At 32.7% G+C, this 61907-nt stretch overlaps 3 protein-coding genes across 3 annotated transcripts; 2 read left to right on the top strand and 1 right to left on the bottom strand.

Annotated features, from left to right (window-relative positions):
• The first annotated feature begins 3342 nt into the window (after positions 1-3342).
• On the top strand, positions 3343-17890 carry LOC141286737 (leucine-rich repeat-containing protein 2-like). Its single transcript, XM_073818840.1, has 9 exons — positions 3343-3493; positions 3671-3798; positions 6584-6639; positions 6725-6881; positions 6956-7092; positions 10581-10726; positions 10805-10957; positions 15088-15212; positions 16344-17890. The coding sequence occupies exons 1-9, from the start codon at positions 3354-3356 to the stop codon at positions 16391-16393; spliced, it is 1092 nt and encodes a 363-aa protein (XP_073674941.1). The 5' UTR covers positions 3343-3353; the 3' UTR covers positions 16394-17890.
• Positions 17891-28905: 11015 nt separating this feature from the next.
• Positions 28906-52757, bottom strand: LOC141286733 (hippocampus abundant transcript 1 protein-like). The gene is made up of 12 exons (XM_073818836.1): positions 52737-52757; positions 51309-51404; positions 48881-48943; positions 46238-46365; positions 43882-43996; positions 41521-41739; positions 37150-37263; positions 35114-35185; positions 33310-33422; positions 33098-33195; positions 29208-29356; positions 28906-29121 (listed from the first exon to the last, which is right to left on the bottom strand). The coding sequence occupies exons 1-12, from the start codon at positions 52755-52757 to the stop codon at positions 28906-28908; spliced, it is 1404 nt and encodes a 467-aa protein (XP_073674937.1).
• A 1221-nt stretch (positions 52758-53978) lies between these two features.
• Positions 53979-58950, top strand: LOC141286739 (spindlin-Z-like). Its single transcript, XM_073818842.1, has 4 exons — positions 53979-54066; positions 54143-54194; positions 56382-56860; positions 58452-58950. The coding sequence occupies exons 1-4, from the start codon at positions 54012-54014 to the stop codon at positions 58643-58645; spliced, it is 780 nt and encodes a 259-aa protein (XP_073674943.1). The 5' UTR covers positions 53979-54011; the 3' UTR covers positions 58646-58950.
• The last annotated feature ends 2957 nt before the right edge of the window (positions 58951-61907 follow it).

The following is a 61907-nucleotide window of genomic DNA, read 5'->3' as shown; positions in this document are numbered from 1 at the left end:
AAAGATCTTAAGTAATTAGCTTTCATCTTGATTTAAGGTTGTTTAGATATTTGTACTACTGTCGTTTTTTTAAATCCACGTGGAGTTCAGAGTATAATTTTTTATCCACATTAATTTCACACGTGTCTAGTACAAATATGTCGCTTTGTTTCACAATTACGTTTTTTGTTATTTACCTCAAAAGAAAGGAAGTGAAATGTTACAATATGCGCCATAGGTGCGATACATTGTAACATCTGAGGGGTACATTGTAACATGATCATATGATAGTTTAAAATGTTACCCGGATCGAATGAAAAAAATAGACACGACAAACTATAATATTTTGGCAATAAAATAAAATTACTACATTTGTCAAAGAAAATAATGCAGTTTTTTTAAACATTACAAATAATTGAATTTTGGAGTTTGACAATGAACATATCACAGCCATGTTTGGGAACGCTCTGATCGCAACACACAGCTTTACAATATAGTTCAAAACAATGTAGGCAAATAGACATTCAGATACACCTCTCATAGAACACCAGACACATAAACCAGCCACAATGCTTTACATTTCATAAAAAAAAATTTAAACATTGACTGTCAGTCTTTATTTACTTCAGCCAGAAATTTAAATATTCAGCGATATCTTCAAAAGACTTTTGAATTTTGGCACACTTTTTTTCTCTGTATAGTGTTGCTATGTCAACTAGTAAATTAACCATAAATTAGGTTATTATAGTATTTTGAGAATCCAAAAATGCCTGTAGTTTTGTGTAAATGCTAGTTTTAGGTGTAGAGTTAGTGTAAGATACAGAAAATAAAGTTTGGACAGTAGAAAAAGCATTACACCTACGGAATGCACTGCCAAAAATACTTTTCTTACTTAGATTTTTTGTCTTGTTTCCAGCAAAAATATCTCAAAATTCTTAAATCAAGAAGGATTTTCTAGAAAGGTGAAAATTAAGTGAGTTTTTGCTTAGAACAAGCTAAATAATCTGTCAATGGGGTTAGAAAAAAAAACTAGTTTTCTGTTTGAAATAAGATTTTTTTGCTCACCTCATTGGCAGATTATTTTGATTGTTTCAAGTCAAAATGCACTTAATTTTGACTTTTTTTTCTGAAAACAAGACAATTTTCACTTGTCTAGAAAATCCATCTTAACTTAATTTTTTTTTTTTTAGATATTTTGGCTGGAAACAAGACAAAAAATCTAAGTAAGAAAAGCATAATGATAGGAACACCACACCGCAAAAAAAATGCTTTTCTTACTTAGATTTTTTGTCTTGTTTCCAGCCAAAATATCTAAAAAAAAAAAAAAAAAAAAAAAAAAAAAATTAAATTAAGATGCCGAAAAAATCGTATTTCAAACAGAAAACTAGATTATTTTTCTTACCCCATTAGCAGATTATTTTGCTTGTTCTAAGCAAAAACTCACTTAATTTGGACTTTTTCTGAAACAAGACAATAATTTTTATTCGTCTAGAAAATCCTTCTTGATTTAAGAATTTTCATATATTTTGGCTGGAAACAAGACAAAAAAAAATCTAAGTAAGAAAAGTATTTTTTGCAGTGCGGTGTTCCTGTCATTATGTTTTCTTACTTAAATTTGTTGTCTTGTTTCCAGCCAAAATATCTCAAAATTCTTAAATCAAGAAAGATTTTCTAGACAAGCGAAAATTGTCTTGTTTTCAGAAAAAAAAGTCAAAATTAAGTGCATTTTGACTTGAAACAATCAACATAATCTGCCAATGAGGTGAGCAAAAAAATCTTATTTCAAAAAGAAAACTAGTTTTTTTTTTTTTCTTACCCCATTGACAGATTATTTAGCTTGTTCTAAGCAAAAACTCACTTAATTTTCACCTTTCTAGAAAATCCTTCTTGATTTAAGAATTTTGAGATATTTTGGCTGGAAACAAGACAAAAAAAAAATCTAAGTAAGAAAAGCATAATGACAGGAACACCACACTGCAAAAAATGCTTTTCTTACTTAGATTTTTTTGTCTTGTTTCCAGCCAAAATATCTCAAAAAATAAATAAATAAATTAAGATGCTGAAAAAATCGTATTTCAAACAGAAAACTAGATTATTTTGCTTACCCCATTAGCAGATTATTTTGCTTGTTCTAAGCAAAAACTCACTTAATTTGGACTTTTTCTGAAACAAGACAATAATTTTTACTCGTCTAGAAAATCCTTCTTGATTTAGGAATTTTGAGATATTATGGCTGGAAACAAGACAACAAATCTAAGTAAGAAAAGTATTTTTTGCAGTGCGGTGTTCCTGTCATTATGTTTTTTTTACTTAGGTTTTTGTCTTGTTTCCAGCCAAAATATCTCAAAATTCTTAAATCAAGAAGGATTTTCTAGAAAGGTGAAAATTGAGTGAGTTTTTGCTTAGAACAAGCTAAATAATCTGTCAATGGGGTTAGAAAAAAAAAATAGTTTTCTGTTTGAAATAAGATTTTTTTGCTCACCTCATTGGCAGATTATTTTGCTTGTTTCAAGTCAAAATGCACTTAATTTTTAACTTTTTTTTCCTGAAAACAAGACAATTTTTACTCGTCTTGAAAATCCATCTTAATTTAATTTATTTTTTTTTTTTTAGATATTTTGGCTGGAAACAAGACAACAAATCTAAGTGAGAAAAGCATAATGATAGGAACGCCACACCGCAAAAAAATGCTTTTTCTTACTTAGATTTTTTGTCTGGTTTCCAGCCAAAATATCTAAAAAAAAAAGAAAAAAAATTTTTTAAATCAAGATGCCGAAAAAATCGTATTTCAAACAGAAAACTAGATTATTTTTCTTACCCCATTAGCAGATTATTATTATAAGACAATCATTTTTACTCGTCTAGAAAATCCTTCTTGATTTAGGAATTTTGAGATATTTTGGCTGGAAACAAGACAACAAATCTAAGTAAGAAAAGTATTTTTTGCAGTGCGGTGTTCCTGTCATTATGTTTTCTTACTTAAATTTGTTGTCTTGTTTCCAACCAAAATATCTCAAAATTCTTAAATCAAGAAAGATTTTCTAGACGAGCGAAAATTGTCTTGTTTTCAGAAAAAAAAGTCAAAATTAAGTGCATTTTGACTTGAAACAAGTAAAGTAATCTGCCAATGGGGTGAGAAAAAAAATCTTATTTCAAACAGAAAACTAGATTACCGCATTGGCAAAAACTTAATTTTGACTTGTTTTCTCTGAATCCTTCTTCTAGAATCCTTCTTGATTTCAGAATTTAAATATTTTGGCTGGAAACAAGACAAAAAATGTGAACTCATAATGATAGGAATAGCAGTGTGTGTGTGTGTGTGTGTGTGTGTGTTTGACATACGTTTAATCTGTTCCTCAGCATCGGATCCCATCATGAAGGCAGAGCGGCTCGGCGTCGACATTCCCGTGTACGATCTCTCTCTCATCCGAGATCTGTGGGAGGGACGAGTGAAGAAACACAAGCAGCGGCAGAAGAAAGAAGAAGAGCGGATCAGTAAAAGCGCTCTGGCCAAGTGAGGATGAGGATGAAGCTGTAGTCCAGAATCTAGAGCAGGACACAAACACATCTCATCCACATGATGGGATCATTACAGACAGCTGTGTTTGATTAGGACTGGAAGTAAACTCTGGCTCATGGATCAGGATTGAAACACTCAAAAGCTGATGTTTATTTGTTGGTTGTTCATTAGGGTGAATGAGCAATGGCAGTATCGCATCGCATGCAAGAAGCTGAAGAGCACTGAAGTGACGGCGCTGCAGTGTTACCTGGAGAGATCTACACTTAGGGAACTACACATCCTGCCCTCACATGAGAACGGTGAGGCACACAATAAGAGCAAACTCACAAAACACATGGATATCTAGAATCATTTCAGAAAAAGTCAAGCCTACTCTAAAACATTGCTACTCAAATTTCTTCGCAGAGCGCCTTTGATCTAAAATATTTACCCCTTTTTTGGCGATTTTAGAGAATGTCATATTGAAACAACAACCAAACATTGTTTAAACTTAAAACAATAATGGTAATATGATACAAAAATAAAGAAAATAAAGCATTTACTTAAAAAAAGAAATAATTTTAAAATAATAATGAACACTTTCTATTTTTTTTTTTGCTTATCTACACGTCGTGTGTCTATTAACCAACCAATTAAGAACTAAAAATGTCATAAGAATAAAAATAAATACAAATATTTATTTAAATTTAAAACCCTGATAAAATACTAAAACAATAAAAAAGATAAATATTTAATGTTTATCTACAAGTCATGTGATCATTAACCAACATAAAACACTAAAAATGTCATTAAAATAAAAATAAATAAAAATGTTTAATAAAGTAATAAAATTAAAACTCTAAAAAAAGATGAAATATTCCATGTTTATCTACAAGTCATTATTATAGTAAAACTGTAATAAAATAATACAAAAATGATTACCTATACAAGTCGTGTGACCATTAACCAACATAAAAAACTAAAAATGTCATTAAAATAAAAATATTTAATAAAAGAATACAAAAATAATACAATTAAAACTAAAAAAGATGAAATATTTAATGTTTATCTACAAGTCATGTGACCATTAACCAACACCAAAGAACTAAGCTATTAAAATAAAATATACAAATATTTGTTTAAACTTAAAACTATAATACAAAAATAGTAAAATTGAAAGATTAAAAAAAGATTCAATATTTCATGTTTATCTACACGTCATGTGACCATTAACCAACATAAAACACTAAAAATGTCATTAAAATAAAAATAAATAAAAATGTTTAATAAAATAATAAAGTAATAAAATTAAAACTCTAAAAAAAGATTAATTATTCCAGGTTTATCTACAAATAATCTGACCATTAACCAACACCAAATGATTAAAAATGTTATTATATAAAATAAACAAATATTATAATTAAAATAAAATAAAAAATATTTATTTCAACTTAAAGCTATAATAATATAACTAAAATAAAAGAAATAAAAATATTTGTTTAAACATAAAACTATAATACAAAAATAATAAAATTGAAAGATTAAAAAAGATTCAATATTTCATGTTTATCTACACGTCGTGTGACCATTAATCAACATAAAAAAACTAAAAATGTCAATAAAATAAAATAAATAAAAATATTTAATAAAATAATAAAGTAATAAAATTAAAAATCTAAAAAAAGATTAAATATTCCATGTTTATCTACAAGTAATCTGACCATTAACCAACACCAAATGACAAAAAATGTTATTATATAAAATAAAAAATAGTATAATTAAAAAAAAATAAAAAAAAAATATTTATTCCAACTTAAAACTAATAAAATAATACAAATATGATTACCTATACAAGTCATGTGACCGTAAACAAATATCAGAGAACTAAAAATTTAATATTAAAATTTTTTACTTAAAAATAATAATGATGAAAGATTGCAAAAATAATAAATAATAATAATAAACCAACCATTAAGAACTAAAAATGTCATAAGAATACAAATAAATACAAATATTTATTTAAATTTAAAACCATAAGAAAATAATCATATTAAATAAAAAAGTTGAAATATTTAATGTTTATCTACAAGTCATGTGACCATTAACCAGCACCAAAGAACTAAGCTATTAAAATAAAATAAATAAAAATATTTATTTAAACTTAAAACTATAATACAAAAATAATAAAATTGAAAGACTAAAAAAGATTAAATATTTCATGTTTATCTACACGTCATGTGACCATTAACCAACATAAAAAACAAAATATGTCATTAAAATAAAATAAATAAAAATATTTAATAAAATAATAAAGTAATATAATTAAAACTCTAAAAAAAGATGAAATATTCCATGTTTATCTACAAGTAATCTGACCATTAACCAACACCAAATGACTAAAAATGTTATAATATAAAAAAATAGTATAATTAAAATAAAATAAAAATTATTTCAACTTAGAACTATAATAAAATAATACAAAAATGATTACCTATACAAGTCATGTGACCGTTAACAAATATCAGAGAACTAAAAATAATAATGAAAGATTGCAAAAATAATAAATAATATTAATAAACCAACCATTAAGAACTAAAAATGTCATAAAAATACAAATATTTATTTAAACTTCAAACCATAACAACAAAAAAACACTAAAATAATAAAATGAAACACTAAAAAAGATTCAATATTTTATGTTTACCTTCATGTAATGTGACTGTTAACCAATCATTAAGGACTGTCACAAACTATATATTTATAAAAATCTAAAACCTAAAACAAATATATATCAAAAATGTATTTATTTATATATTTATTTATTTATTTATTTATTTATATAAACCATGAAAGCAAGTGAGCAAAAACTGCCTTTTTTTTCTAAAAACAAGAAAATATTTTTTACTCGTCTAGAAAATTCTCTTTGATTTAAGAATCTTTAGATATTTTGGCTGAAAACTCCAAAAAAAAAAAAAAAAAAAAAAAAAAAATCTAATTACGAAAAGCATTTTGTGTGTGTGCAATGTTCATTTGTCTAAACTTCCCAAACAATATTTATATTGAGTCTCTGTATCTGACCTCTGACTGTCTGTGTCTCTCATCCAGACAATGACGCTGAAAACAAGAAGTTCATTTTTGAGCTAAATGGGAAAAAATGGATGGTAACCATCTGAAAAAGCTTTAATAAAGATGTTTTTCAAATGCATTTGTACCGTTCCGTGATCCAACTATGTTTCTGATCTGCAGAAATTACCTGAAGATCTTCAGTACATGATTTATCTGAAGGAATGGCACATCCACGGGACCAGGATTCCCGAGATTCCCACTTACATCCAGGCCTTTGTGGATCTGCAAGTGCTGGACGTCCCGAAAAACGGCCTGACGAAGCTTCCTGTTGAAATAGGTCAGCAAACCTGAAACACCAAAATCATAACTCCACATATCAGGGATTCAAAGCAAACGTCTCGTCTTTCACAGGAAAACTGATCAACCTGAAGGAATTAAATGTGAATTATAATAAACTCTTGAGCATTCCACCTGAACTCGGAGAATGTGAGAATCTGGAGCGATTAGAGATGACGGCGAACGGAAACCTGGCCGAGCTTCCCTTCGAGGTGCGACACGATGATCTGACTCCATATAACCCTTACCAGATAGAAGTATACTTCAAGTATATATCAATACTTGTAACCAGTTTTGGGGGTAACGCATTACAAGTAACACAAGTTACGTAATAATATTACTTTTTTCAAGTAACTACTAAAGTAACGCATTACTTTTTAAATGACAACAAAATATCGGAGTTACTTTTTCCTCCATTTATTGATTAAAAGCTCTCCTGTCCCCATGTTGAGAGACATTGTGAGTAAGATGTTACTTTAGTTCTAGAATAAATGTGAACATGCATTAATTCATCTCACTCACTAAAAAACAGATACAGTGTTCTTCAAAATGAATAAAAACACTGAAATTCAACTCAAACCTGCAATAATTAAATGTTAAATAATACAAATATCCTTTATGTATTTAATCCCATTTTATTAACCGATGTCTTTGCTGCTGACCTTCGATGATTCAATTCATCCATACTAATAAGCAAAAATAATTCAAGATAATCTAACATTTGTTTTCCTTTTTTTATTGCTGTAGTGTTGACATTTGTTCTTCTGCGGTCTACTGTACAGACGTCAATTTACTTTTCTCTAAGCCTCAGGCTTTTGGTGTGAAAAGGCTTTTACATTTGACAAAAATACAACTTTTTATATTAAAAACAAACAAGCAAGCCCTGCCCAGATTTAAAAAGTAACGCAAAAGTAATTGTAACGTTCGTTGTTTTTCAGAAGGAAGAAGACAGGGTCAGCGAGACTGGGACTCGTGCTTTTTATTTGCAAACTTGGTTTAAACAAAACAAACTTGTAGATAGCGCCAGCTGCGCTCACAATTATATCACACAATAACTCATAATAGATCGTAATTCTTTGTCACTCTGCATCAGGCTTGCTGCACGAGTTCCCAGTCAGTCTCTCGCCGTTGTCTTGGCGCACGCTCCTTTTATCCGTCTCTCTCTGGCGATTACTGAAACGAGACACAGGTGTTTGTCATTTGCACTTGACCCACTTACCACTCGTTCACCTGTCTCTCTCTCCCATTGCAGACCTCACGGAACCACGCCCCCCTCGCCACAGTAATGTAACGCATTACTTTCCATAAAAAGTATCTAAGTAACATAATTAGTTGCTTTTTAGGGTGTAACTCAATATTGTAACATTACTTTCCATCAAAAGTAACTAAGTAACGTAATTAGTTATATTTTTAGGCAGTAACGCAATATTGTAACGCATTACTTTCCATCAAAAGTAACTAAGTAACGTAATTAGTTACTTTTTTAGGCAGTAACGCAATATTGTAACATTACTTTCCATCAAAAGTAACTAAGTAACGTAATTAGTTACTTTTTTAGGCAGTAACGCAATATTGTAACATTACTTTCCATCAAAAGTAACTAAGTAACGTAATTAGTTACTTTTTTAGGCAGTAACGCAATATTGTAACATTACTTTCCATCAAAAGTAACTAAGTAACGTAATTAGTTGCCTTTTTAGGGAGTAACTCAATATTGTAACAAATTACTCTCCATAAAAAGTAACTAAGTAACATAATTAGTTGCTTTTTAGGGTGTAACGCAATATTGTAACGCATTACTTTCCATCAAAAGTAACTAAGTAATGTAATTAGTTGCCTTTTTAGGGAGTAACTCAATATTGTAACAAATTACTCTCCATAAAAAGTAACTAAGTAACATAATTAGTTGCTTTTTTAGGCAGTAACTCAATATTGTAACATTACTTTCCATAAAAAGTAACTAAGTAACATAATTAGTTACTTTTTTAGGGAGTAACTCAATATTGTAACGCATTACTTTCCATAAAAAGTAACTAAGTAACGTAATTAGTTACTTTTTTAGGGAGTAACTCAATATTGTAACATTACTTTCCATCAAAAGTAACTAAGTAATGTAATTAGTTACTTTTTTAGGGAGTAACTCAATATTGTAACATTACTTTCCATCAAAAGTAACTAAGTAATGTAATTAGTTACTTTTTTAGGGAGTAACTCAATATTGTAACATTACTTTCCATCAAAAGTAACTAAGTAATGTAATTAGTTACTTTTTTAGGCAGTAACTCAATATTGTAACATTACTTTCCATCAAAAGTAACTAAGTAATGTAATTAGTTACTTTTTTAGGGAGTAACTCAATATTGTAACATTACTTTCCATCAAAAGTAACTAAGTAACGTAATTAGTTGCTTTTTTAGGCAGTAACTCAATATTGTAACATTACTTTCCATCAAAAGTAACTAAGTAACATAATTAGTTACTTTTTTAGGGAGTAACTCAATATTGTAACATTACTTTCCATCAAAAGTAACTAAGTAACATAATTAGTTACTTTTTTAGGGAGTAACTCAATATTGTAACATTACTTTCCATCAAAAGTAACTAAGTAACATAATTAGTTACTTTTTTAGGGAGTAACTCAATATTGTAACATTACTTTCCATCAAAAGTAACTAAGGAATGTAATTAGTTTCTTTTTTAGGGAGTACACTGCAAAAAATGCTTTTCTTACTTAGATTTTTTTGTCTTGTTTCCAGCCAAAATATCTAAAAATTCTTGAATCAGGAAGGATTTTCTAGACAAGTAAAAATTTGTGTCTTGTTTTCAGTAAAAACAAGTCAAAATTAGGTGAGTTTTTGCTTAAAACAAGCAAAATAATCTGCCGATGGGGTAAGAAAAATAATCTAGTTGTGTGCTTGAAATAAGATTTTTTTTCTTAGCCCATTGGCAGATTATTTTGCTTGTTTTAAGCAAAAACACTTCATTTTGACTTGTTTTTACTAAACACAAGATAATAATTTTTACTTGTCTAGAAAATCCTTCCTGATTTAAGAATTTTTTGATATTTTGGCTGGAAACAAGACAAAAGATCTAAGTAAGAAAAGCATTTTTTGCAGTGTAACTCAACATTGTAACGCATTACTTTTAAAAGTAACTTTCCCCAACACTGATTGTAAGTGTACTATTTCAACATTCCTTGTGACTAAATTGGCCCACTTTCTTTCTAGTTTACTAATTAAAAACTTCTTTAAGTAAAGATTCTAAAAAAAAAAAAAAAAAAAAAAAAACTAAAAATTCTTAAATCAAGAAGGATTTTCTAGACAAGTAAAAATTATTGTCTTGTTTTCAAAAAAAAAAAAAAAAAGTCAAAATGAAGTGAGTTTTTGCTTAGAACAAGCTAAATAATCTGCCAATGGGGTAAGCAAAAAAAAAAAAAACTTATTTCAAACAGAAAACAAGATTTTTTTTCTCACCCCATATGCAGATTATTTTGCTTGTTCTAAGCAAAAACTCACTTAATTTTGACTTGTTTTTTTTTTTTACTGAGAACAAGACAATAATAGAAAATCGTTCTTGATTTAAGAATTGTTTGATATTTTGGCTGGAAACAAGACAAAAAATCTAAGTAAGAAAAGAAAAGGGACAGTATGTTCTTATGCATGAATTCCTTTTTATGAAAGGTATATCATTCTTTTTTCAGTTGAGTAATCTCAAAAAACTGAAGCACTTGGACATAGCAGAGAATCAGTTTGCCAGTATTCCCGTCTGCGTGCTTCGCATGGACAACCTGAAGTTTTTGGACATCAGCAACAACAGACTCAAAGACCTGCCCGAGGACGTTGACAGGTGTGTGTTTGCAGTATTTCCATATATAATCATCTGTTCATGTGTCTGACACTGTGAATCCGTCCCTTCCTTAATCAGGCTGGAGTTATTAGAGACGCTGTTCCTTCACAAAAACAAAGTGAAATATGTGCCGATGACCATGGCCAACCTCATCCATCTGAAGATGCTCATCATCAGCGCAGACGAGCTGTACAGCATCCCGTCGCACTTAGTCGACAATCCCAATATCAAGTAAGTGTGAAGTCCGTACCATAGAAATATATTTTTTAACATTTATGACTGTTATAGCAGCAGATGTGGTTCGATCTCCTTAAAACTTTGCATACTTGTTTAGAATCACCTGTTGCATGTGCTCAGCTTTTCCTTTAGGCTTTATAGGATTTTAGGTAAATTCAGACAGGACCCTTTTCTAAACGACCCCATTATAGCTTCCCAAAGAGTAAATTTTCAGCATTTTTTTTTTATAATTATTGACCTAGAGAATTGTACTGCAGTGTTTTTTCCCAGATTGAGTGAAAAACCTAGGACTAGTAGGCATAGTTGTCTGGAATGAGGAGTTCTGTCATATGATACGAATATTGCGTGCATGTGCGAAAAACCGCACAATTATTTATGCCCTTGAAAAATATGATACCGCCCCCTAGTGGCTGATTTCTCTCAAATATCTCTCAGACCTTTGGGGCCATGAGTTGAACAGGCCCACCAAGTTTCATTCCGATCGCCCAAACTTTGTCGGCCAATGGTGGCCATGTTTTTTGAGAGACGCAAATATCCTTGTAGACACTGGTAGACTTGTGGACCAAGAGACTTTAGAGAATCTTTCTGCACTGGTTTGGTTCTGATCTGGCCAAAAACCTAGGACTAGTTCACAAAAGTAAGTTTTTTTTTCATGTTCTCAATCAGCGGTTCCCAACCGGGGGGTCGCGACCCACTAGGGGGCCTCAGTGATCCTCCAGGGGGGCCGCGAGATATCTTAAAATTAATGTAAATATTATCCTATAATTGTTTAATTTCATTATTAATGCGCTAAATGGGAATAATAAAAGCACAGCCTCTCTCGTGTTCTGTGATTGATTGCTTCAGACTCGGCGCAGCAAGCCTCATCGCACTGTTAAATACAGACTGAATGGCGGCTCAAAACTTCCAAATGCTGTACGCAAACTAATGTTACATCTCTCGGCTGCACGCATGAAGCAAACCGTCGTAAAGGTAAAAGGGAAAAACGATTAGTGTCATAATAACGAACTTGCGCGTGCCTAATGTCTCGCGTAAAGAGTCGTGCATGAGACACGCATAAGTCTGCTATTGATTCACAAACTATGCGCGCTCTCGGGGCTCTGATCCCTATCGTATTTTTGCGTGAAATTACAAACATTTGCCTAGTTGTCCAAATTAATGTGAGTGTTTTATAATAGATGCTCACCCATAGAAGAGGAGTAAGGCTCGGTGTTTATGAGCATCAGGCACACACTGACAGAGTTCACTGATCCCGTCTTGGTCGAACCTTCACATCGATGTGTTTCAACAGATTTAGAATGTATTTGCTGTAGTTTGAATTCGTGTATTATTTTTTTTAATGGATACAAACAGTAGCTATTCAGTCAGTCAAGTTCAAAGGGATAGGTTTAGTGGTCTTTTGGTATCTCCCTGTTGTAGAGCAGGTTCACTTATTTAAGAAAAAGTAGCCTACTCTTAAGTTGTAAAGAATGTCTGAAGTAAAATAATTTTAAAAGTTAGAATTGAGCAGAGGTTTTCTTTAAAGATTATAAGGTATATTTGAAGTTTTAATTTAAATTTTATTTGAATTTTGAGTTTTTTTTTATAACATGCAGTAGAAGAATAATTAAGGCAAAACAAATGTTTTGGTTAATAAAAAAGTTTAAAAATAAATTATTTTTTCTTTACTGTGGAAGTACAGTATAAGATGACATGTCAGGCATAGGGGGGCCTTGCAAAATTGGCCGGAGAAGGAGGGGGGCCCCGGAGTAAAAAAGGTTGGGAACCCCTGTTCTCAATCATTTAACAAACAATTCGATTGACAGCGGTGGTTCTAGAGACAAAGTTGTCCAGAATAGGAAGTTCTGTCGTATGATATGAATGTACCTTTGGGGCGGTGAGTCAAACAGACCCACCAAATTTAGTTCTGATCGGCCTCCATTAGCCTTGTCTAAACGGTGGTCAAATTTCGTAAGTCAATAACGGCCATGTTTTTTCGAGAAACGTAAACGTCCTTGTAGATGCTTGTGGACCAAGACTGTGTATAGCAATTTTCAAGTTGGTAGGACAAATGGCTATGCAGTTATAGACATTTTTAAGTTTTTTCCCTCTCATAGCACCACCAAACTGGCTGTTATAGCACCAGCTGTGGTCCGATCCCCTTAAAACTTTGCATGCTTGTTTAGAATCACCTGTCGCATGTGCTCACCAGGGTTCATGAAGTTTTAAGTTTTCCTTTAGGCTTTATAAGATTTTTTTGTAAATTCAGAGAGGCCCCTTTTCGAAATGACCCCATTTGAGCTTTCCAAAGGGTAAATTCCAACATTTTTTGATCATTATTGACCTAGAGAGTCCAGTGAATTGGAGTGGCCGATTTCCCCAAATTTCTCACAGACCATTGGGGCCACAAGTCAAACAGACCCACCAAGTTTCATTCCGATTGGCCTCAACTTCGTAAGCCAATGGCAGACATGTTTTTTTAGATACACAAATGTCCTTGTAGACCCTTGTGGACCAAGACAGTGTACTGCGATTTTCAAGTTGATAGGACAAATGTTTGCACAGTTATAGCCATTTTCCCCCCCTTTTATAGCACCAAGCCCCGCAATTTATTATTATTATTATTTATTTATTTATTTATTTTTACCTAAGATTGACTATTACATAGCTGAGTTTTGAGTTTTCCTTTAGGCTTTACAGGATTTTGGGTAAATTCGGACAGGCCCCTTCTCTAAACGACCCCATTTGAGCTTTCCAAAGGGTAAATTCCAACATTTTTTGATAATTATTGGCCTAGAGATGCAGTGTTTTTTCCCAGATTGACCGAAAAACCTAGGACTAGTTTGCAAAAGTATTTTTTTCCACATCTCAGTCATTAACAATTTGATTAACAGCAGTGGTTCTAGATTGGAACAAATCCAGCGCAGAAAGATTCTCTGGAGCGTGAATATTAATAATTATCAAAAAAAGTTGAACTTTCTAATTTACCGTCGCAAAGGGGTGCAAAACCCTTAGAAAGGGGCAGGGCCACATTTAGTAAAATGGCTATAACTCCTGAACGCTGAGTATGTAGCCTTCTTAAGACTGGTTTGGTTCTAATCAGGCCAAAAGCCAAGGACTAGTTTACAAAAATATGTTTTTAAAAAAAATGTGAAAAACCCAAATTTTCGGGGTTTTCACATTTTTTGAAAAACCTATTTTTGCCAACTAGTCCTAGCCGACCCAGTGTTTACAAAGTGAACGCCAAGGATTCCAATGACATAAGACACATGAGCCTGCGACTGACGGTTTAGGAGTTCTGAGCACTTTTGATCACTATAGCGCCCCCGTCAGGCTGATTGGGGCGAGCATTGGTGTCGTTGTAGACGGTGTGAGTACTACCATCTCTCCAAGTTTCAAGTGTCTACGACTTACGGTTTGGTCTGCACAATCAGTTTTTTGCGGAGATCGCTGATCCATGACCATTCTAACCATTCTAGGGTTTCAGCGCTATGTGCTTGAACCCCTAAAAATGTCCTCCCTAAATGTTCAAATAAGTTGATCCAGAAGCTTGTAAGAGCTATCATTATCGTGCACTATACACATATAAAAACTGCCATTAAAAGCATGTTTCAAAAACTAAACTGCTGGGTATGTAGCTTTTTTAATATCCAGATCAGCTTGCAACTGTGTTGCACCCTACTAAAAGTAGCCAAATTCTATTAAAAATATTGATTAAGAAATATTTCAATTAGCCAGTGTCAAGTGCTACATCCATGATCATACATTTGGGCCACTTCAGGCTTACATACATTTTGTCCTTTTTTTTTTTTTTCTCTTAAGAAATTGAACTCTCATGCCAATCTTTTGCGTTTCCCCAATAAACTTTGCATTTGCTTGCAAAACCTGTGAAACTTTGTTAGCTAGTAAAACATTTGTGTTTTCTCTTTAGTTCCTCTGAGAAACTTTGCGTTGGCTTCCAAAACATTTAATTAAATTTTTCCTTCATCTACTTTTTTTTCACCATCAGCTTGTGCTGTTAGGAGCTATGTAGAATACTATGTACTATAATCATATGAAGGGCACCAGAGCAGGACGTGTCTCATCCCGTGTTATCTGTAGAATAAAACAGGAGCAAACCCCTAAAAACACTCTTTCTGTTCCAGATTAATCCGATTATATGACAATCCATTAAACACTGAGAATGAAGAGATGAAGATGGACACAGAAACTCAAGATGAGCGTGACAAGGAGTTCATGAAGACATACATCGAAACTCTTCAAGACAGAGGTGATAAATCCATGAATTGAAATTAAATATAAGTCAAGGAAGCAAAAAAAGTTTGGGATCAGTAAGATTTTTAATGCTTTTAAAGGGACTTTTCTGCTCATCAAGGATGCATTTATTTGATTAAAAATACAGAAAAAACTGTAATATTGTGAAATGTTAAATGCAATTTAAAATAGTGGTTTTCTATTTGTAATATACTTTAAAATTTAACTTATTTCTGTGATGCAAAGCTGAATTTTCAGCATCATTACTTTAGTCTTCAGTGTCACATGATCCCTCAGAAATCATTCTAATATATTGATTTATTATCAATGTTGAAAACAGTTTTGCTGCTTAATAATTTTTTGGAACCTGTACTTTTTTTTCAGGATTCTTTGATCAATAAAATGTTAAAAAGAACAGCATTTATCCAAAAAAGAACAATCCTAACAATATACACTACTTTTCACAATTTTGAGGTCAGTAATTAATTTTTTTCTTTCTCTTTTTGAAAGAAAATAATACTTTTATTCAACAAGGATGTGTTAAATTGAAAAAAAAAAAAAAAGTGATAGTAAAGACTTATATTGTTAGAAAAGATTTCTATTTTGAATAAATGCTGTTCTTTTTAACTTTTTATTCATCAAAGAATCCTGAAAAAAGAATCACAGGTTCCCAAAAAATATTAATAAAAGTAATAAATCAGTATATTAGACTGATTTCTGAAGGATCATGTGACACTGAAGACTGCAGTAATGATGCTAAAAATTCAGCTTTGCATCACAGGAAAAAATTATATTTTAAAGTATATTAAAATAATAAAACTGTTATTTTGAATTCCAATAATATTTCATAATATTAAATATTTTCCTGTATTTTTGATCAAATAAATGGAACTTTAATGAGCATAAGAGACTTTAAAAAAAAAAAAAAAACATTTAAAATCTTACTGATCCCAAACTTTTGAGCAGCAGTGTATTTATATATAATTTATTTATTTATTGCTGATTTGAAGTAAATGCAAAGCCATTTTTTTCAGTGCATCATTCAATACACACCAAAAACATAAAAACGAACTTTAAATACAGCTGCTGTACATCATTAGCAGATATTAACCTTTAGCTAATTGTTCTTGCATTGTCTCTTTTTCAGACACTCAGCCGTCATACACCACTAAAGTCTCCCTCAGCCTCCAGCTGTAGAACCAGATAAACGTCTACAAGTGTAAATATGACACAGATTGATAGTTGGTTTGAAATGCTTCCATTGGAGTCTATTTATTAGTTTCTCATTCCGAGTTCAATTAAAACTAAAATGCAGGTGGATGCCACATTGATAAGCTGTTAGTATCTCAAGGGTTTGGGTTTCTTCTGTAGCCGTGTTTAAGATTTGTGACCCTGGACCACAAAACCAGTCAGAAGTGTCAATTTTTTGAGGGACTTATACAATAAAATACGCTTTCCATTGATGTATGGTTTGTTAAGATAGGGCAATATTTAGCTGAGATACAACTATTTGAAAATCTGAAATAAAATAAAAAATTCTAAATATTGAGAAAATCATTTTTAAAGTTGTTCAAATGAAGTTCTTAGCAATGCATGTTACTAATCAAAAATTAAGTTTTGATATATTTACAGTAGGAAATTTACAAAATATTTTCATGGAACATGATCTTTATTTAAGGGCAGGAAAAACAGTTTTTTTTCATGCACCTGTCAAGTTTTTCAAGAATTTGGCCTTTTTGGTGTTTCATAAAGTGTTTTTCAGACTAGTGGAAAGAAAACACCCAAAAGACACTTTATCTATTTGTGTCAATAGATTTCAATTACAATACATATTTCTAGAGACCAAGAGTTGTTTCTCCTACACTGAGCCATAAATCTCCACTTCAGCAGCACTTACACACACCACACTTTACATTTGTGTTCCTGTCTATATCCTGAAGGTTTTTACAGAGGGATTTGTTTGTATATAATTTGCTAGATTTTATGCAACATTTGATTTCGCCAAAAATAGTAAAAAATACATAGTTTTTTCTGAATTATGGAGTGACAAAATGAGTTCCCTCTGTAAAACATGTGACTCTAATATTTAAAAAAAAATACTGACTTCATCCAGTGTTTAGATTTTTGTACTAGAAATGTATGCATATCAGCGCATAATTTATTAAATAATGCTTATTTGCATATTTAAACCTAACATTTTAAAAAACGTGTAATATAAAAAAAAAATGTTTGCAATTATCAAAGTAATCAATCAACTGGGTAAGTAAGGTGATAACTAATAGTTAATATTTTTACCCTATTCACCTGCAGTGTCTCGCCTTAATATCCTAATGATTTGGGGCATAAAAGAAAAATCGATCACTTTGACTTGAGGTTGGTTTTGTGGTCCAGGGACACATTTAAGAAAAAAAGTACAGTAGTAGGGTTGAAGTTCATATTTTCCTTTTTGACTGCATTTATCGTTCTTACAAGTTCAAATCTGATCCCGAACCCATTTTGATTTGATTTTCTGTAAAGATTTCCATCGTTTAGTTTGTTTGATGTGACCAAATGTTTCACAGCATGATGATGATGATGATGATGATGATGAATCATGGTTGAACCTGTTGTCTGGAAGTCTTTGTTTTATAAGATGTGTCAAAAAGGAGTGTCTCTTTAATTTATTGTAATTAAATAAACCAAAATCACAATTGACTGTTTTGCCATCAGTCGTAAATATGACATGTAAACACCTTAAAGAAGAACAACAAAATTAGAGATAATGTACTCACCCCCTTGTCATCCAAGATGTTCATGTCTTTCTTTCTTCAGTCGATAAGAAATTATGTTCTTTGAGGATTTCTCTCCATATGGCGTCTGCAAGTTTGAACTTCCACAATGCAGTTTAAATGCAGCTTCAAAGGACTCTAAACGATCCCAGCCGAGGAAGAAGGGTCTTATCTAGCGAAACAATCAGTTATTTTCTTTAAAAAAAATAAACGTTTATTTACTTTTTAACCTCAAATGCTTTTCTAGTGTGCAAAAATGATTTTTTAATCAACAATTTTCATAATATTAAACAAACAAACAAAACAATTGCAGTGTTTCTCACACTAGTGTGCTTTAATGTTTAATCAGGAAGTTTGCTTTTAAATGGTTTTATTTTGTACACAATTGCAAAAAGTCAGACTTGTGGTGTTCCCGGGTCAAAAATGACCGGACTCCAAACAACTGCTTATGAATCTGTCATTATACTATATTATCACCAAATATTGGATTAAATCTTTTTGTCAACTTGTTTTCTTTCATTTAGGACGGGTTTTGTGTTTCTATTTGCATCTGTTTATTCATAGGCCTCATTTATCTGAGAGTAGGCACCTCATTTTTTAAGTGAAAAAAGCATTTATGAATAATTTTAGAAATATGAGATAAAAAAAAATAATTATTAAAATTTGCACTGTTTCTCACACTAGTGTGCTTTAATTTTTAATCAGGAAATTTTGAAAATTATGAATATTTGCAGTGTTTCTCACACTAGTGTGCTTTAATGTTTAATCAGGAAGTTTGCTTTTAAATGGTTTTATTTTGTACAAAATTGCACAAAGTCAGACTTGTGGTGTTCCGGGTCAAAAATGACCGGACTCCAAACAACTGCTTATTAATCTGTCATTATACTATATTATCACCAAATATTGGATTTGTTCTTTTTGTCAACTTGTTTTCTTTCATTTAGGACTGGTTTTGTGTTTCTATTTGCATCTGATTAATCGTAGGCCTCATTTATCTGAGAGTAGGCACCTCATTTTTTGATTGAAAAAGGCATTTTTTATGAATAATTTTCACATTATAAGATAAAAAAATGATTAAAACTTGCAGTGTTTCTCACAGTAGTGTGCTTTGATTTTAATCAGGAAGTTTGCTTTTAAATGCTTTTATTTTGTACAAAATTCCAAAGTCACATTTATGGTATTCCTGGGTCAAAAATGACCGGACTGCAAACAACTGCTTCTAAATCTGTCATTCTACTATATTATCACCAAATATTGGATTCAATCTTTTTGTCAACTTGTTTTCTTTCATTTGGGACTGGTTTTGTGTTTCTATTTGCATCTGAGTAATCGTAGGCCTCATTTATCTGAGAGTAGGCACCTTTTTTTTGAGTGAAAAAATTATTTTTTTATAAATAATTTTTACAATATGAGTTAAACAATTATGAAAATGTGCACTTTTTCTCACACTAGTGTGCTTTAATGGTTAATCTGGAAGTTTGCTTTTAAATGGTTTTATTTTGTACAAAATTGCAAAAAGTCACACTTGTGGTGTTCCTGGGTCAAAAATGACCGACTCCAAACAATTGCTTATAAATCTGTCATTATACTATATTATCACCAAATATTGGATTTGTTCTTTTTGTCAACTTGTTTTCTTTCATTTAGGGCTGGTTTTGTGTTTCTATTTGCATCTGAGTAATCATAGGCCTCATTTATCTGAGAGTAGGCACCTCGTTTTTTGAGTGAAAAAGGCATTTTTTAATGAATAATTTTCACAATATAAGATAAATTATAAAACTGCAAATGTGTATCACACTAGTGTCATTTTTGACTGGGAACATCAAAGGTGTGACAGGAATCCGAACAGAACTCAAACTCGCAGGCACCATTGAAGTCCACTATATGGAGAGAAATCCTGAAATGTTTTATGACTGAAGAAAGAAAGAGGGTTAGTAAATTATCTTAAAATTTTAGTTCGGGAATTTAACTTCTCTGTGAAAAAATATGAATCCAATCCTGGAATATGAAGTGGTTTATTGAAACATTGATCAATGAAAAGCTAAACGAACACTCATAACAAACATCTCAGCAAACAAATGCTTAATGTGCATCCAACGCGTCAATAAAATCTCATCAGAAGGCATCTACAAACCAGTCTTCGAGGAATGGCTGCATAGACATGAAGAATGGCACCTAGAGCCGAAACATCGTTAAAAAACAAAGTGCAGTTCATTGGATAACATCTATAACGACTTTCGTTTAGTTGGGATAAGACCTTCTGGAGTCAGAGCACCGTTTGCATAAATAGAGTCACATCGACACTCCTGCTCCGACATCAATTTCAAGTATGCGTCATTATCAGGTCCCCAGAATTGGCAAATGAAACATTTCCTCTGCTCTGTGCTAAATCTGTGCTATGATAAAGCAGAAACCATCATGGATTTAGGCTGTTATTGCTGCGGTGTGTTATATGATAAAATGCAATCGATCAGATCATCTGCTGCTAACGGAGTCGTGATGTGCACTGGTAAAAAAAAAGAAAAAGAAAAAAAGAAAGAAAGTTGATTCAACTTAAAAAAGTAAGTTCATGCTGCCTTAATTTTAAGTTCAGTCAACATGAAAAGTTCAGTTGTACTACATGAAAATGTGGATATTTGAGTTGAGTAAACGTTAAAGTTTAAAGCAGCTTACACAAATACTTTAAGTTGAAACAACTTTTTTTCCCTTTTTTTACAGTGTGTATGAAAACCGAAATTTGATTTTCTCCGCTTTAAACATGCAAAAAAAAAAAAAAAAGACATGTTTTAATTAAATAAATTCACATAAAAGTCAGTAAGAGAGTCTGCTCTGTTAGGAAGCAACGATAAATTGGTAAAGCTGTTTTAAAAAAATGATCAGTCCTCTGGAAATCTACTAGAAATGATAGCAGGACATCGGCTACACAGAAACATTAAATGCCTTGCAGGAATAGTTCAGCCAGAAGTAAATGTGCTCATCCTCAGGCCATATAAGATGTAGATGAGTTTGTTTCTTTATCAGATGTCATTCCATCACTGGTTCACCAATGGATGTGAATGGGTGCCGTCAGAATGAGAGTCCAAACAGCTCATAAAAACATCACAATGATCCACTTTGTGGATTACTTGTGGATTATTGTGATGTTTTTATCAGCTGTTTGAACTCTCATTCTGACGGCACCCATTCAGGATCCATTGGCGAGCTAATAAATAAGCTTGTTTAAATAAATTTTAAACAAAATGTACGACCCTCCAAGACTAAAAGTGCTTTGCATTATTGAAGCACACAGTAAGATGAATTGGTTTCTTCATCAGATTTGTAGAAATGCATCATTCCATCACTTGCTCACCAACAAAAGTGAATGGGTGCCATCAGAAAAGAAGAGTCTAAACCGCTGATAAAACATCACAATAATCCACACCACTCCAGTCCATCAGTTAACATCTTGAGAAGACAAAAGCTGAAACAAATCCATCATTAAGATGTTTTTAACTAAAATACATCAGAATCAGAATCAGAATGAGCTTTATTGCCAGGTATGTTTGCACATACTAGGAATTTGTTTTTGTGACAGAGCTCCACAGTGCTACAGAAAGACAGTGACAAGACGATACATATTATAAAAAGAACAATATAGAGGTATACAAGACAGACAATGTGCAAAAATAGCAAAGACATTTGAATGGAGTAAGTATGTGCTTTAAATAAATAACGGAAAAATGAATAAAGAATGTATAGTGTTGTATGTTCCACGATCAAGTGTTCATGAGATGGATTGCCTGAGGAAAGAAACTGTTTCGGTGTCTGGTCGTTCTAGTGCTCAGTGCTCTGTAGCGCCGACCGGATGGTAACAGTTCAAAAAGTGAGTGTGCTGGATGTGAGGGGTCCAGAGTAATTTTGGCAGCCCTTTTTCGTACTCTGGATAAGTACAGATCTTGAAGGGTAGGGAGGGTTGTACCAATGATTCGCTCAGCAGTCCGGACTATCCGACGTAGTCTTCTGAGATCAGAATTTGTAGCTGAGCTGAACCAGATGGTAATTGAAGTGCAGAGGACGGATTCAATAATGGCAGAGTAAAACTGTTTCAGCAGTTCCTGTGGCAGGTTGAGCTTCCTCAGCTGGCGAAGGAAGTACAGCCTCTGCTGGGCTTTTTTCACAATGGAGTCTATGTGAATGTCCCACTTCAGGTCCTGAGAGATGGTATTTCCAAGGAACCTGAATGACTCCACTGTGTTTACAGTGCTGTTCATGATGGTGAGTGGGGGGAGAGCAGGGGGGGTTTTCCTGAAGTCTATGATCATCTCCACAGTTTTGAGCGTGTTGAGCTCCAGGTTGTTATGACTGCACCAGACAGCCAGCTCTTTTACCTCCTGTCTGTAAGCAGACTCGTCACCGTCCTGAATGAGGCCGATAAGTGTGGTGTCGTCTGCAAACTTCAGGAGCTTGACAGAGGGGTCTTTGGAGGTACAGTCATTAGTATACAGGGAGAAGAGCAGTGGGGAGAGGACACAACCCTGAGGGGCGCCAGTGCTGATAGTCCGGGTGCTGGATGAGAATTTTCCCAGCCTCACTAGCTGCTGCCTGTCTGTCAGGAAGCTGTTGATCCACTGACAGACTGATGTGGGCACAGAGAGCTGAGTTAGTTTGGGCAGGAGGAGGTTTGGGATGATAGTGTTGAAGGCTGAACTGAAGTCCACAAACAGGATCCTCGCGTAAGTCCCTGATTTGTCCAGATGCTGCAGTATGAAATGTAGACTCATGTTCACTGCATCATCTACAGACCTGTTTGCACGATAAGCAAACTGCAGGGGGTCCAGTAAGGGTCCGGTGATGTCCTTCAGATAAGCCAGAACCAGTTTCTCAAACGACTTCATGACGACAGATGTTAGCGCCACAGGTCTGTAGTCGTTAAGTCCTGTTATTTTGGGTTTCTTTGGAATGGGGATGATTTCAGAACGTTTGAGAGAGGCGGGGACTTCACACAACTCCAAAGACCTATTGAAGATCTGTGAGAAAATGGGTGCCAGCTGATCTGCACAGGTTTTCAGACAGGCTGGTGTGACACCGTCAGGGCCTGGTGCCTTTCTTCTTTTGTTCTTTTTGAAGACCTTGCGTACCTCATCTTCACTGATTTGAATGGGAGTTGCAGGAGTGGGGGAGAGGGGTGATGTTGGAGGTGTAAATGGTGTCTTTTCAAACCGACAATAGAACTCGTTCAGATCGTCTGCCAGTTGCTGATTCTGCAAAGTGCTGGGGGATGATGTCTTGTAATTGGTGATTTGTTTTAGACCTTTCCACACTGATGAAGAGTCACTGGAATGAAATTGGTTCCTTATCTTTTCGGAATAATTTCTCTTTGCCACTTTGATCTCCTTTTCCAGTGTGTATTTGGCCTCTTTATACAAGACTTTGTCCCCTTTCCTGTAAGCATCATCTTTGACATGACGAAGCTGTCTGAGTTTTGCAGTGAACCATGGTTTGTCGTTGTTGTAAGTTAAGCGAGTCCTGGTAGGAATGCATAAATCCTCACAGAAACTGATATATGAAGTAACAGTCTCTGTAAGCTCGTCCAGATCAGTAGCAGCAGCTTCAAAAACACTCCAATCAGTACATTCGAAACAGGCTTGTAAAGCCCGCTCTGTTTCGTTGGTCCATCTCTTTACAGACTTTGCTACAGGTTTAGCAGATTTAAGTTTTTGCCTGTAGGTTGGTATAAGATGAACCAGGCAGTGATCAGAAAGTCCCAAAGCTGCCCGTGAGACAGAGTGATATGCATTCCTTATTGTGGTGTAACAGTGGTCCAATATATTTCTATCTCTGGTCGGACATGTGATGTGCTGTCTGTATTTTGGCAGTTCACGGGAGAGATTTGCTCTATTAAAATCCCCAAGAATGATTAAAACAGAGTCCGGGTGTTGTTGTTCTGTCTCTGTGATGTGATCAGCGAGTTTCTGTAACGCCAGGCTCACGTGCGCTTGCGGTGGAATGTACACACTCACGAGAATGAACGAGCAAAACTCTCGCGGCGAATAGAACGGCTTACAGTTTATGAAAAGCGCTTCAACATCAGAACAGCATATTTTCTTTAACACTGTTACATCTGTACACCACCTCTCATTGATGTAAAAGCACGTCCCGCCGCCGCGCGATTTCCCCGTCGATTCTGCGTCGCGGTCTCCTCTGAACAGCTGATATCCCGGGAGATGAATCGCGCTGTCCGGTATAGCCGCGTTCAGCCAGGTTTCCGTGAAACACAGAGCAGCAGAGTGTGAGAAGTCCTTATTTGTCCGGGAGAGCAGAAGGAGTTCGTCCGTTTTGTTTGGTAGAGACCGGAGATTTGCCAAATGTATGCCTGGCAGTGTCATCCTGAATCCACGCTGACGAAGCTTCACGAGCGCGCCGGCGCGCTTCCCCCGCGTCCTGCGCGTCCTGCGCGTCCTGAAGCCTTTGGTAAGCGCCGCCGCTCCGCCAACTATGATGTTGAGCAAAACGTCCGAATAATCAAAAACCGGTAGGAGATTTTGTGGTATGTTCTGCCTAATGTTTAGCAGTTCATCCCTTGTAAAACTGATCGTGTTTGCAAAACAAAAAACAGGAAAAACGAACAAAAACACAAAAACAACTGGAGAGCTAAGCACAGAGGCTGCCATTCGCGGCGCCATCTTGTCTACATTGAGTTCATAATCTATAATAGATTTCCTCCAGTGAAAAATTGGTCTGGTTTGAATCAAGAGAGAAATCTGCACAGATCAAGCACTGTTTACAAGCCAAAACAGCTCTTTTGATGTGAGAGACAACAGGAGATGGACTCTTAATAAAGGATTTGTTTCAGCTTTTGTCTCCTCAAGATGTGAACTGATGGACTGGAGTGGTGTCGATTACTTGTGGATCATTGTGATGTTTTTATCAGCTGTTTGGACTCTTATTCTGACGGCACCCATTCACATCCATTGTTGAGCAAGTGATGGAATTATACATTTCTTTTGCTATTAAATGTCCTCCTTTCAGATCAGTAGTAATCCAAGATTAGGATGAGTTTGTTTCTTCATCAGATTTCATCACTTGCTCAACAATGGATGTGAATGGGTGCCGTCAGAATGAGAGTCCAAAAAGCTGATAAAAACATCACAATGATCCACTTTGTGGATTACTTGTGGATCATTGTGATGTTTTTATTAGCTGTTTGGACTCGTATTCTGGCGGCACCCATTCACATCCATTGTTGAGCAAGTGATGGAATTACACATTTCTTTTTCTATTAAATGTCCGCCTTTCAGATCAGTAGTAATCCAAGATTAGGATGAGTTTGTTTCTTCATCAGATTTCATCACTTGCTTACCAATGGATGTGAATGGGTGCCGTCAGAATGAGAGTCCAAAAAGCTGATAAAAACATCACAATAATCCACAATTAACCACTCCAGTCCATCAGTTAACATCTTGAGAAGACGAAAGCTAAAACAAATTGATCATTACGACAATTTTAACTAAAATACATAGAGTCCATAATCTATAATAAAGCTTCTTCCAGTGAAAAAGTGGTCTGGTCTGAATCAGGAGAGAAATCTGCACAGATCAAGCACTGTTTACAAGCCAAAACAGCTCTATACAAATATGTGACTGGATTTTGATGTGCGAGACAACAGGAGATGGACTTTTTCCCCTTTTCACATTTTCAGTTGAGTTTAAAACATCTTAAATGATGGATTTGTTTCAGATTTTGTCTTTTCGAGATGTTAACTGATGGACTGGAGTGGTGTGGATTATTGTGATGTCTTTATCAGCTGTTTGGACTCTCATTCTGACGGCACCCATTCACTATCTACTGGTGAACAGGTGAAGGAATGGCATTTCTACAAATCTGATAAAAAAACAAACTCAGTCTAATCTTGTATGACCTGAAGGTGAGCACATTTTCAGTATATTTTCATTTTTGGCTGTTAAATCAAGTCGATGTGTCATTGTGAGGTAGCAGCTCTGTGTTGAGTAGCTGGTGCTCATAAATGAGTTACAGATTAAATACATTTACTTTGTAATAATTCATCTATCAAAGCCGCACCTGACCTAAAGACACTGATTATGTCCGTTTTGTGCCGTTTCTCGATAAAAGACGCTGCGCTCTGGTTGTACGTGCACTGCATGTTTAAATGCTTTTAACTAATTTGCCACTATGACAATATTATTGCAGTCTGTACAAGTTTAGCGCAGAGGTTAAAGTTCATCAGTAATATAGTAAAGGACTACAGTTTACATTCAGATACATGGCAGCACATGAACTACACTGCAAAAATTATTCTCTTACTTAGTATATTTTGTTTTCCAGTACAAATATCTAAAGATTCTATGAAAGCCAGTTTCAGGCACTGAATAAAAAAAAAAAAAAAAAAGGGTAATTGCAACTTTTTATCTCACAATTCTGACTTTTTTCCTCAGAACTGTGAGATATAAACGCACAATTGCGAGAAATAGTCAGAATTGTGGGATATAAAGTCGCAATTACTGACCTTTTTTCTTGCAATTGCGAGTTTGTATATCGCAATTCTGACTTTTTTTCACAGAACTGTGAGATATAAATGCACAATTGTGAGTTATAAAGTCAGAATTGTGGGATATAAACTCACAATTCTGACTTTTTCTCACAATTCTGACTTTTTTCTCAGAACGCCGAGATATAAACACAATTGTGAATTATAAAGTCAGAATTGTGGGATATGAACTTACAATTGCAAGAAATAAAGTCAGAATTGAAAGATATAAACTCGCAATTCTGACTTTTTTCCAAGTTTGTATCTCGCAGTTCTTTTTCCTTGCAACTGCGACTTTTTTACTAAGAACTGTGAGATATAATTGCACAATTGCGAGTTATAATGTCAGAATTGCTAGATATAAACTCACAATTCTGACTTTTTTCCCTTGCAATTGCAACTTTTTCTCTCACAAATTTTTTCGTCTTGCAATTGCAATTTTGTGACTTTTTTTTACTCAGGACTGTGAGATATAAATGCACAATTAGGAGTTATAAAGTCAGAATTGCTATATATAAAGTAAGAATTCTGGGATATAAACTGGATATAAACTTTTGACTTTTTCTTGCAATTGCGAGTTTATATCTCACAATTCTGACTTTTTCCTTGGAATTGCAAATTTTATCTTGCAATTCTGACTTTTTTCTCAGAACTGTGAGATATAATTGCACAATTGCGAGTTATAATGTCAGAATTGCTAGATATAAACTCACAATTCTGACTTTTTTCCCCTCGCAATTGCAACTTTTTCTCTCACAAATTCAGACTTTTTTCGTCTTGCAATTGCGATTTTGTGACTTTTTTTTACTCAGGACTGTGAGATATAAATGCACAATTAGGAGTTATAAAGTCAGAATTGCTATATATAAAGTAAGAATTCTGGGATATAAACTGGATATAAACTTTTGACTTTCTTTCTTGCAATTGCGAGTTTATCTCTCACAATTCTGACTTTTTCCTTGGAATTGCAAATTTTATCTTGCAATTCTGACTTTTTTCTCAGAACTGTGAGATATAATTGCACAATTGCGAGTTATAATGTCAGAATTGCTAGATATAAACTCACAATTCTGACTTTTTTCCCTTGCAATTGCAACTTTTTCTCTCACAAATTCAGACTTTTTTCGTCTTGCAATTGCGATTTTGCGACTTTTTTTTACTCAGGACTGTGAGATATAAATGCACAATTAGGAGTTATAAAGTCAGAATTGCTATATATAAAGTAAGAATTCTGGGATATAAACTGGATATAAACTTTTGACTTTTTTTCTTGCAATTGCGAGTTTATATCTCACAATTCTGACTTTTTCCTTGGAATTGCAAATTTTATCACGCAATTCTGACTTTTTTTTAACAGAACTGTGAGATATAAATGCACATTTGTGAGAAATAGTCAGAATTGTGGGATATAAAGTTGCAATTTCTGACCTTTTTTCTTGCAATTGCGAGTTATAAAGTCAGAATTGTGGGATATAAACTCACAATTGGAGAAATAAAGTCCTCACAAATTTCCTCACAATTGCGAGTTTGTATCTCGCAACTCAGACATTTTTTTTTTCAGAATTGTGAGATATAAACTCATAATTGCCTATTATAAAGTCCAGTTCTGAGGAGAAAAAGACTGATATGTTTACAGATTTGCGAGTTTAAATCTCACAATTCTGAGAAAAAAAGTCAGAATTACACAGGTTTTTTTCACAAGCAAGTTTGTATCACAATTGTGACAAAAAGTCAGAATTGCATGTTTATATCTAACAATTATGAAAAAAAAAAAAAAATGGGAATTTTAGGTTTGTATCACAATTGTCAGAAAAAAGTCAGAATGTCAAGTGTATATCTCACAAGTCTGAAAAAAATGGAGGAATTGCCAGTTTGTATCACAATTCTGAGAAAAAGTCCGAATTGAAAGTTTATTCTGAGAGAAAAAGTCAGAATTGCTATTCTCAGAATTCACAGTTCTCAAAAAAGAAACGGCGGAAATGCAAGTTTGTGTCACACAAATATTCTTACTTTCAGAAAAAGTGAGTTCAAAGTGAGTTTATGATTAAAACAAAAACAAATATTTGCCAACAGCCTCAGAAAAATCAACTTTTTTTTTTCCTGACAACATTGGCAGATATTTTTTCTTGTTTTAAGCATTAATTTCTCATAAAACAACTGAATATCTTAAGCTATTTTGCTTTTCAAGTAAGAATGTTTAAATATTTGTACTGGAAGACAAGACGGAAATACTGAGTAAGAACTTGATGTTTTTGCAGTGTAAGCCAAAATATGGAGAAGGCACATTCTCTTTCAAAGACCGAAGGATACAAAAAAAAAGAAAAAAAGACAGACGTTTAGACATTCAGTAAAAAGCTTTGTCAGACACACTGCTGGAATAAAGCCCAAACCGGAGGAGTTTGCTGTTCCTCTTGGGCTTATAAACTGCTGTCCTGTAAAAGAGGCTCGTTGTCTTCGTCGCTCACATGAACCGATCCGATCTCTGTGGCGCCGCTCGCGGGCTCCGTCATCACGCGTGTGCTGCACGTCTTCACCGCCGGCGTTTGCTGAACGGGAATGAAAACTGCCACCAGCAGAGCCAGAATAACCGTACAAGCGCCGAAGAGGAAGGGAGGACCTGGAATCACACGCTTCTGAAGGACAAAAGATAGACGCTGTATAGAAAGACACAGAAACAAATAGTTCATGCAGATTGATTTTGTTCAGGAGGCTCTCGAACCTCTTCAGTTTGGGGTGAGACGGGGTTCGGCTGCACGGGGCTCATCTCCTTCAGTTCCACATTGAAGAGGAAGAATATGAATCCGTACAGAGCCGGGCCGAGTCCGTTACACAGACCTCGAATCCCTGTGATCATGCCCTGAACCGCTCCTGAAACGCAACAAATACAATCAATCAATCCCTGGAATGTCATGTTAGGTGTGTGCATTGCAAAAAACCAATGAAATAAACATAAAATACATGCATAAAAATAAACAAATACGTTAATAAATAACCAAATACATTTTACAGAAAGAAAACATTATTTGTGTCTTGCTTTCCAGTTGAAATATCTAAACATTCTTAAATCAAGATGCATTTACTTGAGAAGCAACATGACTTGAGATGTGTATATATATGATAGATAATAGAAATATAATATGTTATAATATAAATATTATCAAATGGTGTCTTGTTTTCCCATACAAATATCTAAAGACTCTTTAGGGCAGACACTGCAGGCAAAAACATGTTTTTTCATGCACCCGTCAAGTTTGAGATTTTGGGCTTTTTGGCGTTTCATAAAGTGGTTTTTCAGACTAGTGGAAAGAAAACACCCAAAAGACACTGTTAAGTCTTTCTTTTATAGCACTTTATCTATTTATGTCAATAGATTTCAATCACAATCCATATTTTTAAAGGCCAAGAGTTTTTTCTCCTACACTGAGCCATAAATCTCCACTTCAGCAGCACTTACACACACCACACTTTACATTTGTGTTCCTGTCTATATCCTGAAGGTTTTTACAGAGGGATTTGTTCATATATCATTTGCTTGATTTTATACAACATTTTATTTCCACCAAAAATGGTAAAAAATACATTGTTTTCTGTCTGTTCTGTTTTTTTCTGAATTATGGCGTGACGAAATGATACAAAATCCCATCTGTAAAAACATTGAAACTGACCTCATCCAGTGTTTAGATTTTTGTTCTAGAATTTTATGCAAATTAGTGCATATTTCATTAAATAATGGCTCATTTGCATATTTAAACATAACATTTTAAAAAACTCATAATACAAAAAAATGATTGTAATTATCAATGTAATCAATCAACTGAGTAAGTAAGAAGTCAGAATTGCAAGTTTGTATCAATTCTGAGAAAAACAGGTCAGAACTGCAAGTTTGTATCACACAATTCTGAAGAAAAAAAAAGGTGGAATTGCAACTTTGTATCACACAAATATTCTTATTTTAAGAAAAATTAAGTGAGTTTGTGATTAAAACAAAAATAAATATTTGCCAAAAGCCTCAGAAAAATCTACGTAACTCAAAGGGAAAATTATAACTTTTTCTGACCACATTGGCACATTCTGAATTATAGAGTGATGAAATTCCCTCTGTAAAAACATTTGACTCTAATATGTCAAAAAAAATAATAATTAAACCAGAATTTTGAAACTGACTTCATCCAGTGTTTAGATTTTTGTACTAGAAATGTCTGCAAATTGGCTAATATTTCATTAAATAATGCTTTATTTGCATATTTAAACCTAACATTTTAGAAAACGTGTAGAAATAGATGTTTTTTTTTGCAATTATCAAAGTAATCAATCAGCTGAGTAAGTAAGATGATCACTATTAGTTGATTTTTTGCCCTATTCACCTGCAGTGCCTTAAATGAAGATACATTTACTGGAGAAGCTGAATAACTTAAGACATTAAGCCTTGTTTTCTGAGAAATGTATCAACAATCAAATAACCAAAATAAATAATCAAATAAACACACAAAATAATGAAATCTTACTCAGTGTTTTTGTCTTGTTTTCCAGTCCAAATATTTAAACACTCTTAAATCAAGATGCATTTACTTCAGAAGCAACATGACTTTAGATATTAAAATAGAATTTTTTTATAAAAAATTCACACAAAATAATGAACAAATGTTGTTGTGCATAATCTATATATACACTGGAATACAAATGCATACAAAAAATATGTTATATTATATATAATATATTATATAACATTATAAAAAAAGATATATCACAATAAATTTGATCATACATGCAAAAAATTATTTTCATACTAAAAATATCTAAAGATTTTTAAATTAAGTCTTGTTTAATCTATCAAATTAAATTGAAGTTTTTCTTAAAATAAGAAATATCTGCCATTGGGGCAAAAACATATTGTTGTCCTGTTTGAATTAAGATTATTTTTCATTCCTCATTGGCAGATAATTTTTCTTGTTCCAATTTAAATATTTTTTTATAGATATTCAGAAAGCTACAGTTAATATCTTTATAAATAATAAATAAATAACTACATTTCACACAAAATAATGAAAAAAAAATTGTTGTGCATGATGTAATATATACTGGAAAACAGATATGCATCTATTTTGTTTGACAGAATATTATAATATATATTATAATGAAAAAAATCAAAGTAAAATTACTCATAAATGCAAGACATTAAGTGTTGTTTTCTGAGAAATGTATCAAACTTACGTTTTTCTTAAAATACTCTTGGGGCAACAAAAAAAAAAAAAAAAAAATATTTTTCATTCCCCATTGGCAGATATTTCTTTCTTGTTTCAATTTAAAATTTCATAAACATTCAGAATACTACACTTAATATCTTTATAAATAATAAATACATAAATAATTACCTTCACATTAGCTTCATGTTAAAGTCATTTTTGCAGTGTATGTTTTCCAAATTTTTGATCAAAACTATTAATGACTATTCAGAAATTTCTTAAAACAACATCAATAAACATTTTTATTGAGTTAGCATGCTTTCATTAAGCAACCACAATTGCAACATTTATTTTTCTGACCCTACTGACAGATACTTTTTCTAGTTTTAATCATAATTGCATAATTTTCAAGCATATTTATAAAAAAGCACATTTTCAAGCATATTTATAAAAAAAAGACTTATTTTCTAAAGTCTCAAGTAAATGTATTATGATTTAAGATTGTTCAGATACAGTGCCTTGTGAAATTATTCATACCCCTTCATTTTTTTCACATAATGTTGCTGCCTTATGTTAAACTACTTTAAATTACTTTTTTTCCCACATCAATCTACATCTCATACTCCATAATGACAGCACAAAACAGGTTTGTAACAACTTTGCAAATTTATTAGAAATAAAAAACTGAAAAGATCCCGTTGCATAAGTATTCATACCCTTTTCTGGGACACTGGAAATGTATCTGAGGAGCATTCATATTGCTTCTAGATGTTCCTACATTTGGAGTGGAGTTAAACTGTGGCAAATTCATTTGAATGAGTCTGATTTAGAAAGACACACACCTCTCAGAAAAGCTCTAACAGCTGGAAATGCATCTCAGAGCAAAAACCAAGATAACTGCCTGTAGAGCTCAGTGACAGACTTGTGTTAAGGCGATGATCTAGAGAAGAGTTCAGAAACAAATCTGCTGCATTGAAGGTTGACAGAAGCATTCTCCATAATGGAAGACGACTGGAACAACTAGGACTCTAGAAAATGTCCAAGCTGACAGAGATGGAGAGGTGAAAAGGTGAGGCAAAGAATGGCAGATAATTGCCAAATGCAGATGTGCAAAGATGCTCACATCAGACCCAAAAACACTTGAGGCTGTAAAGCTGCTTCAACTATGGACTGAGTTAAGGGTATGAATACTTATGCAATCTACTTACTTCAGTGTTTGATTTTTAATACATTTGTAAAATGTGCAAATCTGGTTTGTGCTTTGTCATTATTATGGTGTATGGAGTGTAAATTGTTGTGGGGAAAAAACTAATTTAAAGCAGTTTAACATAATGCTGCAACAAAAAAAAAAAAAGTGAAAAAAAACAAGGGTATGAATACTTTTGCAAGGCACTTTTGCAAAAGCTTGTTGTGTTTCATCTCTTACCCTGCTGGTCGCGATCGGTACAGCGGGACACCAGCGCGCTCACAGCAGGAAAGGTGATACTGGACAAGGCGGCGACGGCTCCGGCCGCCCACATCATCCTGTGATCAACAAACACAGAGTTATTTTAATCCCAGTGACTCACTCCATTCACAACACTGCTTAGTTTCCCATTTCAAACAATCCCAGACTACTTGAATTCAGATTGTCCTCACCATGGTTCAGACCCGAAGCCATACCAGGCCAGCTGGAACAGCTGAAACCCGAGTCCCAGCAGTACTGTGCTTTTATTTCCAATCTTCTTCATTAGAAGACTTAACAGTAACGTCTGCAAATACAAACCATCATCAACAACTGAAAAACAACTGCATATGTGACCCTGGACCACTAAAACCAGTCTCGAGTACATGGGTTCAAATTTTTCTTTTATGACATAAATCATTAGGATATTAAGTAAAGATCATGTTCCATGAAGACATTTTGTACATTTTTTACCGTAAATATATCTTAATTAAATTTTTGATTAGTAATATGCATTGCTAAGAACTTCATTTGGACAACTTTAAAGGCGATTTTCTCAATATTTAGATTTTTTGCACCCTCAGATTGCAGATTTTCAAATACATCATCAATGTAAAGCTGATTTTTTCAGCTTTCAGATAATGTATACATCTTAATTTAACAAAACTGACCCTTATGTCTGGTTTTGTGATCTAAGGTCACACGTGTCCAAGTCATAATGGGGAAAAATGGGATTGTTCTCAAAATGTAGTTGCAAAATATAGTGTATTTAAAAAAAAAAAAAAAAAAATGCATAAATGTGAAAAACTTCTAGACATTTTTGAAAAAAATAAAAAATTGTTATTTGCACGATTCACTTTTAAAATTCCCTATGGGTCAAAATGATCAATTTTTCTTTTATGCCAAAACTCATTAGGATATTAAGTAAAGATCACGTTTCATGAAGACATTCTGTAAATTTTTTTTACCATAAATATATCAAAACTTAATTTGATTAGTAATATGCATTGCTAATAACTTCATTTGGACAACTTTAAAGGCGATTTCCTCAATATTTTGATTATTTTGCACACTCAGATTGCAGATTTTCAAATAGTTGTATCTCAAGCAAATCTAGTCCTATCCTAACAAATACAAAGTATATATAAATATAATATATATCAATGGCAAGCTTATTTATTCAGCTTTCAGATGAAAACCTTAATCATACATGCAAAAAAGACTTTATTACACAGTATTTGTGTCTTGTTTTCAAGTACAAAAGAAGATTCTTAAATGAAGATACATTTACTGGAGAAGCAAAATATATACATACTAGTACAAGAAGTATCTTTTCTCAAAAGCTATTAATATATCTTAATTTAATTTTTGATTAGTAATATGCATTGCTAAGAACTTCATTTGGACAACTTTAAAGGCGATTTTCTCAATATTTAGATTTTTTGCACCCTCAGATTGCAGATTTTCAAATACATCATCAATGTAAAGCTGATTTTTTCAGCTTTCAGATAATGTATACATCTTAATTTAAAAAACTGACCCTTATGTCTGGTTTTGTGATCTAAGGTCACACGTGTCAAAGTCATAATGGGGAAAAATGGGATTGTTCTCAAAATGTAGTTGCAAAATATAGTGTATTTAAAAAAAAAATGAATGAATATGAAAAACTTCTAGACATTTTTGAAAAAAAAAAAAAAAAATTGTTATTTGCACGATTCACTTTTAAAATTCCCTATGGGTCAAAATTATCAATTTTTCTTTTATGGCAAAAATCATTAGGATATTAAGTAAAGATTATTATATGTATTTTATATTAACAAATATAAAATACATATAATATGATATATATATATCAATGGGAAGCTTATTTATTCAACTTTCAGATGATGCATAAATCTCAATTTAAAACAAAATAAAATTGACCCTTGTGACTGGTTTTGTGGTTCAGGGGCACATATATCATCTCACAAATGAGAGTCTGGAAATGAAGGTCTGTACCTGTGCTCCGATGGACAGGATTCCCACCATCGCAATAAACCCTGCAATCGCTTCTGATGAGAAGTTAATGACCTGCAAAATAACGCACAGTTTCTACAGTCTGCATTTAAGTCGTGTTATTTCTACAGACAATACACATTGATTAAAAGCAGCTTTACTGAGATCAACAAGAAAAAAGATGCAAAATTCATCAAGTATAATAAAATACACTTTCAGCAGCTCTACAGAAGATAAGTGTCATTACTTATAATGAATAATGCAAAAAAACAAAGTGTCTGCAGGATTTTAAGATCAAATTTAAGACGTTTATAGCACTGCAAAAAATGCTTTTTTAACTTAGATTTTTTGTCTTGTTTCCAGCCAAAATATCTAAAAATTCTTAAATCAAGAAGGATTTTCTAGACGAGTAAAAATTGTCTTGTTTTCAGAAAAAACATGTCAAAATTAAGGGTGTTTTTGCTTGAAACGAGCAAAATAATCTGCCAATGGGGTCAGAAAAATAATCTTGTTTTCTGATTGAAATAAGATTTTTTTATTTACCCCATTGGCAGATTATTTAGCTTGTTCTAAGAAAAAAATCACTTAATTTTGGCTTGTTTTTTCGGAAAACTAGAAAATAATTTTACTCGTCTAGAAAATCCTTCTTGATTTAAGAATTTTTAGATATTTTGGCTGGAAACAAGACAAAAACTCCAAGTAAGAAAAGCATTTTTTGCAGTGTATCACTGCAGAAAATGTTCTCTTTGTCTTGTTTCCAGCCAAAATATCTAAAAATTCTTAAATCAAGAGGGATTTTCTAGACGAGTAAAAAGTATTGTCTTGTTTTCAGAAAAAAAATGCCTGAAACAAGCAAAATAATCTGCCAATGGGGTAAGAAAAATAATCTTGCCTTCTGTTTGAAATAAGACCTTGACAAACTTTTTTATCTAGTTTATAACTAAACTTTTTGTCGTAATGTATGACAAGAAGAACTCTGTAATTAGTGTGTTTGCACACCTCTAAGAAAGTTTAATGTTATATTTATAATGCATTGTAGAGTCAAGTTTATTCAATGAAAGCATAGCCTTTTGAAGTTTAATCGTCAAATTCAGCCATATCGCAATTCTGGTCTTCCCGTCCCCAAATTTAAGACTTTCTTGTACAATTAAAGACTTTTAAAGGCCTTAAATTTGTTACAACTAAATTGAAGACTTTTTAAGGCCTGAATTTTTTTTTTTTTTTTTTAACGTAGTGTTTTTGTTTACACTGCAAAAAATGCTTTTCTAGCTTAGATTTTTTTGTCTTGATTCCAGCCAAAATATCTAAAAATTCTTGAATCAGGAAGGATTTTCTAGATAAGTAAAAAATTATTTTCTTGTTTTCAGAAAAAAAAACAAGTCAAAATTAAGTGAGTTTTTGCTTAGAACAAGCCAAAAAATCTGCCAATGGGGTCAGAAAAAAAATCTTATTTCAACCAGAAAAGAAGATTAGTTTTCTTACCCCATTGGCCGATAATTTTGCTTGTTTCAAGCAAAAATGTAGTTCATTTTGACTTTTTTTTTTCTGAAAACAAGACAATTTTTACTTGTCTAGAAAATCCTTCTTGATTTAAGAATTTTTAGATGAAAACAAGACAAAAAATCTAAGCTAGAAAAGTGTAAATATCTAAACATTCTGAAATCAAAACACATTTGATTCTGTTTTCAGAATAAAACATCAACATGGAGAAAGTTTATGCTTAAAACTGAAAAAAATGTGTCAATGGGGTCAGAAAAAAAAAACTTATTTCAAAGAGAAAAACTCATTTTATGACCTGTTTTAGTCATAAATTTTCTTCATTTTGATGCATTTTCCAAAAAATAAGTCAGTTTGCACCACCACTAAATGCATCTTAATTTAAGGATGTTTAGATGTTTGTTCTGGAAAACAAGACAAAAATTTTGTGTCAGAACATCAACATTGCTACATTGATTTCTTGTTACATTCCCTGTTTTACTCTGACATACGGCACACCGCAGGAGTGAAATGAGCTGTGAGCAGCGTTTGGTGACACAAACCTGTCCCAAATAGAGGAAGAAGCTGGAATACTGTCCGGCCTCAGGCAGATATGACAGGAACACTGTGACACAGATCAGCAGCACCGTCGAGTCCTTACCCACCTTCCTCAGAGACTAACACACACAAAACACGTTTCACAAGAGCTGACAGAATATTAACAGCAATATCTGAAAACTTAAAGCATATTCTGCATTATTTGTCACAAGATGGGAATTTTCACAATATATCAGAGTCTCTTTTAAAAAGGTGAGCTTTAAAAATAGTGATCGAAATTTTAGTTTATTTTCAGGCAAAACAGAAAAAAAAAAAAGTGTTGGATGCCCAGAAATACACTGCAAAACATGCTTTTCTTATTTAGAATTTATGTCTTGTTTTCAGCCAAAATATCTAAACATTCTAAAATCAAGACGGATTTTCTAGACGAGTAAAAATTATTTTCTTGTTTTCAGTAAAAGCAAACCAAAATGCGTTTTTGCGTGCAAAAATAATTGTTTTCTGTTCGAATTAAGATCAATTTTCTTACCCCATTGGCAGATTATTTTGCTTGTTTGAAGCAAAAACTCGCTTAATTTTTACTCGTCTAGAAAATCCTTCTTGATTTAAGAATTTTTAGATATTTTGGCTGGAAACAAGATAAAAAAAATTTTGCAGTGTAAGAAAGTGATGTTTAATTGGCCCGTTTTGATGCATTATTAGAGTTTGTTTCTTGCACAAAACATGCATAAATTAAAATACGTGAATTAACAAAATCAATTTCTTGATTTCAATCTGAACTGATATTGATTCTCAAATCTCAAGATCAATGTTTTACTCTGTTTTCAGTTTAACGAAACTAAACTAAACATTATTTGTAGCTCCGGCCATCTAACAACTGCAACAATCCTTGTGTTTTGTTACTTTTTATATGAAAAAGTCTCAGCTTTCGAATTGTGTCGGTTTTATCTCTAAATGAATGCATTAAATGTGTTTTTGCTGTTTTTTAATTTGTGGTGATAGATCATCAATCATCTCATCCTCTTTACTACTAGTTACAGCAGCAAATAAACATCAGAAATGAATCATGTCATTTATCAATCAGAAGATTTTGATAAAAGAGCTTGAGATCAATAATGTCACTTTTAACTTGGGCGACCATTAACTCTTAAATAAACTTCATTTTGGGTTTTGGATACAAGCCCAATTCCAGAAAAGTTAGGACATTTTGTGAAATGCCATAAAATCAAGAATGTGCAATATCTGTTCATTCTCTTTAACCTTTATTTAATTGACTGAAGTACAAAAAACAAATGTCCAATGCTTTCAGTGACCAACTTTCAATTTTATTTTGTAAAAGTAACCAAATTTAGATTTTGATGGCTGCAACACAGTTGGGACAGAGGCAAAATAAAAGTTAAAAGGTTATAGAATTTTCAAATTAAACGGTTTTAAAAGTGCACAGTGATCAGGTGAAATGGAAATAGCATGTTTGGGTATAAAAGCAATCAAAGTTGGATCATGTCTCATGACTTTGTCCCAAATTTAATGACAAAAGTGTCAAAAATCACATTTCTAAATAGAAAATCACAAAGAATTTAGGTCTTTCACTGATTACCACAGATAATATTGTGAAATGATTCAGGGAATCCAAAGAAATGTCAGTGTGTGCACTGTAAAAAAAATGCTTTTCTTACTTAGATTTTTTTATTGTTTCCAAGCAAAATATCTAAAATTCTTAAATCAAGAAGGATTTACTAGACAAGTGAAAATTATTGTCTTGTTTTCAGAAAAAAACAAGTCAAAATTAAGTGAGTTTTTGCCAATGGGGTAAACAAAATAGTCTTATTTCAAGCAGAAAACACGATTATTCTTCTTACCCAATTGGTAGATTATTTTGTTTGTTTCAGGCAAAAATTCCATTAATTTTAACTTCTTTTTTTTTTAAAACAGACAATAATTAAATCAAGAATGTGCAATATTTGTTCATTCTCTTTAACCTTTATTTAATTGATGAATGAAGTACAAAAAAAAAAAAAAATTTTTTTCAATGCTTTCAGTGACCAACTTTCTATTTTATTTTGTGAAAGTAACCAAATTTAGATTTTGATGGCTGCAACACAGTTAAGACAGAGGCAAAATAAAAGTTAAAAGGTTACAGAATATCCCAATTAAACGGTTTTAAATGAGTTCACAGTGATCAGGTGAAATGGAAATAGGTGAGGATATCATGTTTGGGTATAAAAGCAAGCGAAGATGGAGCATGTCTCATCACTTTGTCCCAAATTTAATGACAAAAGTGTCAAACAAAAAATGCTTTTCTTACTTAGAGATTTATTTGTCTTTTTTTCAGCCAAAATATCTACAAATTCCTTTAATCAAGAAGCATTTTCTACACAAGTAAAAATTATTTTCTTGTTTTCAGAAAAAAAAAAAAAAACAGTTTTTGGGGTAAGAAAAAAAAAATCCTTTTTCAAACAGAAAACAAGGTTATTTTTCTTACCCCATTGGTAGATTATTTTGCTTGTTTTAGGCAAAAATTCCCTTAATTTTAACTTCTTCTTTTTTAAACCAGACAATAATTAAATCAAGAATGTGCAATATTTGTTCATTCTCTTTAACCTTTATTTAATTGATTAATAAAGTACAAAAAAAAAAAAAACATTTTCAATGCTTTCAGTGACCAACTTTCAATTTTATTTTGTAAAAGTAACCAAATTTAGATTTTGATGGCTGCAACACAGTTGGGACAGAGGCAAAATAAAAGTTAAAAGGTTATAGAATATCCCAATTAAACGGTTTTATATTAGTTTTTTTTTTTTTGTCATTTTTTAAAGATTTTTTATTGTTTCCAAGCAAAATATCTAAAAATTCTTAAATCAAGAAGGATTTACTAGACAAGTGAAAATTATTGTCTTGTTTTCAGAAAAAAATTAAGTGAGTTTTTGCTCAAAACAAGCAAAATAAACTGCCAATAGGGTAAACTAAATAGTCTTATTTCAAGCAGAAAACAAAATGATTTTGCTTGTTTCAGGCAAAAATTACCTTAATTTTGACTAGTTTTTTTTTTTTTTTAAACAAGACAATAATTAAATCAAGAATGTCCAATATCTGTTCATTCTCTTTAACCTTTATTTAATTGATTAAAGTACAAAGGAAAACATTTCAATGCTGGCCACCTTTCAATTTTATTTTGTAAATGTAACTAAATTTTGATGGCCGCAACACAGTTAAGACAGAGGCAAAATAAAAGTTAAAAGGTTATAGAATATCCCAATTAAACCGTTTTATATTAGTTCACAGTGATCAGGTGAAATGGAAATAGGTGAGGATATCATGTTTGGGTATAAAAGCAAGCGAAGTTAAATCATGTCTCATTAATATCTCCCAATAATTTCATGACAAAAGTGTCAAACAAAAAATGCTTTTCTTACCTAGAGATTCTTTTGTCTTTTTTTCCAGCCAAAATATCTACACTGCAAAAAATGCTTTTCTTACTTAGATTTTTTCTCTTGTTTCCAGCCAAAATATCTAAAAAAATCTTGAAACAGGAATGATTTTCTAGACAAGTCAAAATTATTGTCTTGTTATTAGTAAAAACAAGTCAAAATTAGGTGAGTTTTTGCTTAAAACAAGCTAAATAATCTGCCAATGGGGTAAGGAAAATATTCTAGTTGTCTGCTTGAAATAAGATGTTTTTTCTTACCCCATTGGCAGATTATTTAGCTTGTTTCAAGCAAAAACTCACTTAATTTTGACTTGTTTTTACTAATAACAAGACAATAATTTTTACTTGTCTAGAAAATCCTTCCTGATTCAAGAAATTTGAGATATTTTGGCTGGAAACAAGAGAAAAAAATCCTAAAAGGATTTTTTGCAGTGTAAAAATTCTTGAAGGATTTTCTGAACAAGTAAAAATTATTTTCTTGTTTTCAGAAAAAAACAGTCAAGTCAAAATCAGGTGAGTTTTTGCTTAGAACAAGCTAAATAATCTGCCAATGGGGTAAAAGAAAATCCTTTTTCAAAGAGAAAACTAGATTATTTTTTAGCTTGTTTCAAGGAAAAATGCACTAAATTTAGAGCAGTTTTTTCTGAAAACAGGCAATAATTTTTATTAGTCTTTTTGATTTAAGAATGTTTTGATATTTTGACTGGAAACAAAAAAAAAAAAAAAATCTCAGTAAGAAAAGCATTTTTTGCAATGCATTTTATGGCATTTCACAAAACGTCCCGACTTTTCTGGAACTGGGGTTGCAAAACCTCAAAGAAAACTTTGATTTCTGTTTAAGTGTTTCAGCAAAAACACAACTTCTGTGCATGACTAATCAAACTAAAGGTATCCCTCGATAACTAGCACTCAAAAGACAGTATATAAAACCATAATTTGTGTAACTCACAGCAAAAGGATCGGCCTGCTCCCAGGAAATGGGCAAACCCCACGAGGACAGCCTCATTTTGTCCGGCAGGGACTCGGGCACCACCAGCAGGACGAACAGAATATCAACCACAGCGATTATAGTGGCCAGCAGGACCACCAGACTGTCTCCGTACCGCAAGGACAGGTACGCTCCTATAGCCGGACTCGTCACTAAACTCGCCGCAAACGTCGCAGAAACCTGAAACCAAAGACCAAAAAGACAATACCGTGAGCGGAACATGACTGAGACACAAACAAAGCATCTAAAACACATCTGGAGTGTCAATGATTGTAATTCCGTCATTATATCTTATCTTTTATATCTATATGTTCTGACTCATTTTGGCTGCTGATTTCAAAAATAGTGTCTTTCTTACCAAGCGTTCTCCATTAATCAGCAGAAAAACACCACAAACGCACGATTTCTGTCTGAATCTGAACCAGATTGTGACTATTAATATCAATTATCGACCTGTTTTCACATGCATGGCATTATTTGATGCCTGATTCTGATTTCGTGGACAGAAGAAAATGCAAACATGAATCAGATGTTTTCTGCTAAACTGTGTTTTACTGCATCCAAAGAGCAACAGAAGATTACAGATTTTCTATTTAAACTAAGCTTTTTCTCAAGTTATTGGACATTAAATGGAGTACTTTAATACATGTGTGACCCTGGACCACAAAACCAGTCATAAGGTTAAATTTTACAAAACTGAGATGTGTACATCATATGAAAGTTCAATAAATAAGCTTTCTATTGATGTATGGTTTGTTAGGATAGGACAATATTTGTCTGAGATACATCTGTTTGAAAATCAGAAATCTGAGGGTGCAAAAAAATCAAAATACTGAGAAAATCACCTTTAAAGTTGTCCAAATTAAGATCTTAACAATGCATATTACTAATCAAAAATTACATTTTGATGTATTTACAGTAGGAATTTTGCATAAAAAATCTTCATGGAACATGATCTTTACTTAATTTCCTAATGATTTTTGGCATAAAAGAAAAAATCAATAATTTTGACCCATACAATGTATTTTTGACTATTGCTACAAATAAACCCCAGCGACTTAAGACTGGTTTTGTGGTCCAGGGTCACATATTTTTTTATATAATCATAATATAGTAGTCAACATTTGAAGTGGATCAAAAAAAAGCGTAAACTTTGAACTTTTTCGTTGACAGCGGCAGATTTATGAATGATTCTCACAAAGACAAAAAAGGCTTTAAAACGTAAAGACAATAAGTGTAATACTGCTTTAAATTGTTCCAAAAAATATGACAAAGTTTTCTGTTTAATCTTATTGCTTTTTTGTTTTTGTTTTTCCGAGCAAAAAATAAATATCAATACAAATATAAATATTTTTCCCTAATTTTCCAGAAGACACCCACTAAAATGTTATTCAGTGTAACAATCTTGTCAGGCATATTTACAACAAAAAATAATTTATGACATATTAAAAGAACTAAAAATACTAATTAGTTGTAATTCTACATTTTTTAAATGTGCCACTATCCTAGGTTTTGCCCATTTGTCAGTAAGACTTTTTTACTCATTTAAAACACAATAAAACGTAATACGCTCCTTATTCTTTTATATATTTTAATATGTACAAGTCAGAATAAGCATATCGTTTGAATTTTACATAAATATTGTGTTACACTGAATGACAATCTAACATTATTTCTTTTTTAATCCACTTCAAATGTTGACTACTATATTATGATTATGTGGAAAAATGTTAAAATACTTCATTTGATGAAAGGTTTTGATCCACTTCAAATGCTGACTGCTGTATATACTAAAAATAAAACACTATCTTGTTTTACTCAATACACCAAAGAAATATATGTAAAACAGAAAATGTGTGTTATCCATTATAAACAATCATTTGTTTTGAGTAGTCATCATACAAGATGACAAAAATTAACTCTATAAACACGTCATATGATGATGAAAAAAATGCAAAAAATGCTTTTCTTACATAAAATAGTTAAATAGTTAAATCAAGAAGGATTTTCTAGACAAGTAAAAATTATTGTCTTGTTTTCAGAGAGAACAAGTCAACATTAAGTACATTTCTGCTTAGAAAAAGCTAAATTATTTGCCAATGGGGTAAGCAAAATATTTTAGATTATTTTGCTTTCCCCATTTGGCATGGCTTGTTTTGAGCAAAAACTCTCTTAATTTAGCCTTTTTTTCTGAAAACAAGACAATAATTTGTACTTGTCTAGAAAAGCCTTCTTGATTTAAGAATTGTTTAATATTTTGGCTGGAAACAAGACAAAAATTCTAAGTAAGAAAAGCATTTTTTGCAGTGCAGGTGTTCTTACCAGTCCATATGCTGTGCTTCTTTCATCCTCTTCAGTAATATCAGCCACATACGCAAATATCACAGAGAAAGTGACAGAGAAAAGTCCAGACACGGACATCAGAGCGAAAAACCACCTGATGAAGAGAGACAGAAACACATGACTTTTTTTAGGCTTTAGGCGTGGCGAATCATTTAAGGTCAAACATTTTAACAACTTAAACATCAACAGGTCTACAAAAACAAACAGTTGTTTAATAAAATCAGTGCATTTAACTTTAAAGGAATAGTTCACTCAAAAATGAAAACTGTTCATTTTAAAGTCCATAATACATAATAACACTTCCTCCAGTTAAAAAAACAAATCTATCATCTGTTGGCTTTCACATAAAATCCAGCCACACTGCAAAACATGCTTTTCTTACTTAGATGTTCTGTGTTGTTTCCAGCCAAAATATCTAAACATTCTTAAATCAAGAAGGATTTTCTAGACGAGTAAAAATTATAGTCTTGTTTTCAGGAAAAACAAGTCAAAATTAAGTGCATTTTTGTCTGAAACAAGCAAAATAATCTGCCAATGGGGTAAGAAAAATAATATTGTTTTCTGTTTGAAATAAGATTTTTTGCGTACCCCATTGGCAGATTATTTAGCTTGTTTTAAGCAAAAACTCACTTAATTTTGGCTTGTTTTTCTGAAAACAAGAAAATTATTTGTACTTGTCTAGAAAATCCTTCTTGATTTAAGAATTTTTATTATATTTAGGCTGAAAACAAGACAAAAAAAATCTAAGTAAGAAAAGCAGTGCTGTGCATATTTGTTTAGAGCTGTTTTAAACTGTGCAGATTTCTCTCCTAATTCAGACCAAATCAATTTTTCATTGGAGGAAGCATTATAATGGACTAAAGGTATTTTAGGAAAAACATTTTAATGATGGATTTTCCTCAGCTTTTGTCAAGGGATGCACCAAAAATGAAAATTCTTGGCTGAAGCTGAAACCAAACATGAAAAAAACAAAAAAGGCCATAAAAAAAATAAAAGTTGTTGTTTTCGAAAAAAAAAAAAAATATTAAAACGTTTTCTGTTTAAAAAAAAAACTTTTTTGTTGTTTTGGTTTTTCTGAGCAAAAAAATAAATATCATACATTTTGCCTTAATTTACTAATTGACTTAAGAATTTTTAGATATTTTGGCTGGAAACAAGACAAAACATCTAAGTAAGAAAAGCATTTTTTGCAGTGTAACTTAATATGCTCCTTATTCTTTTGTATATTTTAATACGTACAAGTCAGAATAAGCATGTGGTTTGAATTTTTACATAAATATTGTTACACTAAATGACAATCTAACATTATTTAAACCAAATTTTGACATTTTATTCTCCTTTTTATTTGAAACCTTAAAAGTAGACACTTTACTTTCATTTAATGTGCTTTCTATAGACAGAATCACTTTTGTAAATTTATTCTGACGTGGAAATCTTAATGTTTTTGACCCATATACAGCTTGTAGTGATTATTGCATCTTTCTCAGACAGTTTTTGCTGCATTAGTGCGGTATAATTTATTTGGTCTTTTCGCTTATTCTGCCCTCCAAAGGCAAAGTGCAGTAACTACACCAACACTGAAACTGAGAATAATGCCTTTGAAGTTTTTAGGCCAGCGAGTCAAACATGTTGACACTCTTCTTTCTCTGAAACACTCTCGTTCCTCTGGGACAAAATTGAACCAGGAGACGTTGCCACAAGACAAAACAGTTGTCACAAAGTCCATTTTAAGCCTTAACTCAATTTTGACCAAAAGTGTAGTTACTGCGCTTTGCCTTTGGAGGGCAGTATTATAGTGAATAATTTCGGTTGCTGAATATTCAATGTATCCCTACTTTTGTCTTCTCCAGATGTGAACTGATGGACTGGAGTGGTGTGGATTATTGTGATGTTTTTATCAGCTGTTTGGACTCTCATTCTGACGGCACCCATTCACCACAGAGGATCCATTAGTGAGACAGTGATGGAATGACACATTTATACAAATCTGACGAACCAACAAACTCATCTATATCTCTGATGGCCTGAGGATAATCACATGTTTTTACTTTTTGGATGAACTGTTCCTTTAATGGATTACAGAAGGGTTTGTCTCTCATGCAGAATGAGCTGCAGTGACTTTTACACATGCCTGAAAAGCTTTAGTCACTTGAGAGTCATGTGATAGAGGACACACACACACACACACACACACACACACACACACACACACACACACACACACACACACACTAACACACACACACACACACACACACACACACACACACACACACACTAACACACACACACACACACACACACACACACACACACACACACACGTGAGCCGTACCATGGGCTGAGCCTCATTAGTGGGATGGGGGCGCAGGTGAAAAACACTGTGAGCAGCAGGAAGCTCTTTCTGCCCCAAACATCAGACAAGGCACCGATCAGAGGAGCGCTCATGAACGACAGAAATCCCTGCAAACACACTAAAGTTATCATACACAACACTGGTGTTTACACAATAACAGAGCAAGGGTAGTATTTGGGCTTTTCAGCAAATAATGATCAACAGCTATTACATATTATAAACAGATAAAGGGTCAGGACAAACTTTAGGTTGGCTTGAGAAAGCCTAGCTTGAAAGCAGCTGTAAAAGCTTAAAGTTTTAAACTTTTTATCGGTAGATTAGACAATTAGCATGTTGCTAGCATGATTAGAATGTAGTTAGCATGATTCTAACAGTTTTCTAACATGTTTAGTATGTTTCTAGCATGATTAGCGAGTTACTAGCATGTCATTAGCAATTTTCTTGCATGATTAGCAAGTTGCTAAAATGTTAATAGCATGATTAACAAGTTATTAACATGTTATTAGCATGTTTCTAGCATATTAACAAGTTACTAGTATGTCATTAACATGTTTCTAACATGATTAGCAAGTTGCTAAAATGCTACTAGCATGATTAACAAGTTATTAACATGTTATTAGCATGTTTCTAGCATATTAACAAGTTAATAGCATGTCATTAACATGTTTCTAACATAATTAGCAAGTTGCTAGCATGTTTCAAGCATGATTAGCAAGTTAGTAGCATGTTTCTAACATGATTAACATGTTATTTACATGTCATTAGCATGACTGACAAGTTACTAGCATGTCATAAGCCTGTTTTTAACATGATTAGCAAGTTCCTAAAATGTTTCTAACATGATTAGCAAGTTGCTAGCATGTTTCTAGCATGATTAACATGTTATTTACATGTCATTAGCATGACTGACAAGTTACTAGCATGTCATTAACATGTTTCTAACATAATAGCGAGTTACTAGCATTATTAGCAAGTTTCTAGCATGTTTCTAACATGATTAGCAAGTAAGCAGCTGTAAAAGCTTAAAGTTTTAAACTTTTTATCGGTAGATTAGACAATTAGCATGTTGCTAGCATGATTAGAATGTAGTTAGCATGATTCTAACAGTTTTCTAACATGTTTAGTATGTTTCTAGCATGATTAGCGAGTTACTAGCATGTCATTAGCAATTTTCTTGCATGATTAGCAAGTTGCTAAAATGTTAATAGCATGATTAACAAGTTATTAACATGTTATTAGCATGTTTCTAGCATATTAACAAGTTACTAGTATGTCATTAACATGTTTCTAACATGATTAGCAAGTTGCTAAAATGCTACTAGCATGATTAACAAGTTATTAACATGTTATTAGCATGTTTCTAGCATATTAACAAGTTAATAGCATGTCATTAACATGTTTCTAACATAATTAGCAAGTTGCTAGCATGTTTCAAGCATGATTAGCAAGTTAGTAGCATGTTTCTAACATGATTAACATGTTATTTACATGTCATTAGCATGACTGACAAGTTACTAGCATGTCATAAGCCTGTTTTTAACATGATTAGCAAGTTCCTAAAATGTTTCTAACATGATTAGCAAGTTGCTAGCATGTTTCTAGCATGATTAACATGTTATTTACATGTCATTAGCATGACTGACAAGTTACTAGCATGTCATTAACATGTTTCTAACATAATAGCGAGTTACTAGCATTATTAGCAAGTTTCTAGCATGTTTCTAACATGATTAGCAAGTTGCTTGCATGTTTCTAACATTATTAGCAAGTTGCTAGCATGTTTCTAACGTGATTAACATGTTATTTACATGTCATTAGCATGACTGACAAGTTACTAGCATGTCATTAGCATGTTTCTAACATGATTAGCAAGTTGCTAACATGTTTCTAATATGATTAACACGTGTTTACATGTCATTAGCATGACTGGCCAGTTACTAGCATGTTTCTAACATGATTAGCAAGTTGCTAGCATGATTAACATGTTATTTACATGTCATTAGCATGACTGACAAGTTACTAGCATATCATTAACATATTTCTAACATGATTAGCAAGTTGCTTGCATGTTTCTAACATGTTTCTAGCATGATTATCAAGTTGCTAACATGTTTCTAGCATGATTAGCACGTATTTACATGTCATTAGCATGACTGACAAGTGCCTAGCATGTTTCTAACATGATTAGCAAGTTGCTAGCATGATTGTAATTGCTAGGCTAGGCTAGATAGTTAAATAGATTAGAAATATCAGATACAATTTTGAATAAATTAGAAATAGTTGATAAGCTTGACTGATTCTCAAGGGATTTAAATTTTTAAATTTAAATTTTGACAGTTGGAGTTTGAATAGTGTTGGCTCATTTGAACATTCCCTCAATGTAAGTCTATGGGATTTTGATGATTTTTAATCTTCAATTTGATGAAAACTATAAGTCGGATCAGTCTGAAAAGTTAGGGCTCACTAAGTGAGATCAGTCTGAAGAACTGCACTGAGTTTGGTGCTTCTAGAATAATAATAAAAAGCTTAAGTAGCAGATCAGTAGGTTGGCTTTCTCAAGCCAAACTAATCACAAAACATCAAATGCACGCAACTGAACAACAACAGATGCACTGGATTCACCTTGACGCCCTGAATGAGGCCGTTCATGAGAAACGTGTGCTGTGGAAAGGTTTCATGCAGGACCTGGAATGAGGAAACATCAGAAAACACAGCTCAGACCATTGGGTTTCATTTCACTTCCACTGTTTGCATTTGTGCATGAGTGAACTCAGTGATCGCCTGAATGCTTTGTTTTGTATTTGCATCTGCAATGCATTACAGGAAGGAGCATTATCAAACCAGAGGACGTTTAACACTCTTTGTCCAGAAAAGAAAGTGAAAGTGACGCTTGTATGATAAAATCTTTTCCAGTAGTGAGGTTCAAATCTCGATTGGCTACTTAACTCAATCTAAAACTAAAAACTAAAACCATAAAATATATTTTCATTACTTAAAATAAACATTGAAATCAAAAGTTTACAGAATCTGCAAAATGTTAATTATTGGACCAATATAAGAGGGATCATACTAAATGCAAGTTATTGTTTATTTAGTACTGACCTGAATAAGATATTTCACATTAAAGATGTTAGAGAAAATATTAGCTTAATTTATGAAAAAAAACTTTACATCCCCTTGATTCTTAATACTGTGTTATTCTCTGAATGATCCACAGTTGTGTTTTTTTGGTTAGTGATAGTTGTTCATGAGTCCCTTGTTTGTCCTGAACAGTTAAACCGCCTGCTGTTCTTCAGAAAAATCCTTCAGGTTCCACAAATTCTTTGGTTTTCCAGCATTTTTGTGTATTTGAACCCTTTCCAACAATGACTGTATGATTTTGAGATCCATCTTTTCACACTGAGGACAACTGAGAGACTCATATGCAACTATTACAGAAGGTTCAAACACTCACTGATGCTCCAGAAGGAAAAAACACGCATTAAGAACCGGGGGTGAAAACTTTTGAACAGAATGGAGATGTGGACATTTTTCGTATTTTGCCTAAATATCATATTTTTTCATTTAGCACTGCACTTCAGAATCAATAGAAAATACTTATGTTTCCCAGAAAGACAAAATAAGTTAAATTTACCCTGATCTTCAAATTCCAAAAGTTTTCACCCCCGGCTCTTAATGCATGTTTTTACCTTCTGGAGCATCAGTGAGTGTTTGAACCTTCTGTAATAGTTGCATATGAGTCTCTCAGTTGTCCTCAGTGTGAAAAGATGCATCTCTAAATCATACAGTCATTGTTGGAAAGGGTTCAAATACACAAAAATGCTGGAAAACCGAAGGATTTTTCTGTTCAGAACAAACAAGGGACTCATGAACAACTATCACTAAACAAAAACACAGCTGTGGATCATTCAGAGAACAACACAGTATTAAGAATCAAGCAGATGTAATCTTTTATATAAACTCAACTATTATTTTCTCTTGTGGACTACATGTAAACATCTTCTATGTGAAATATCTTATTCAGGTCAGTACTAAATAAAAATCAACATGCATTTTGTAAGATCTCTCTTATTTTGGTCAAATAATTAACATTTGGCAGATTCTGTAAACTTTTTTCTCTGTATCTAATTGACCAAATGCACGGAGTGCTCTTAATCGTATTCTTGAAAATTAGTAACTTTCTTTTATAGTCATGAACACATTTTTAAATTATTATTTTTCAACTCTACAGCTGTGCAATAAAATTCACTTTTCATTATAAAGACGACATGGAAAAAAAATGTCTTTTCACAGAAAACTATTTTTTTTAAGATGAAAATGACATGAAATGACCCAAATACCCAGTTGATGGCAGCAGAGGATCAATATTTATTATTTATTTATTATGAAGTTACTAGTATAATAAATTGTAGTACTTTTACCGCACTGAAGTATATAGTATAGCAAGTGCAGAAGGTCATCAAGCTCAGACACAAACATCCTATAAGGGTGAATTATTTAAATACTTATTGTTCACTACAAATGAAACAAGTTAAATATTTATGGTATGAGAATGAAATAATGCACTCAATAAGAATCTGAAATATTTCATATAATTTAATATCTACATCTTTTAAGCTTTATCTTGAATGTGAAAGCTATTAAATAGCCTATATTTAACACAGACGTGTTACTGCTGTAGTTTAGTTACTCTGAATTTATTCTGAATCATTTCATGCACAGCTCTTTTTTTATGACTGGCGCATATTTAGCCCATTTACTCGTGAATGTTTTTAAACTCATGTTTGTCATTTTTTAAAACGCTATACAGGGATGTTTAGTCCTCTTAGACAAGCAAAACTTTTTTCGATTGTAAATGGATTATGTAGAGAAAACGAGCAAAGGACACTCCTATTACGGCTCACTACAGTTGACCAAAAATGACTGAGCTGGCTTGACTAAAACAAGGAAGTTATCCGTGCATATGGTCAATTCTAGCGCAGATCATTCTCCCTCTTAATTAAACTATTAAAAATCAGTCTAGGTTCAGAATGGTGTGTTTGACGCTCACCATCAGCATCGGGGTGGTCAGGAGACCCCAGGCGAAAAACTCCATGAAGATCACCACCACTGCATGGGCCACCTTCGCCCGGCCGACACTGCGCTGCTGCAACACAACAAACACAATATATACACCTTTACAGTCTAATGCACTATATATATATATATATACACACATATATATACAGTGTTGGGCGTAATGCATTACAAGAAATGCATGTCACGTCAGAATATTATTTTTTCCAAGTAACTAGTAAAGTAACGCATTACTTTTTAATTGACGAGAACATATCTGAGTTACTTTTGCAAATAAGTAACGCCTGTTACTTTCCCCTCATTTATTGATTAAAAGCTCTCCTGTCCCCATGTTGAGAGAAATTGTGAGTAAGATGTTACTTTAGTTCTAGAATAAATGTGAACATGCATTAATTCATCTCACTCACTAAAAAACAGATACAGTGTTCTTCAAAATGAATAAAAACACTGAAATTCAATGCAAACCTGGCATAATTAAGTATGTTAAATAATACAAATATCCTGTATGTATTTAATCCCATTTTATTAACCGATGTCTTTGCTGCCGACCTTCGATGATCCAATTCGTCCATACTAATAAGCAAAAATTACTCAAGATGATCTAACATTTGCTTTCCTTTTTTTTTATTGCTGAAGAGTTAACATTTGTTCTTCTGCGGTCTACTCTACAGACGTCAATTTACTTTTCTCTAAGCCTGAGGCTTTTGCCGTGAAAAGCTTTTACATTTGACACAAATATAAGTTTTTATATTAAAAACAAACAAGCAAGCCCTGCCCAGATTTAAAAAGTAACGCAAAAGTAACGTAGCGCATTACTTTCCATAAAAAGTAACTAAGTAACGTAATTAGTTACTTTTTTAGGGAGTAACCCAATATTTGTAATGCATTACTTTTAAATTAACTTTCTCCAACACTGTTGTATACATATATATATATATATATATATATATATATATATATATATATATATATATATATATATATATATATACACACCAGCAAAATATAATTCATACAACAGAAAGGTACATGACAGTCCATAAGGAATGATGAAGGTGTGTTTATAACACAATCAATGATCAGATCAGACTCACATCATGAGAATAAACTCAGAGGAAGATTAGCGTTGAATATAAACACATTATAAACGAAAGGTTAAAGGTTAAATAGAAAAATCCTCAAAATCATGAACTTTAATCTGACATTATATCTATCCATATGGACCATGTGACATATATAAACAGACAAAACGAAGAAACAGATCATCAGAATCGCCCAAAAACACGAAAAATTAAAACAAACAACGAAAACACTTCGATTATCATCATCAGATTATAATCGGTAAAAGTAAAAACACTGAGTTAACGTTAAATCCTGTGTGTGCTGAGATGACATTACTCACTCTGATGTGTTTGATCAGCATGTTTTCCATCTGACTCTCACATATTGATCAACATCCCAATCATCCTGATCAGATTTAATAAACCAAGCTGTTTTCAATTCGAGCAGCTCTCGCTAACGCTTTTCGCTTCCACTTTCTAACATGAACATTCCTCAACACCAACTTCCGGCTTCCGCTTGCGGGCGTCAGTTTCAAACTAAAAGTCTTCCACTGAATACATCGTAGATTCGAAATGATAATAATATGGAAATATTCAGCGATCGTTCATTGTATTTTATTTTTTGGAGGTGAAGGGTCAAATACAATTTATTACTGACAAAACAGCGTAGTGAGAGATTTTCTAAATGCATTGGATTAATCTTAAATAGATTTTTCTATTCATAATGGCGGCGCTACAGGTGATTAAAAAACAGTTTAATTTAATTTTAATTTAAAAATTGTTTAATAATTTTTTTAAATTATAAAAACACAAATTAATTCATTCTCACTTGATTTCTCTCTAGGATTATATACAGTTGTGTAGAACACAATAAACAAGACAGCTATTCGTATTTCAAAATACTTTGCATTGATACAAACAGCTTTTCTGTAAATGCTGTTTTAGCTCGATACGAACATATGAAACACAACTGATTAAAATAATCATTTTTTGTATCTATTTAGAAAATGTGTCATTTCAAAGACATAAAATATTGAGTTCTGTTATACCACGTGTGCGTGTTTGTATTGTGTAGAATGAGGCGCGCTCACGCGTCTGCTCGTTCCCGCGCTGTGCGGTGGAAACGCGCTCTCGAGGGAAACTTCTGCTGAATTATTTAGTTTATTTGTAGATATCGTGTAATATTAAAGCCAGAACAGAGTAAAAAAAGCGAGACACACGTTTGCAATGCGATCCGGACAGTGAGTTGTGTATGTGTGTGTGTTTATATGCTTGAGTGTGTGTGTGGGAGGTGTGTAAGTGTGTGTTTACATTGTGTTTTACTGGAGTTTAATTCATTTTTACTTTTAAAACGTTGATGTGGTTTCTCATAAACACTTATTCATTCATGCACATTGCTGATTCTAATGCACCATCAGCAGGTTTAACTTTTAATACTGTTGTGTTGTACTGTACTCCAAATTACTTTAAAAAATACCATGGTACAGTAACATTTTTACTGCTTTTTTCATTAGTGCATGCTCAAAATGTCTAGCTATGGCAGTCAGGAGATTTTCTGATGTAGCCAGTGTGTTTTCCAACAGGAGGATCATCAGATATTGAATTGATTGGAGCTGATGGAGTGTCCGTACAGGAGCCGCATGAATCAGCATCGCTCCAAAGACACTGGAGGTGAGATCCTCACCTGTATTGTATGTAAATTAAACTAAATGCATTAGCAAATAAACCAATGTTTTGTTTTGATCAGTTCGTGGTGTGTCAGGTGGCCGGTCTGTAATGAAGAAAAAGAGCTCTCACAAGTGAGTATCAATGTCATTATATATATATATATAATTACTATTATTATATATTAAATATAAATTATATTTAATAAAAACTTTTTTATTTAAATAAAATAAATTATAATTATTAAATAATATTTTTTATTTTTCATTTTTTACAGAATTTTTCATTTTTGGTAATCCTCAAATTTTTTTGTTAGTTTTTATATTTAATAAAAACTATTTTATTTATTTAAATAAAATAAAAAATACTATTTATTTATTTAATTTATTTTTTATTTTACATTTTTTTTTACTGAATTTTAGTTTTAGTTTTGTTATTCCTCAGAAATTTTTGTTAGTTTTTATATTTAATAAAAAAATATATATAAATAAAATAAACAATATTTATTTTATTTTTTTATTTTTTTCAAATTTTAACTGAATTTCAGTTTTCGTTTTGGTAATCCTCAAAAAAATTTGTTAGTTTTTATATTTAATAAAAAAAAAATATTTAAATAAAATAAACAATAATATTTATTCATTTAGTTTTAGTTTTTATTTATTTTTAATTTTGTTTTATTTTCAACTTTTAACTGAATTTCAGTTTTTGTTTTTGTAATCCTCAAAATTTTTTGTTAGTTTTTATATTTAATAAAAACTTTTTTTTATTTAAATAAACAATAATATTTATTTATGTAATTTTATTTTTTATTTTCAAATTTTAACTGAATTTCAATTTTCGTTTTGGTAATCCTCAAAACATTTTGTTAGTTTTTATATTTAGTTAAAAAAAAAATATATATATTTATTTATTTAATTATTTTAATTATTTATTTTTATATTTTTATTTTATTATTTTTATTTATTTTATTTTTTATTTTTTGTTTATTTTATTATCATTATTTTTTATTTTTCAATTGTTAACTGAATTTTAGTTTTTGTTTTTGTAATCGTCAAAATGTTTTGTTAGTTTTCATATTTAATAAAACCTTTTTTATTTAAGTAAAATAAATATTTATTTAATTTTATTTTTAATTAATTAATTATTTTTCTTTCAATTTATTACTGAATTTCAGTTTTTGTTTTGCTAATCCTCCTCCAAAAAATTTGCCAACTAGAAACAAAAATGTTTTAATAACTGTAGAAGATTTTTAAAGCTACAGTATTAAATTTAGTTAACATGTTGTTGTTTTTTTGTTAGTTTTAAAGACAATAATGTTAGTTTTATTTTATTTTAGATTTAGTTTTTACTATTGATAATAACACTGATGAGTACCTGTTTGGTTCTGTGAGTCTAGAATAAGCAAATTAATTATTTTTTATTTTAGTTTTTTTTCATTATAGTTTAATAATATTAAATAAAAAAAATAAAAATTTGGCTAAATGAAAACTGAATAAAGATTCTGGTTAGAGTTCTGGATGTATTTATTAACTGAGAAATTGAGATATATTGATTATTAAAACAAATTTATTTTTATTCATTTTTAATTTTCGAATCACTGCCAACTAGAAACAAAAATGTTTTAGTAACTGTAGAGGATTTTTAAAGCTACAGTATTAATACAAAACACATTTGGGAACTTAATATGAAAACTAAATTTAGTTAACGTGTTTTTATTTTTATTTTAGTTAGTTTTAAAGACAACAGTGTTAGTTTTTGTATCTTGTTTTATTTTATTAAACTTTTTATTTAATTAAATTAATTTTAAAATATTAATTCATTTTATTAAACTTTTTATTTATTAATGTTTTAATAACTGGATTTTTAAAGCTACAGTGTTAATACAAAACACATTTGGGAACTAAATATGAAAACTAAATTTAGTTAACATGTTTTTATTTTTATTTTAGTTAGTTAAAAGACAATATTGTTAGTTTTTGTTTAGTTTTTCATATCTAATTTTAGTTTTTACTATTGATAATAACACTAGAATGCGCAAATGAAAGCTTTATTTTAGTAAGTATAGAAGATTTTTGCTATTGATACTAAAGCTATTTGTTACTAAAGACGCTCGGGAACTAAATATGAAAACTAAATAATGTTTTTCTTATCTCACGTTATTTTAGTTAACAAAAATGTGTTTTTTTATTAGTTTTGGATTGAAAAAAAATACACTAGTGAGTCTTTTGTAGAAAAACAATCTTGTAGAAACAGTCAAAGCTAGAATGACCAAATGAAAGCTTGTTCCTCTTGTTTTAACCCTTTCTTGTGTGTTTCATCAGACACAAACACTGCAGTCCTGTCTCCGCGTCTCTTAGTGAAAGCATTGTGGGCTGTCGAATAAAACACAAGTGGAAAGAAGACATCTACAGTCCGGTGTCTTGGTGGACAGGGACGGTACTAGTCCAAGTCCCAGTCAACTCATCTCTCTACCTCATCAAGTACGATGGAGTGGACTGCGTCTACGGCCTGGAGATCTTCAAAGATGAGAGGGTTCAGAATCTGGAGATTTCGCCTGGAGAAATCGCCTTGTTTCGGGTCAGCGACACCCGTCTGGCGGACCAGCTGCTGGGACAACCGGTGGTTCACCTGTTTGAGACAGACGATGGCACGAAGGATGAATGGAAGGGTTTGGTGCTCTCCAGAGCTCCCAGCATGCCTGCGTGGTTCTTCATAACGTATGAGAAAGACCCCATGCTTTACATGTACCAGCTGATGCAGGATTATAAAGACGGGGACCTTCGGATACTTCCGGATTCAGGTGAGCCAGTACACTCTTAGAAATAAAGCTGACTGACTTCATCGGTTTGATGAAGAATTTTGAACATCCATGGAACCACTAAAGATGCAAAAAAAGGTTCATCAGATTCTTAAAATTAAAAACAAAATGGATATTTAACTGATCACTGAAAGGTTTTTTGGGGAGTCTGAATCATGAACAAATTACTCTCTAATGAATCAATCAAAAAGACTCAAACTCACAATCTGAATCAGTCTAATGACTACAGTGTGAACAGTTGAGCCTGATTCATGAACAAATGACTCTCTAAAATGATTCACTGTAATGAATCAGTCAAAAAGACTCACAGTCTCAAACTCACAATTTGAATCAGTCTAATGACTACAGTGTGAACAGTTGCTTTTGACTCATGAACAAATGACTCTCTAAAATGATTCACTGTAATGAATCAGTCAAAAAGACTCAAACTCACAATCTGAATCAGTCTAATGACTACAGTGTGAACAGTTGAGTCTGATTCATGAACAGATGACTCTCTAACCAACTTGATGTAATGAATCAGCATCGCTCCAAAGACACTGGAGGTGAGATCCTCACCTGTATTGTATGTAAATTAAATCTGAACTAAATGCATTAGCAAATAAACCAATATTTTGTTTTGATCAGTTTGTGGTGTATCGGGTGGCCGGTCTGTAATGAAGAAAAAGAGCTCTCAAAAAGACTCACAAACAGTCTCAAACTCACAATTTGAATCAGTCTAATGACTACGGTGTGAACATTTGAGTTTGATTCATGAACAAATGACTCTCTAACTGATTCACTGTAGTGTATCAGTCAAAACACTTGCAAACAGTCTCAAACTCACAATTTGAATCAGTCTAATGACTACAGTGTGAACAGTTGAGTCCGACTCATGAACAAATGACTCTCTAAAATGATTCATTGTAATGAATCAGTCAAAACACTTGCAAACAGTCTCAAACTCACAATTTGAATCAGTCTAATGACTACAGTGTGAACAGATGAGTCTGACTCATGAACAAATGACTCTCTAAAATGATTCACTGTAGAGAATCAGTCAAAAAACTCACAGTCTCAAACTGACAATCTGAATCAGTCTAATGACTACAGTGTGAACAGTTGAGTCTGACTCATAAACAAATGACTCTCTAACTGATTCACTGTAGTGAATCAGTCAAAACACTTGCAAACAGTCTCAAACTCACAATCTGAATCAGTGTGAACAGTTGAGTCTGACTCATGAACAAATGACTCTCTAAAATGATTCACTGTAATGAATCAGTCAAAAAGACTCACACACAGTCTCAAACTCACAATTTGAATCAGTCTAATGACTACAGTGTGAACATATGAGTCTGACTCATAAACAAATGACTCTCTAAAATGATTCACTGTAGTGAATCAGTCAAAAAGACTCAAACAGTCTCAAACTCACAATCTGAATCAGTCTAATGACTACAGTGTGAACAGAGTTTGACTCATGAACAAATGACTGTAACCAATTCCTTGTAATGAATCAGTCTAAAATATTTTATTGTGCAGCAGGACTGAGATGTCTGAATGGTTATTAATAAAGGCTTTCCTCCATCAGATGATTCGGCGGAGTTCAGAGAGCCGGGTGAAGTGTGCGACACACTGGTTGGGAAGCAGGTGGAGTGTATGAATACAGATGGCACACAGAGGATGGGCACCGTCATCCAGCAGGTTCAGGCCAAACCGTCCATTTACTTCATCAAGTTTGATGATGACTATCACATCTACGTCTATGACATGGTCGGATCGTGAGTTCCCGCTCAGACCTTCATCAGTGTCACGCAACGGCATTTTGACTGGATTGAAATCTGTTTTCAGTGGCTTTCTCTTTTGTTAATAAACATAAGTTGTATCGAAAGCTTCTGATGCCGTTTGAGATTTTGATGTGCCTGGTTTGTTTTTTTCTCTTCAGCTGTTGAATGTCAAACACACGGATGTGTTTGAGAACAAAATGAAGCTGTTTTGTTAGTTCTCTTCTGTCCTTAGACACAATTATATTTTTATACGAGTTTGTGTTCAGTTCAAGTCTCTTTGTTTGGATGCTGTTTCCTTGTATTATAAATAGTGCCTTTCTGTCTTCTGAGACCATTCTGACTTACTGTATTAATTAAAAAACATTTATTCTTGGGATAAGACGTGCTACTTTACAAAGATTCCATCTGCATATCAATGTGTTCCTACTTTCTATTAAAGAATAAAAAGTAAAAAAAAAAAAAAAACAGTTTCTTCATATTCATTCGGGACTTCAGAATGGGTTCGCAAATCATTTGAGTCAGATTGTGACTTCAGAAAGTGATGCAAAAAAAAGATTGATTCCATGTCAGACGGGTGGGGGTTAAAAAGGTTATAAATTTATTCAAAGTTTTCAAAAGTTATATATATCCTTAAGTATGAAAATAAATGCCACAATTAAAAAATAGCAGCAATAACAAGAATCACATTATTAATGACTGTTGGTTCCAATAATGTAATTTTGATTAAAAGAAATAAACATTAATTCCAAGTTGTCAATAATCAAATCATCTGTCAATCTGATCAAATAAAGTGTAATTAAATAAATTAGAATTAAAATCAAAGTCAAATTCAAAGCTAGTCAAATCTGAGAGAAGTAAGTCTAATAGAAATATAAGACTGTCTAGGTGCACCCAGTATAAGAGTAAAAGATAGAGAGCGGAGAGAAAGAAGAAGTAAGAAGTGTGAAGTCTGATCTGCAATGGGTGCAGGTTTAGCACTTTTTATACCCTAAAACCAGACAGTACAGGAAGTCTATAGGTCGCTTATATGTCTAATTTTGATTAAGAACACATTACTCATGTCTCAGCTCGTGAACAAAAGTGTTATTAATTTGCATGTTTGACAAACTTTAAAAGGCACATTTACTAAGAAGTACTTCTTGTTCTAAGAGCATCGTTCTGTCTGTCGGAGTTAATGATAGATATGATCAAATGTACGAAAATAACATAGCAACAGCATACAGTCTCAAAAAGACCAATAATTATATAAATATAATAATTCATAAGACTTTAGAACGAGTTGGTGAATCATTTGAGGCTTTAGAACGAGTTCGCGAATCATTGTGTCAAATCAGGGCTTTCAGAACGAGTTCGCGAATCATTTGAGACTTCAGAACAAGATCGCGAATGATTTGAGATTTCAGAACGAGTTTGTGATTCATTTGAGTCAGATCGGAACTTCAGAACAAGCTCGCGAATCATTTGAAACTTCAGAACAAGATCGCGAATGATTTGAGATTTCAGAACGAGTTTGTGAATCATTTGAGACTTTAGAACAAGTTTGTGAATCATTTGAGTCAGATCGGAACTTCAGAACGAGTTCGCGAATCATTTGAGACTTTAGAACAAGTTTGTGAATCATTTGAGACTTTAGAACAAGTTTGTGAATCATTTGAGTCAGATCGGAACTTCAGAACGAGTTCGCGAATCATTTGAGACTTTAGAACAAGTTTGTGAATCATTTGAGGCTTTAGAATGAGTTCGCGAATCATTCGAGACTTCAAAACGAGTTTGCGAATCATTTGAGGCTTTAAAACGAGTTGGTGAATCATTTGAGGCTTTAGAACGAGTTTGCGAATCATTTGAGGCTTTAAAACGAGTTTGCGAATCATTTGAGGCTTTACAACGAGTTTGCGAATCATTTGAGGCTTCAGAACGAGTTTGCGAATCATTTGAGGCTTCAGAACGAGTTGGCGAATCATTTGAGGCTTTAAAACGAGTTGGTGAATCATTTGAGGCTTTAGAACGAGTTTGCGAATCATTTGAGGCTTTAAAACGAGTTCGTGAATCATTTGAGGCTTTACAACGAGTTTGCGAATCATTTGAGGCTTTAAAACGAGTTTGCGAATCATTTGAGGCTTTACAACGAGTTTGCGAATCATTTGAGGCTTCAGAACGAGTTTGCGAATCATTTGAGGCTTTACAACGAGTTTGCGAATCATTTGAGGCTTTACAACGAGTTTGCGAATCATTTGAGGCTTCAGAACGAGTTTGCGAATCATTTGAGGCTTTAAAACGAGTTCGCGAATCATTTGAGGCTTTACAACGAGTTTGCGAATCATTCGAGGCTTCAGAACGAGTTTGCGAATCATTTGAGGCTTTAAAACGAGTTTGCGAATCATTTGAGGCTTCAGAACGAGTTTGCGAATCATTTGAGGCTTTACAACGAGTTTGCGAATCATTTGAGGCTTCAGAACGAGTTTGCGAATCATTTGAGGCTTTACAACGAGTTTGCGAATCATTTGAGGCTTCAGAACGAGTTTGCGAATCATTTGAGGCTTTAAAACGAGTTCGCGAATCATTTGAGGCTTTACAACGAGTTTGCGAATCATTCGAGGCTTCAGAACGAGTTTGCGAATCATTTAAGGCTTTAACGAGTTCGCGAATCATTTGAGGCTTCAGAACGAGTTTGCGAATCATTTGAGGCTTCAGAACGAGTTTGCGAATCATTTGAGGCTTTACAACGAGTTTGCGAATCATTTGAGGCTTCAGAACGAGTTTGCGAATCATTTAAGGCTTTACAACGAGTTTGCGAATCATTTGAGGCTTTACAACGAGTTTGCGAATCATTTGAGGCTTTAAAACGAGTTTGCGAATCATTTGAGGCTTCAGAACGAGTTTGGCGAGCAGAGCTCATTAGCATTTAAAGAAACATGCAATGGAATACCCCACTCTAAAAGCTGATTTTGACATGGTAAAAAGAGTGTTTTTAGACTACCATTGAGAAATTTTAACCAAAGTATATTATAGGCTTCTCATTAAGACCCTAAAGAGTCATATCAACTTGTGGAAAATGGCCATTTGATGACCTCTTTAAAATGAGTGACGATTAGTGATGATTATAAAAGGACTATTAGTTCATTTTGAAGAATTGGACTCCTGTGGAACAGCCGCTCTTTCATAGTGTTGATGGGAGGAGTCATGTGGAGCCCAACAGAGGTGCACTGAGCGGTTCTCTCACACAGAAGGCCCCTTCAGGAACCACCGGTAATATGCAAACA

The sequence above is a fragment of the Garra rufa genome, chromosome 15, assembly GCF_049309525.1.
Source record: "Garra rufa chromosome 15, GarRuf1.0, whole genome shotgun sequence".
NCBI lineage: Eukaryota > Metazoa > Chordata > Actinopteri > Cypriniformes > Cyprinidae > Garra > Garra rufa.
This window is presented reverse-complemented; position numbering and strand designations above follow the sequence as displayed.

What these genes read in the sequence shown, in the direction of transcription:
- LOC141286737 (XM_073818840.1), top strand. Translation starts at nt 3,354, where the DNA reads ATGAAGGCAGAGCGGCTCGGCGTCGACATTCCCGTGTACGATCTCTCT. An exon ending in CCTGCCCTCACATGAGAACG is followed by an intron (nt 3,799 to 6,583) that starts GTGAGGCACACA and finishes TCTCTCATCCAG; the next exon opens with ACAATGACGCTGAAAACAAG. An exon ending in CGAAACTCTTCAAGACAGAG is followed by an intron (nt 15,213 to 16,343) that starts GTGATAAATCCA and finishes TCTCTTTTTCAG; the next exon opens with ACACTCAGCCGTCATACACC.
- LOC141286733 (XM_073818836.1), bottom strand. Translation starts at nt 52,757, where the DNA reads ATGCTGATCAAACACATCAGA. An exon ending in TCTTCCTCTATTTGGGACAG is followed by an intron (nt 35,186 to 37,149) that starts GTTTGTGTCACC and finishes GTTATTTTGCAG; the next exon opens with GTCATTAACTTCTCATCAGA. An exon ending in TCCTGTCCATCGGAGCACAG is followed by an intron (nt 33,423 to 35,113) that starts GTACAGACCTTC and finishes TTGTATTTGCAG; the next exon opens with ACGTTACTGTTAAGTCTTCT.
- LOC141286739 (XM_073818842.1), top strand. Translation starts at nt 54,012, where the DNA reads ATGGAGTGTCCGTACAGGAGCCGCATGAATCAGCATCGCTCCAAAGAC. An exon ending in TCGCTCCAAAGACACTGGAG is followed by an intron (nt 54,067 to 54,142) that starts GTGAGATCCTCA and finishes TGTTTTGATCAG; the next exon opens with TTCGTGGTGTGTCAGGTGGC. An exon ending in AAGAAAAAGAGCTCTCACAA is followed by an intron (nt 54,195 to 56,381) that starts GTGAGTATCAAT and finishes GTGTTTCATCAG; the next exon opens with ACACAAACACTGCAGTCCTG.